Genomic DNA, 72,089 nt, shown 5'->3' on the forward strand with positions numbered 1-72,089 from the left:
CTGACTATGTAATTTGATCCAATTAAATGGGTTTGATGAAGCACTCTCCTCCAACTGTCATTGCCAGCAAGATACAGTATGGGCATGTAAGTCTATTTATTGCTCAGAGGGTGAAGACTTTGAATAAGAATACTGAAGTATAGAGGAGGGACTGGACAGGTTACATTACGTTATATCTGACTCCAAAATATATTTGACAATTAATAATGATTGATAATGATTTGCTCATCCCTGTGTGACAGACACTTGATCATATCGGATTCTAGATTCTATTGAGAAAACTCAAAATGCTACCACCATGCTAGTTAGTGAATTGCAAGGAATCTACTTGGACCAATATGAAGCCAATGACTCGACTCTATGTGTTTTTAACGATGCATGTGAACATTAGACATTAATGGGATAACCTGGTCACGATTATGTCATGCTGTTCTAACAGAACCTTTATCGCACATGACATTAATACACATAGGAAGAATGAGAATAAACTAATGGAAGTTGTGCATCAAGGACAACACAGAAGGCCGGTGCCCATAGGCTACCCTGAAAAACTCAAATATGAAAGGTCTGTATCTTCCTTAAATATCGTCCAAACAATAGATCATAAGTGGGAGAGGCCAGTTGGCCCATACTCTATACATTACAATAGCACAGTTATTGATGACAGTCGAGTACAATATCTTCCAGACGTCCACTAAGCATGCTCATTCAACTGTAAATAGGTGATCTGGCCTGAGACAGGGGGGCATTGATCACCATTCACTATGGAAGATCAGACGATCACTGTCTCAGCCACATTTAAACACGTTTAAATCACATGTGTGGTGCCACCAAAAATTGATATTCTTATGTATGCTGAGTGAATGCAATGTTGGTGTGTTTTTTTGGTGTCTTTAAGTCTTCTACCCATTGCATTTACTTTGTTTTAGAGAAACAAGTGAACATGGATGAACAATCAGTGAATACACACCATGAGCAAACCGCTTCCAGCAGTCCACTTCAGACAAGACCCACAGCACTCATCCTTCCTCTGAGGACGTGACTCCTCCAACAAAGCATGTCTAATTTGAAAAAGGAGTGGGAAAAAAGGTTTAAATGAGCCAGAAAATCTAATGTATCTGCCCTAGCCACTTTGATGGGAGTCCATCAACTTTTATATTAACGTGAGGATTTATGTGGCCATTTATGTATGCTGCTTTTCAGTTGAGAGAGCATGGCCTTGTTCTATTACATGGGTTAACACTCCTGTAGAGATCACCTGAGACCTGGTAGACTTTTTTTCCTCTACATTCTCTCACACGTTGTCACTCCTCAGCTGTGCTGTCTAGTGTCTGTGTAGTGTGTGACAGTAAAATCATATAATACTACAGTAGATCATCCAAGCTTGAAAATGGCTGATATAAGTTATGGCTCGTTATTCAAAACACTTAAGATATCCCTCTCTCTAAGACTATAGAGGTAATAAAGATGAGACTAAAAGTTTGGACTGAATTTGCCTTACCTATTAGATAAAATGTTCTATCTAGGGTTCATCATTTTTCAACATAACATGATAAAGTGACAGATACTCAAAAGTGAGTTCACTGAGTCTAGGGTCAGTAAAACTAGGCAATAACTTGAAGAAATCTTCAGCACAGAACGGTCATAATCAAACCTGCTGTCTTCATTTTCTCTCAGCTTTGTACAAAAACATGTCATGATGGCAACAAAGCACATGCAGGAACAATTCTCCTGAAATCTAGTTGCGATGTTAAAGATTGTTCTATATCAAACACAAAGCACATACAATCAATCACAATAAAACTGTGGAGTGAAATACAATGTAGAGATACTGTCAACTGAAAGATTTCTCAATAAGAGGGGGCTGATGGTCCCCTGGAAGTATTTGAAAGTAAAGATGTCAACATTCAAGCAGGTACAGCAGGGACTGTGCAGAGGTTGGAGCTCCTCGGACAACAGGACTGCAGCCCATTAATGGAGCTGGGGGAAACGGAGGACATCTTGCAGGGGTTATGACTCCAAACACATACAGTCCTGAAAGGCCCAACAGCTCCAGGCTGAGGGAACAGATTGTTCCAATTACAGCAAGCCTCACACTCTAGAGTCTCCCCTGATGCATGCATTGGTGTGCTGGAGTGCGCTTGGGGGAAGCAGCATGTTGCTCTGGAGCACTGGGGGCCAACACATGCCCATACTAATCTGTATTCTGTTTGAACCTCGAGACATCTCCTTTTAGCCCCGCTTTTGTTTCAAATTCTGTCCAGACCGGGTGTCTATAGCCGCCAATTCAGGTGATTGGCACCCACTCTCTGAATTTATAACAAAATCAATTCTCCAACAGCATCCCTGAGCACATCAATCTGAGATAGAGATGCTCTCTCTCCCCACCCTCATTTTCAGCATCACAGGCGCTGCATGGTTTCAGATGAATCCCTTGGCATGCTCTACCCATATCGGCTCTGTGAATAGTGGCTGCCTGCTCCTTTAATTGGCAGCATCAAGTAATGCACAACATGTTAGGAACAAGCAGCATTGGGAATCACTGCGTTAATTGCGGGCCGCAGTTGAGCGATTGACTAATTGATCAAGGCCTTTACAGAGGTAGATAATTCATGGCGGCAATGCCAGGAGGGAGGAGTCTTGTCACTGATGATTCATGCGTCTCTTGGAGGAGAGATGGTCTCAGTGGGCTCTTTTGTTCAGGAGGCCTGGTGTGAAGGGGATTGTATCATCAGCACCTCTGCCCAACCCCTCAGTTCTCCCTCTAAATCTGAATTAAAAAGGTGAGCCCAGTGTTGATAGGTTGCCACAAATGATACAGTGTTGTATGTCTGTATGCTCCCCTGGATAGAGGCTGCTCTCCCTGTGCACCACCAAGATGCAGGGAAGATGTATGGCTGTGCTTTAATGAAGGCATGAAGGGACCCTAAGCCACAGAGGAAATGTCTCTATCACACAGGTAGCACAGTAATCATGCCCTGGTGTACGTGATGGCAAATGAAATGTGTGACAACATTGTGAGGCCCAAGGTTGTGCATGGAGGTGTGAGCTCAGCCCAAAGAGAAAACTCCACTGTGAAGGTTTACATGAAGAACCGCCTGGGCAGGGACATTTGACTTGCAGATATCTCTTCTAAATGTATATTAGAATATGGTCATGACTGTTAATTATGGTCAACACTGTTATGTTGGCTAGATTGTGAAACTAGTTGCTCTGATTTATTAAGTATCAATAAGAGCAGTAGCAGTGACAGTAAGGATAGTGGTAGTTTATGTACTACCAGCAGTCTTAGTGATCATATGATCTTTTATCTCCAAATTTTGTCAGACAAGAATTATTTTTAATTCTACTACTCTCCTGCCTCTTCATTTACATTACCTTTCAAAGGGAGAGAGTTTGCCTTTGATACGATTATTTGACATGTTGGCAGAGACAGAATTGAGTCATGTTTCTTGTTGAGATGTGCTGTCACAGTGGTTTAAAGACAGTGGTCTGTGGCGCATACTGAGATGGGCACTGCAGATTTTTGGGATAAGGAACTGTTCAAGTCATGCACTGTAAATCAAATTCCCCTCTGTTGTCTATGTCTGGAAGAAAAGACAGTGACTGCATCGAAAAAATAGCTTGAGGGGTATGACTTGAATTATTTTCATGATTTCACACAGACTCCTTTCAGCTAGTATATTAGCATTAATGAATCACACTGTGAATCACTTATGTTTTACATAACATTCGCATCCACATCAGAAGACCCTCTCAGGAAAATATTTAGTTTGAGTCAACTCTCTAAGCCCAAATACAAACTCTTGCCAACTTCACATGGAGTAAGTGAACTGCCAAATCTTTATCTCATCCTACGCCCAAAGGATTCATCTGAAAGTTTCTGTGGTGGAGAAGCATTATGGGTTTTGGAAATGCCTTTCATGGCCAGACAGAGGGAGTCACAAGGTCTCCTCACACACATTCTACCTCTTTTGAACGATAATGTCCCCAGAGTACAGCTTAAACCGCAGAACTACAGGTTATCTTTGTTGTACAGCTCATATCATTGTTATCTGTCAATCAATGTTTCAAATTGTATTTGGTCAAATTCAAATGAATATATGTGTATGAAAAAACTAGTAGTGAATGAAATAATACAGTCAAACAGTTCAGTATCATCATTCGCACTGTTTGCATTGGTGCAAACATTATGCTGTCTTCCTTAGTAAACCAGTGATATCACTAAGGTCAAAATACAATCAACTACATTTGTAAATGGCAGCCCTACAGTGTGCCCAAGGCAACTCTCCACTAAAGTAGACAAAAGAAAATAATTACATGGTTGGGCTTTGATTTCAGAGGAAGTGTAAGAAGCTTATGGGTGACTGCAGTCCTTCAGCCAGTTCAATTATGTGTCGCAACCATCATTAAGACTTTCCCTAATTTTCCACAGACTATGGAAACTGCACAATTTGGCATGTACTGTATACATGGGGAGGAAGGACTTTCTTTCATCTGCTCTTCTTCATATAGACTGGTTTCAATGGACTGGCAGAGCATTATGGTCTTGCAGATAGGTCATGGAGGGAGAAGAAAATCTGATCCGTTTTGTCATTTTTGCCCTTGTAAATCTGGCAAGATGCTAGGATGTTTGACAGATGCCTTGTGTCAATTTCAGTTTTTAGTATCAGAAAGTTTTGGACATTCAAATGATCTACAATATAAAGGACACATTCTAAAACAATCTTCACAACACCTCCAGTTTCCAAGGTTACCACAGAGGCAGCTCTATTATTTAGATTTATGTTTTGTACAAGGAAAGATTCACACATACAGTAGGCTGTGGTGAAAAATAATGTTTTCCAGCTACTCATTGGTAATTTACCCTAACCCTAACCTGATCATAACCCAACATCTATTAGTTTCCCACATTGTCTTTATGCCTTTGTGGTTATTTGAGAGTTTGAAAACAGACCATGTGTAGCCTCAAAATGTTTTTTGTTTTTTTAAAGTAATGTCATCCCATGCATCCATAGCTTTGTTATGGTTTTAGGGGCAGTTACCTTTACCCAGCCCCAATACCATATAATGTGGCAGTTGGCTGATTAGGGCTTTGATGTTCAAATCATACTTGGCTTTGTTGTTGCTTCGAGTCATGTAGTTAATGCAAAGATTCAGAACATGAGTGAGCATAAACAGTGAGTGAGCATGGTGAGCATAAACAGGGTGAGGAAACAGAATAATTGGATCTTAAAGGGACATTTCACTGATGATTTTACCTCAAAATCATTGTCCAGATCACCTTACAGTACTAACGTGTGGGCATGTGAAAACAGCTTCCAAATACATTATGTAGATCAAAAGCTACAGAATGTACTTGGAAGCCGTTTTCACATGCCCACACATTTGTACTGTAAGGTGATTGAGGATTTTACCCTGAGTGACTGTAGTATTTATTTGGGGGTAATCACAGTTTTGAAAGCTACAAGGAACATTAGGGAGGAGTGAGTTTAACTGTTGCCAAATTAGCTACTGGCTGGTTTGTTAACATTGATAAGCACCACACTACTGCAAACATCTATCATTTGTATTTACTAATATGCATCTTCGCTTACCTCCCTGGCTGGTTGGGAGCCGCAAAGCACTATGGTCATTGTAGGATTTCATCATTCGGACATATAACTTCCTGGTCTGATAAAAGGCTATTTTCTTGCTTATTTGTGTGATTGTATTTATTTCCTGGATACTTAGACAACAAATACCACTTATAACTTGCTGTTGAGTCGTGACCATGGGTGAAATGTTCCTTGAACATGAACATCTAACTGATAAATCTAACTGAACTGAGATATTGAGGTCAAGAGGTCTCCTCAGATCAGACGTTTAATAGCATGTTCTAGAATCTATGCCTACTAAGTCTCATACAGTATGTGCACACTGCACTGACTGAACAAGGAAATATGGGGAGAGAAAGATGAGAGAAATAAGAAATAAATGACTCCACTGTTTTCTCTGATGTGTTAAAACTTCTCTCTGCCAAAGAAAATAACAAAAGGTACCTTTATGAAAATTGGTGCATTTTGCAGATGTTCAATAATGATCTAGTGGCATGACAGGTGTATGGTAATGATTTATTGTAATGGCAATGAAATGGATGCAAATGATGTCCTTAAAGTCGGGAAGCGTCACTGTCAAATAGTCTTAAGTGAGCAGAGTGGCAATGAGGGGGAGGCTCATTGCTAAGCGAGGATAGAGTAGAAATCATCAAGCCCACACCTTAGATCTCCTAAATCAATAGCAAGTGGTGGCATGCACTTGGCGGGGTTCTGCAAATCTCAGAACAACGGAAATGCACCACACACTGTTTGAGCTAAAATCTAGACTCTTCTGCCATGTCTTTATTCTCCTATTTCCCATTTGATTTGCCTTGGCAGTTGTTGGTGGCAGAAACAGAGGCAGGGTCACAGGTGCCAGAGAAATTATCTATCCCCTGCTCCCACAGAAAACAAGTGCGAACGTTTACCCTCCCACGTGCAGAGAGAGAGAGCAGGGTGCAGAGGCATGCACCCTGTGCATTAGATTTGACTTGTATCAGAGCGAAGAATAGGCTGCTCTTCTCTAGTAGAGTTCACTGCTGACTGAGACTGAGCCTAAGTTCCAAGGTCACACGCCTACACGTCCTAAAGGTTTTGTTTATTGTTCACAAACTGCCAAAAAACATCCTTAGCTCAGGTGTACATATGAAAGTGTGTTTTTATACTCAATAAAGTGTAACATATAGGCTACACACTACTGTGTTTCTGTGGTAGATGGTGGTTTTTGAGTCAAAAGATGCTTGCAGAATTTGAAAAGGAGCTTTGATTGGTGTTATCTTATCACCTTAACATTATCAGTTCAATTCTAGATGCAATGGACCCTGGGACCAGTGGCATCCAGTCCTTGTATTTCATATTGAATAGACCCACTTACTGATGTGTAACCTTCACTTTTTGTTACCATTGAAATAGCTGTTCTCTAAATGCTATGAGTGCTTTAATACATGAAGACGGGTGAAGAGATCATGTGCCTTTGATATCAAATATGGCCTGTTGGGGACATGTAAGATGTGTTGTAAATGTACAGCCCATAGTCTAATGTACACACTATAGTGTGAACACAACAAAAGATAAAGATAATTTTAAAGGCTTACTTTGTTATTTTTCCTACTAATGCCCTTACTGGGATGACTAACAGTTTGCTGCCACACTACTGCCCTCTGCTGGTAAACAAACCTATTACAGAGTGAAATACCAATGGAAAATTGGGGGAAATGACGGAAAGAATAACAATTCATACTGTCTGAATTCTGAGATAAAGGTTTATGAAACATACTGACACAAACATTTCCTATTCATACACAGTGTACCCATGCGTACATGGTCTTATATTCCCCGATCAGCTATTCAAATGCCTAATCATCTCAACACACCAACATGAAGGTAGGAAGGGACGCTTAACCATCATAATCTTCAGACATATAATCCATCATTCTATTCAATTAAGTCTATTACACAGAACCCAGCTATGAAAGACCATGCTTTACTTCTGAAACTGATATTTACAAGGAGCTTGCAGGACCTTTCTCTTCAGAAGCGAGTTAATTTCTATCCCTGGTAGAGTGCACACTCCATAATTTAATCTCATTATTACTTCATTAATTAAGATACAATAAAGAATCTCTCATTGTAACACTACCCAGTTAAACACAGTCCATTATTCTGATAAATGATGAGAGAGAAACCATCAAATCAATGTCATCAACTGTATTCTACATTTTACTGTCTTGGATATACAGTGGGGTCTCGATTTTTGTCAATCGGTTTAGATGTGGGGGTTTTCCAGTCTCTTCCCTGAGAAAAGCTAATGAATGCACTGGTGAAACACTAGGTCTACAAAAGAAGATTCAAATTCAATATGTAGATTCTGCAGTACAGAGTACATTTATTTTTGCACAAAGCTGTCATCTTTGTTTCCTCTTTCTTTAAAAAAAATCAAAGGTAAATCTAGATGCAGCCCATGCTTCATTTATGCTATGCCTATTACATGAGTAACATCAAAGCCACCTTAGACTGTCCCTACCACTCACAGTCCCTTGAGGATATCTCACACTGTTCGAATGAGTAGGTGATATGAGTAGGCGACATAAAACGCAATGTTATTATGTCGCCCCCCCCCCCCTCCCCCCCGCCTAAATCTACTGGTGTTTTTGTACCCCCCCCCCCCCCCCACCATGACCACACACTGTACATACTTGTTGTTTTGTCCCCCTGCCCGAACTACCCATTGTACATATTATATGTCTGTCCCCCTGCCCGAACTACCCACTGTACATACTTTGTGTTTTGTCCCCCGCCCCCACCTGTGGTGTATGTCCCCACCTGTCCTACCCGCTGTACATACCTTATGTTTTGTTGTATTGTTCTTCCCATGTTGGATGTATGTTTATCTTGTAGATAGTACTAGTTATTTGTCTGTATTATCTTGTAGATAGTACTAGTTTTTTGTCTGTCTTACATGTAACGATTAATTGAATATCAAGGACCCCAATTGAAATAAGCCAGTGGCTTTCTTGGGTTTTTATCCTGTTAGTTGACCTTGTATGTAATATGTACTTTCATGTACCTACTTCTGCAAATCTTCTAATAAAGTTTTCAATCAATCAATCAATCAATATCCTGCCACTGCATCTATTTTCCTCCCCTCAGGCCTGTCGAGGCAACAGAGTCCTTGTTGCCAGGAATGCCTTGCCCACCGACATCTCCCCACACATGCAGCTGTCTGAAAACAGGTCTTCATACTCACTCAGATTGACAAACATGAACAACATCAGTGCCGTCTCTTATGTTACTTTTCCTTACTTCGTTAGACACATAAATTAATAAATATATATTTTTAAAAATGGTCTCCTAGTAATGTATTACACAGAATCAGAATCCACCAATAGATATATTATACAATAATACATATTATATAACCCTATTGGTGGATTCTGATTCTGTGTAATACATCACAAGGAGACCAAAAGGAGCACCCTACAGTACGCTCAGTGCTCTGTCTCTGAGTCCCCATTTGGCGTGAGTGTCACCAGCATCAACAGTCACGTGTCGCCCATGGCGGATGTATCATGATTCAAAGCGTTGGTTCAGGTTGGTGAACAACATGGGACAGCCATCCCCTCTGTCTATCCTGAAACAGCTGTTTTAGCTCTAATTAAAGGGAAGTAGCAGGTGTCACCTGAGCCCCAACTGTGGGGGCACACCTGGTTGAATTAATTTGATCCAAAGTGGTTTCGACGGACTGCCTGCACTGTGGCGTCTCGCATTAGGCCATGGGAACTGAGCACCTGCTTGGAGTGAGCAAGCAACAGCACTGCACTGCACTACAGTGTGCAGGCATGCCAAGCTGGTGGTCCTCAATGACCCCAGGGACTGTGCAGTCATCTCTCAGCCTCTGAGTAGCAGCAACATCTGTAAATGAACAAGCTTTCGGATGCGGACCTATGGTCACCTAGAGATAAGAGCTGGGTGTAGGATAATTGACTGTGTTAGGAAACCACCCTGCAGCTGTAATGCCTGCTTGTTTCAGGTTCTCATGATTTCACAGGACATTTAACTTTACACCTCTCATTTGTTACCTCTTCAGGGCATCCAGATGTCCATTAGGAGTATCCCTGGAACTTAGCAACCCTTAACCTAAAGGGTTTTTATGCATGCATAAATTGTCTCTGAAATGCAGTGGTCAGTTAGTTATATTGACACTGCAGCTGAAGAAAGTCTTAGGGGAGTTGCTTAACTAAGCAGATAAAAACAAGTGAAAAAGTCAAGTGAATAAGTAACCATCCCATTGGAGTGCCTCAAGATATATGTATGCCGACCTATGACCCTTCAGCCAAGAACAGATATTGTGTTGTCTCTGACAACCTAATTGGCACAATAAAGTTTGATATTGACATCATCAATGTATGACGCAGCTATGTCAGTTTGACTGGATGCTGCCTGAGGTAAGGCTTTGCTTTCTTAGTACCACAACAATGCATTCATTTCATGAGTCAACAGACTAAGACTGGCAGCTTGTGTAGAGTTAAACAGTGTTTAATTGGATTCTGATCCACGGCAACACCACCACAGGGTTTTTCAGGAGCACCTGGAGCGTAATGGGGGTGATTACATCCCTCCGATGGTGCCTTGGTGGTTCAGTGTTGCAGGCCCCTGGGAATGTCATGTTGACAGTCACGCTCCATGCGGCCCTGATGCCCTGTCTGGGGTCCTGGCATCCCTCATAATGTCACCAGCCCTTATGCTGCTAATTCTGCTGCCGCTACTGCTGCAGAGAAGAGACAAGCCTACTGTATTGTTGCAGGGATTACCCAATGTGATTCCAGCAACCATAATAATTTCCAGCTCTGTGGTATCTTACACACTAAAGGAACTGTTTATTGCAAAGTGAGTGTTTGCCATTATTCATTGACTGTAATCTTGAAGATGATAATGATTGTAACCTATGATGTGATTATGTAAATTTACAGTACAATAAGTGTCTTTAATGTACCTCATATTGTGTTTTTCATAGCTTGGAGACTCAGCTTCTCATCTCTCGATAGAATCCGTGGCGCTGGTAAAATTCATTGGATGGATACCCACTTCCCACAGTTCACCATCAGACTCTCCAGAGGAGAGGGAGAGTCTGACTAAGTGAGACTACTTGGAAACAATTGAGAATATTCTCAATTCACTGTAACAATCCACAGTAGCCAAGAGGGGCCCATACTTTCGAGGTTTTGTGATATACAAGAACAATTTTGCATTATTCAAATAATTAAGTGTTGTTCCACCAATAGGTGCTTACGAAGATTGCCAGAAGAAACACTGTCTAAAAAGATACCATGAGTATGCATTATCACTATCATCACTCTGGTCAGGGTTCAGATCAATATTTAGACTGGAGGTTTATTTACTTATGTTGATTTAGACTAGTGTATGTTGTGAGTGACACCAACTAACGAGTCCCTGGGCATAACAGACATGTAGAGATGTATGAACCAGGGGAAAGGTCACAGACCCCTCCCGAAGAGGACCTGGGAAGATGGCCAGCAGGTGATGTCAGTGTTGACAGCACAGGGAGGAACAGCGTTGCTGGGCCTCTGACCTTCAGTGCACCCCTACACTCCCCACACCCCCACAGAGAGACACATCTGAATAATACATGTGTGTCTCCTGCAGGGACAACCCCCACCTCCACCCGACCCACAGATAAATGAACACGGCATCTACGTCACAGTATGAGCCATGTCTACCACAGGACCACATGCACAAATACACACACTCTGCATGCTCAGCTGACACCAGATCTCTGTACCCTCATGTTCCACTGGCATAGAGACTCACATGCAGAGACTTTGTGCAGGCTTCCATGGGTGCATGCACTGACTGAGCATAAAAAACTATGATTCATGTATTTTCAAATTCTATTCAGTTCTTTTAAAAGGTGGGAAAGGGTTGAACATTTTGTTTAAATACACTTAATGCGTAGTTTATCTGCAAAAGGAAACATTATTATTTGGAATCATATCCCAATAAACCTATGATGAACAGGAATGACCACACAACTCTTAAGAGTAAAGCATGGTGCACTGCAGAAAGCATTGTGGAGCACTAAATTCTTGCTTCCACTCGAGTAGATGAACAATGGAGTGAGCTCCCAGAATTCAGCTGTTTACATAGCAAGAGTGAATAGAAATGCATGAAACATGTTCCATTCCCTTGTGATTCCTAGAAGAGCAAGCAGCCTTGTTTCCATCTGCTTTACATACGGGAACAGCGCCACGGTTTGCACTAAGATTATTGGAATTTCATGGGGTGTTTGACAGTTGACAATAGTGTTGTGTCTATAGATTATGTTTTTGGTCTGTGACAGAAGATTTCCTCTTGTATTTGTTCAGGTATCCCTAAAAACAGGTAAATGGACATAACAAATCTAATAACTCACAACCTAATAAGGAAACAAGCCAATGCTTTATTTATTGTTTTATTATTATTGTGTGGATTATTGTGTTATTATTATTATATGTGTATATGATAAATGAACAAATAAAAAGACCGATAAAATATATATTTTTCTCATCATTTAAAATCATAAAATGTATTATCTCCCGTGAGGAACAATACTAGTGTTGTTCTCCAGTATGAACAATATGAGCACTATGTTTAGAGAGCATTTGTAATAAAAGTGTGCTAGAGGGGGTAAAAAACGAATTGTTCAACGTCTCATGTTACAACTTATTTTTATTAATGTGAAGTATGAAACCCATCACCTGAAGTCTAGTGTTGACAGGATTGACCTGTATGTTCTGTATGTGTACACTATTCATGTGTTCGTCATCAATACTTTAGGACTGTTCAGGACATTGACACATTTAGATAAAGGTCAGCTTAGTAAGTGTGTTGTAGAGATGTAGAGATGGAAGCTACTTAAGCTTTGGAAGCTACTTAATAGCCAACTAGGTTGCAGTCAAAAACTCAAAACCAGGTCTACAAACATCAGCATAAAATCTGGTGATTCTCTCCTTACAGACAAGATGGATGTGGCTAAGTGCTTAAACACTTTCTTTACAACCATAGCCACTAAATTAGTTAACAATCTACCACCCCACTCAGGGCGTTATGGTGTAGAGCACATCCGTGAGTTCTACAATAAACTGGGTGTACGCAATGATGATTTTAAACTCTCCATGGTGTCAAACGATGAGGTGTTTAAAAAGCTAGGCGCTCTACACTCAGAAAAGGCCACGGGCCATGACAATATTCCAGCCAGATTTCTAAAAGACTCAGCTGCCTCCATTACCCCAATCATCACCCACATAATAAACCTCTCCATCAAACAGGGACACGTCCCCCTTGACTTTAAAATAGCAAGGGTAACCCCACTGTATAAAAAAGGAAGCAAATTAGACCCAGGCAACTACCGACCTGTTTCTATTCTTAATTCCATCTCGAAACTTATGGAAAAAATAGTTTATGAACAGGTCGATAGGTACCTTACCGAAAAAAAGCTGATGTATGAATTTCAATCAGGATTCAGAACATCCCATTCCACTGACACATGCCTTCTCTATTTGAACGACCACATCAACCATGAGGTGGACTCGGGCAAGTACTGCGGCATGGTCATGCTGGACCTCCAGAAGGCCTTCGACACAGTAGATCACCACATATTGTTAGATAAACTGAAAGCAATTGGGTTCGATAGAACATCGGTGAGCTGGATGCAATCATACTTAGAGGGGAGGGAACAGGTGGTTAGTGTGAACGGAACACTGTCCCCCCCCCTCCCAGTGACCTGCGGCGTTCCACAAGGAAGCATTTTGGGACCTTTACTGTTCCTAATATATGTGAATGACATGTCATCAGCATGTGATTGCAATTTGTTCCTGTTCGCGGATGACTCGGCTCTGCTGGTCTCTGACAGGGACATATTGCAGGTGGAAAAAGCGCTAAGCACTGAACTGAGTAGAATCTGCATCTGGCTAGCTGACAATAAACTATCAATACACCTAGGTAAAACTGAAACCATCCTATACGGATCCCCATCTAAACTCAGAAAGGCTGAAAATTTTAAAATAAAAGTGGGTAACATTAATATCACAAGAAAAGAGGATATTACATACCTGGGCTCCATCTTAGAGGCAAATCTTTCCGGAGATAAAATGGCAGCAAAAGTAATCAAAAAAGTGAACCATAGAACTAGATTCTTGTACAGGATATCCTCACTTGTCAGTAAAAACACACTGAGGACCCTATCAGGAGCTCTCATTCAATGTCACTTCGACTATGCCGTAACATCATGGTACTATAGAACCACAAAGGCCCATAAAACAAGACTCCAGACAGCCCAAAATAAACTGGTTAGGCTTCTGCTAGGCCTCAACCCTAGGACACATCTAACCGCTGCTCATTTTTTGAGCCTTGATTGGCTACGAGTAGTTGACAGAGTGCAGCAGCTTGCACTGGGCCTGGTCTTCAAGATACGCTACACCACAAAGACACCCAAGTACCTGTCAACATACTTCCAAAAAGTGAACAACGTCCACACATACAACACCAGAGGAAGCTCCACGAACCACGTTCAACCGCGTTGCACCACAAACAAGGGGTTAAACTCGTTTGCAAACTATGCAGTAAAAATGTGGAACGCCCTTCCTATAATCGTAAAGGAGTGCAAAACAATGCCCACCTTCAAAACCACTCTCAAAAAACATTTACAGGAGGCTGCAATCCGTAACTGGACCCTCTAAATCAAAAATCAGATTAAAAGACCCGAACTACCCACTGTACATACTTTGTGTTTTGTCCCCCGCCCCCACCTGTGGTGTATGTCCCCACCTGTCCTACCCGCTGTACATACCTTATGTTTTGTTATATTGTTCTTCCCATGATGGATGTGTGTTTATCTTGTAGATAGTAATAGTTATTTGTCTGTATTATCTTGTAGATAGTACTAGCTTTTTTGTCTGTCTTACATGTAACGATGAATTGAGAATCAAGGACCCCAATTGAAATAAGCCAGTGGCTTTCTTGGGTTTTTATCCTGTTAGTTGACCTTGTATGTAATATGTACTTTCATGTACCTACTTCTGCAAATCTTCTAATAAAGTTTTCAATCAATCAAAATTGTAGTTGACCTGCAGTACATCACTACATTAAAAGACTTCTGTCTACATGTTTTATCAAGGCCTTAAAAGTGACCCTCCTTTTTTTGTGAACGTGAGCTCTCTTTCAGTCGAGAAAGTGTTTGTGGTTGTCTGTGAACTGATGACTATTCAAACAGACATAATTAGAGCTGTCTTGATAGTCATATCTTACATTCAAGACATTACACAATGTCTGTTTCCTTTTGTCGTATTGTGCCTTTTACACCATCATGAACCCTTTCTTAATTTTGACATGTTGATTCAACAGAGCTAATGAAATACCATCTCACACAGTACTTCACAGATCATCTAACTGCAACCACATCTCCTAGTTTAGGCAGCTGGCCCATTCCTATCTATTGTAATAGTCAGACTGCCAAGGGAGGAATTACCACTAAATTAAGGACTAAACAAATGCTCTAATTTATGAAACACCATAAATGGACAAGACAACATTATCCACCGTCCCAATTGTATTTTCAATATTTGTTGAATATTGCACTCTATCTCACTTAAATGGGACTTTATGGACATTGATCAAGGGGTCTGCTGAAATAACATCCAGAGGATGTAGGCTACACTATACCCTGGTGGCCTAGTGCTCATGAATAGGTCTGTTGACTCACTGTTGTTAATTAGAAAACAATAGTAGTGGGACAGAGGGGAATTTATCTAATCTACATCATAATTTTCTAGTGTTGTTTTACCCTATCCTTTTAACATGTTTATTTATTTTGTATCGTTTACGCACATCATTGGGATCAAAACTAAAGTCTGTACTTGTCTGTGATTCAGCTGAATTAACAGTAAGAATGATCAATTCGGCAAATAATTAAGATCACAAATATTGCATTATCCAAAACTTTCATATAAATGTCATTTTCTTTTATTACAAAGTCTAATAACACTGCATAAAGCGTTCTCTGGAATTGATTGGCAGTTCTCCAACTATGGCCCTATCTCTCCCTGTGTATGGTATGGCTCCAACCCTGCTGGCAATACCATAACTGCCTTTTTATTCCCGAAACTAGTCTACCATGCAATGTTGGGCACTTTATTTCTTTAACAATTGGGTACAATGTACAACATTGATCTAACAAAAGTGTTAAACTATTTTCAATTTGTTTCAGTCCACTGAACATACTACAGTTTGTGTGGGCCATCCAGCCAAATCAACCTGGCTGCAACACTACAAATCAAATCGATGCAGACATTGATAGATTGATCTTATGAGGCTAGAACCCTGGGTGGCTGTGAACAGATGTGACTGTGAAAGAGAGCCACGGGTTGGATGGCTTTATGTACAATGTTGGTGAGCTGTGGCAAAATGTCAAAAATGTTTCTTTCAAGGTTCTCTCAGTAAAAAACTTCTGTGCGTTACCACACATTATTGTGCAGTGCAGCAAGACATTGATGCATTAGGAGAATTAATGAACATTACATGAATGTTCCATGGAATTAAATGAGATGTTTGTATGATAACGCAAAACAAATTCTATTTAAAATCACAAATTAGAATAACGGATTCATGGGTGAATAGCCTACATGATCCTCTCATTGATATATAGCAAAAAGTCCAAAGCAAAGTATTCTAAAACTAAAATGAATACAAATAAAATATAACCGCAAGCGGCAATGGGCCGTGTTCCTACAGATATGCCCCCATAACCATAAATGGGATGAGATTGACAGACACGGGGTAGACCTACAGATAGGTTGTAGATTGACAGATAGGGGGTAAACCTACAGACAGGGGGGTAGACCACTCACCTAATATGGGCCAAGTTGAACTCATGATATACTATGGTATGATATTATGAAGTGCCCTAGGACCACGGGCCTGTAAGGTAACAGTCACCTAATTATGGCCTGATATACATAGGCTACTATGCTATGATGATAATATACACTAAGCGTAAATACGAAAATGCATTGTGGATTAACCTTCCCCAGTTAATGACCATGTTGTATAGTTTATTTCAGGGGTGTCAAACTCGGGCCCGAGTGTTAGGAAGACAGTGTAATTATATTTGGCCCATGAGATAATATCAAATTTCTATTTGAGCTGGCCCGCCGGTAACGAATGCACCGCTAATACTACAAATCCCACAATGCTCTGCCTCAAGACCCGCAAGCATCCCCTCCTCTGTTTACATTCATTCGCAACCGCATGCTACCAGTCACTCACACTACCTCGGGCAGGTGTAGGACACCCCTCTCAAGAAATGGCCAAACGGAAGGTGGAAAACAGGAGCTTTCTAGACAGGTGGGAGACAGAATATCGGTTCACGACCGTAAAGGACAGACCTGTTGGTCTTGTGTGCGGAGCCAACGAGGCTGTAACGAAAACATCAGCGTACTCAGCGCAGAGTTTACTTTGAAGCACAGAAATGTAGGTTTGAACTGCTCAGTAGTCCGTTTGCAGTTGACGTAGAAAGCGCACCAACCAACCTCCAAATGGAGCTGATTGAACTCCAGTGGAGTGACACGCTCAAGTCAAAGTATGACGCTGTGGGCGCTGCACAGTTCCCATGTTTCATCCCTGACACAATGCCACACCTCCGCACCGAAGCTGCTCAAATGCTCATATTATGTGAACAACTGTTCTCTTTGATGAAGATGATCAAACAGAGCTTTAATGAATGTTTTCTTTATGCACTTTTCCTTGCTTCTCTAGGACATGGACTTGAATTGTTGGATTTTCATTGAAGGAAATGATCCTCATTATTATTTTTGTTGTCGTTGTTGGCCTGTGAAAAACATATTCCATTGAAAATTAACTGAAAAGGCTACAGATGGAGAAAGAGGCATAATATTATTTTTATTTAAGAAATGAATGCCACTGTTGGTGTCTTTTATTTGAAATTTGATTTCTCAGGTGTTTATATTGTATTAAGCTTTACTTATTCCAGATTCAGTGTTAAAGTAAAAACCCATATGAAAAGGTTCATTATTATATCTAGAAAGAAGGGAAAGCATGCGTTTTAAAGGGACTGTTTTCACCTAAAAAGGGGCGGGAGCATGACGGAAGGGCAACATACCCGGATGCGCTGCTCCTATCCTCGTTTTCCACACGGACTATTATTTATCGGAACACCAGCGTGTTCACATGTGTATTTTCTTTTGTGCAATATTCTAATGATTTGCTCTACTTAGAACATTTAACCAATTGCCTTAACATTACGGATAAAGAGACGGGATAGTTCAAACCCCTGGCCGGTTAGCTAGCTAGCTAATTTATTTTTGATTAACTTGCTAAGCTGCTAAATCAGGCAGGATACGCATATCATCCTCAAATACGAAAAGCGAATGAAATAACGTAGCTGTAGCTTTGTTTGTATGCTATATGGAAGTACAGTAAGTGGATAGGGCAATTAGTAGCAATGCTATTCTATTAACACTTTACATGATGATTCAGCAACGACCTGCATGGCAGGTGATCAGACTATCCTCTGCATTGGCCCTATCCGATCTGCTGCATAGCTATGAAATATAATTGAATCAGAAACGAGTCTATCTTGCCTCGCTAACACTATAAAACAAGCTTGAGCATTTCTTTTCACTCCGTTGCATGGTTCTAGGTTCTCTCTATTCCAGTCTCGTTCCCAAATTTCGTTGTTTGGTACCTGTACTATAGCAATGACAATAAAGACCATTCATTCATTCATTTATGGCAGAACCGTGGTCAACCATCTCTGCTGCTTTGCCTTTGACTGAGGCAGAATTTCCACTTGAGTTCAGTGAGAAGGTGGAGTCCAGCGTGGTGGATGTGCTGAAACGGTCCAGGCACCAGCTGTACAGCTGTAAAACTGGGGTCTCTTCCCTGAGGCAATATGCTCAGATCATCTTGGACATTTCCTGGGAGAAGCTTAACACAGGGACATGGCGTGATGTGGACAAAGAGTGGAGGCGTGTGTATTCATACGGCTGTCTGTTCAAAGTAGCAGCCTTGTGCCACAAGGATTCCTCAACAGCTACTGTACAGGAGGCCATAAGGACTTGTGACATGGGTCTCCTCATGGGTGCAGCAATCATGAACAATATGTTACAAACCCTTGTTAGGATCTTGCAAAATGAAGTCAAGAGGAGCCACTCGAAAGAAGAGGATCTGTGTGAGGGGGTTATTGCCAAGGTGGATTTCATGGGAGCATATCATATTCCTTTTCTTCCATCATGCACTGTGGTTTTTGTTTTCTTGTCTGGAAGTTCTCTTTTATTAATGCTCCCTTCTCTTTGCTTCCCAACAGAAAATAAAGATTGACTGCCTCTCTATGCCTGAGGTAAAACAGGCAGTAGCAGTTCCAAGGACACGTTGTCCATCATTGGAGAGCTTCAAGACAGGTTACCTGGTTCCTCAAAAGCCAGTCATATTAGAAGGTGTTATAGACCACTGGCCTGCCCTCAAAGACCATCTCTGGAGGTAACCTTTTCTTTGTGCATAATGTGTTGTGTATGTGTAAGTGTATGTCTTCCTCTTAGTTCTCATTGCCCATAATTATACACACTTTTGAAAACCTTTTGACCTTATCAAAAACGGTTAACCCATGCCTATTCATACTGCATATTGACCTTTCTTCTGTGAGAAGTGTGTTTTTAAGGAGCCTTATTCATACTACACTTAAAGACATGTTTGATTTCTCCTCTGTGAAGCCTAGATTACCTGCGAACTGTTGCTGGTTGTCGGACTGTACCTGTTGAAGTGGGATCAAGATATACTGATGAGGAATGGTCACAGACTCTCCTTACTGTCAATGAATTTATAGATCGCTATATCCTTGTAAAAGTAAGTGTGCCGTAATCCTGGTCATTGTATCCCCTGTCATTGTTGATGTGAACAAGTACTCTGATGACACTAGGATTCATGCACTCTATGTTTCCCATCCTCTCTTTCTGAATCTGACATAGGATGCAACCGGTTTGGGATATCTTGCCCAGCACCAACTATTTGATCAGGTGGGTCAAATAAAATGTTATTAACATAGCATATTTCGTACAAACAAGCAATACAGTGCACTTTACAATAAAAACAAAGAGAATTTGGCACGATAGTAACTGGAGTTGGTAGTACATCAGTGCTCCAAATTTCATGATTATTATTTGCATTGATAGTCAATAAAAATATATTCTGGAAAATGCAAGGTACCAGAACTGAAAGAAGACATTTGTATCCCTGACTACTGCTGTCTTGGTGAGGGAGATGAAGATGACATCACCATCAATGCTTGGTTTGGTCCAGGAGGTACGGTGTCACCTCTTCATCAAGATCCTCAACAGAACTTCTTGGCCCAGGTGAGTCTTACACATGTCCACAGGGAAGGGAAGGGAAGGAGACTCCTGACAGAAGAGATTTTGTGACTGCATTTTTCCTTTTGTGCAACAGGTGGTTGGGAAAAAGTACATACGTCTGTACTCCCCAGAGGACACTGAGAAACTCTACCCTCACCAATCACAGCTCCTACACAACACCAGTCAGGTAAGAATTAAGTTCCTTTTTTCCATGTCCTTACTCCCTATGTATAAAGGTCTCCAAAGTCTAGGTCTTCAAGTCTAGTTATGCATTCTACCAGTTCTAATCCCTAACATGTTAGCTCTCTGGTACATGTTAGGGATTTGTTCTGAACAGGGAAGAGGCCTGAAATATGTCATTTACAGTATATGCTTTCTTCAATACAGGTGGAGGTAGAGAGTCCAGATGTAGTGCGGTTCCCAGAGTTTGTAAATGCTCCTTACCTAGAATGTGTGCTGTGGCCTGGGGATGTCCTGTTCATCCCAGTGAAGCACTGGCATTATGTGCGTTCTTTGGAGATCAGCTTCTCCGTGAGCTTCTGGTGGTCATGATCCAGAGCAGAACAAAGCTTTTATTTTTAAAAACAAAATGGCATTTGGGTAAAAAATGTGGGTAAAAAAAAACATTGCGATGTTCTTCATGACTATTTTCTGTAGGCTATTTCTGCAGTGGTCTTGCTGATTGTACTATTCTAGTATGTCTCTCTTGTCCAGATGTGGGGAAATTTAATTAAGTAAAAAATAAAAAATATATTGATTATGCCTGTTCTTTAATTGATTCTTTTTCATGCCCTCTGGGGGTGTGTGTGTGTGTGTGTGTGTGTGTGTGTGTGTGTGTGTGTGTGTGTGTGTGTGTGTGTGAGTATGTTTAAAAAAATTGTGAATCCAACCTGAAAAAAACAACATTGAATTAAAGCTGAGTCTTTACTTTGGCCCCATAGTTATTGTTTGATTTCACCTGTTGGGAGTATAGAACTAAACAAAGACAAAATGCTTCCTTTTTCCAATTCTTATGGAGGGCACTGTATATATATAACAGAGACTTGTTTTGACATCTTGAACCCTTTATGGCACGATAGTTCATAGCTCCTACATTCAAGGGTAATTCACATTTAATAATCATGGGAAACCTACTCAACTCAACATAAGAGGAGGAAAATAGCCTCTCTCAATTGCTGTTTTACACAATAAAAATTATCCCATCTGAATACATGAAAAGGGAAGGCCAACAATTGTAAAGCAAGTTCTCAATCTGTCAACACTTGAATGTGAAGGTAAAACCCCCATATTAAGTATAAAGCTACCTGCATGGTTTGTGTTTGCATCCACTCATCAGAAAAAAATAAGTGAATGAGGAGTTAAGTGTATGCTGATTTCCTCCTGCATATAAATGATGGAGAGTTGTTACCCATTTAATTTGATAGGAAGTGCGTTTTCAAATTAGCATATTTAATTATGTGTTCCCAAATTATTCCTGCAGATACTTTCAGAGATGAGGAGTAATTTCCATAATTTATTCAAACAAGGCAAGACTTTTTAAATTTAACAACCTAATGAACCACAGGTACAAATTATGTAAACACAGCTTTCCATTTAAAACGAGCGTTAAATAATGAAGTGGTTTTCACATTTCACAGAATTACACCCCAAGAAACAAATTTAAACTAAAATTAAGATAATCCACTAACAATTACACTTTTTCTCACTGCCAAAGTCAATCTAATTATAACAAGTGGTAACATTTTATTTAAACAATTAAACATCTTAAATCTACCAGATTCAAGCACAGAAACATGCAAGTAGAAACTTTGATAAACAGTTAAAACTAACCCCCTTAATTCATAAACTTTAATACAAATCGTTATAAAATATATTAGCTTCTCCTCAGTTTTCATTTCACCTGACTAACTAGGTTGACATCTGATATCAGCCAGATGGGTTCATGTTGATGATGATGTTGACTGGCTCTGAGGGGCCAGTGATTGAGGCCGATTCACTTCTGAAATGAAGAGAAGCACATTTTTACTTAATAACGTTTAGTGATACCACGTGGCATAAGTAATTCAACTAACAGGGAGACATGATAGAGATTATAGAACGGTTTTACCTGGAATCTCATGTGGCCAAACGTCCTCACAAGCAGGGCATCGTGGATCAGTCCTTCCTTCGAAATGTCTGGCAACACAATAGGTGTGCATTTTGATGCCACATGTAGGGCTCGCACACATTTGGCACTGAGGGGAAAAAGACCAAATCATCACAATGAAGAACGGAGCCAAATTATTTGCCAATCAAGTTAATTCCATTGAACATTATTAAGTTTCACATTTGTATTTGGCTTTGGGGAATTGATGAAGATACATTCTAAAGTGAAAACATGTTGTCAATTAAATACCTGACCTGACCCCTATCTATCTACCCTCCCTCCACCCCCACCCAGAGAGCTTTGGACTGTCTGGATATGAACACTTGATCTCTGCACTTTATATTTATACTAATTATGACTCTTGCACTATGATGTTGGTTTGCACTGTCTTGTCCTGTCTTGCACCTGTCCTGCTGTAAACCGTGCTCCACTGTCCCAAACCAAATTCCTAACATGTTTACATGTCATGGCAATAAAGTCTTCTGATTCAGAAAAAAAAAAAAATATATATTGTGCTCAATTACCAAACACACACACATAGGCCTATATATATAGACTATATATGCCTGTATATCCTCTTTAAAGAGTATCTGGCAGACCTTGGAGATTACAACATACAAATAATAAATGTTATATATATACAGCACTTTACTAGAGAAAACAAAACACACATCATTAGAAGATGGAGGAACAAAGGAACTGGAAGAAAAACATACAGTATGGAGAGCAGAGTGTTAAGTGTGGATAGTAGACATGGTAATCAGCAATGAATCATTGCAATGACACCTTTTTACTTGTGACTTTACCTGCAAGGCAACAGTGTGACAAATATGGCAGACCTTGACCTGGTCCTGGTACATCGATCGAATGTATGGCTCCATCTCCATTATACAGCGAGTGGAGAGGGAGTATTCCCCATGTTTCTGAAGAAAATATAATGTTATAATAGATTTAATAACGAGTCCTACGTAACACAAGAACTCCTCTGAGGACTTCCAGAGTTAAGGGAAAAAATGTGCAGTAGCTCTATAGATACATTTTCAGACAGTACCTCGTTTAGCCATTTATCCTGAACAAGCCTGTTCAATACATGTTCCGCTTCCTTTTTCTTTAGTTTCCTTGTCACAATGCTGTCAGCACAATTCAGAATGTCTATGGACGAGGCGGTTCCACTATCGGACTCGACAATCATGTCCATCTGAAAACATAGTACTACGACATTAAGTATTATTAATTGTAAAGTATTGTCAATGAGGTCCATATGTCATTGAGCAAATATTGGTAGCTATGAATAGATATCCACTAACTGTTTTCCTGAATAATTCCAACTCGTTGTCTGCATAATCTGATGACATTCTTGTCACATCAGTCTCAGCCAAGTTCACCTAGACAGGAGAAGATAATAAAAGTAAGGTTGATGATTCCATGAACTAATGACAATATCAAGACTACTGATCCATGTATAAATCACCTGTTGTTTTTATACTGTCAAATGTTATTGCATCAACCCTCAGATAGTGTCACTTACCAAGGCATAGTACTGAAGACCATCCTCCTCTGACATGCCTTGTCTGATCTTCATGAACATGGGCTGCAGTTGAGCATTGATGGCACCAATGAAGTCATCTAGTTGATCCTGAGCATAGTGCGCTGAATGAACAAAGGGTAAATGTTTGATGTTAGGGACTAGTGTCTCCCACCAAATACTGTTTGATTTGACTTCATTCATTCATTGAGTAGTCATGTTTAGCAAGCTGCAAAGAACTACCGTACAGCACAAGCAAAAATAACCCTCAAAATGTGCTATCCTCCTCACCACTGTGTGTCTCACAACAATGCCGATGGAGAACCATTGCTCGAGAGCCATCAATGATCCCATTGACCATCATGGTTTGCAAGAATCTCCTATGACTGTTGTCATATGTCGGTTGAGCCATAATGGAGTATTGAAGATGGACTCTGAAAGTGAATCGTTGAAACACATATTTGGTTAATATGTATGCTGTTTATTATGGTCATACGATTAGCCACACATTTGACACATCGTGAGTTTAGAATGATAAGGTTCTATCTCCGTTTAGAATGATAAGGTTCTATCTCCGTTTAGAATTATGAATGGTCTTTATTGTCATTGATATAGTACAGGTACCAAACAACGAAATTTGGGAGGGGGGGCTCCCCTGGTGCTAGGAAAGAAAAAAAACAAGAAGGGAAAAGAGCTGGTTTACATAAATAAAGGCTATGTACACTATCCACTATACTATACTATACAAATAAAACACTGTGCTGTACTCTATGCTATAGCTATTCTAACATTTCCTATTCTCTGCAACCTTATGTACCATAAGGTTCTATCTCCGTTTAGGGTAGTTACGAGATATTGAGCGTCAAAGTTTTGACATTCCAGATTATGTTTTGTGAGATGGAACCTTTGTATTTCATTAATTACTAACTCAAAAATGTCAACACTTTAAAAATAACACCACACCGGCATTAATAAACACCTAATGGATCAGATTATGTAAAAAAAAAAAACTCAATTTTGACAAAAATGGAGATAGAACCTTATAATTCTAACGTCACGACATGTTATATCGGGAATTAGCTGAATTTAGCGACGTCGCGACACATGAAATGACACTTGTGAGCCTGATGATCACTTTGCTACGTTAGGTCGTTGAATGTCACTTACAGTACTTGTGTTAACCCCGTTATTGTGCTGACGGATGAACACGATGAAACAAAGCATATTTACTCAATAGTATCATTTGTGGATTGAATGGGGGGTCCTTGAACATGTACAATCACCAAAGAAGATGTACAGACAGGTGATCACAGATTCTTGTGAAATGCATTTTGGTTTCAGCCTCAATTGTCTCAATGTATTTGGTCCAGCTGCCCCAGGGGAAATAGAAGCTATGGACTGACTCGTGAGCTTAGAATTATAAGGTTCCATCTCCGTTCAGAGATATTGAGCGTCAAAGTTGTTTTGTGAGATGGAACCTTTGTATTTTATTCATTACTAACTCAAAAATGTCAACATTTAAAAAATAACACCTCACAGCCATTAATAAACACCTAATGGATCAGATTATGTAAAAAAAAAAAAAAAACTCAATTTTGACAAAAACGGAAACCCTGGTCTGTAGGCTACTGTATTTGTTTATTAAGATTTCATAAATATGATATATTGTCTGAATTTTTTTCTTGTTTTATAAAACGTTAATTATTTTCATTTCTTGTGCTGGTTTATTATGAACAACATGTAAAAGTGCAGGAAACAATTCAAATAATTTGGCGGGAGAGGGGCAGCTGCCGCCAAAACGTTTTATAAGAATTATAAGGTTCCATCTCCGTTCAGAGATATTGAGCGTCAAAGTTTTTACATTCCATTAAGTTTTGTGAGATGGAACCTTTGTATTTTATTCATTACTAACTCAAAAATGTCAACATTTAAAAAATAACACCACACAGCCATTAATAAACACCTAATGGATCAGATTATGTAAAAAAACTCAATTTTGACAAAAATCGGAAACCCTGGGGGGTATTCCATCAACGTCGCTAAAAGATAAAAGAAAATCCAGGTTTAGTCTGACAAAGTCTCGCGAGAGTTCCTAAAAATATACAGGCATATTCCGATAAGTCTCGCGAGAGTTATCAAAAATAAGCCAGGATTTTCCTTTAGCGACGTTGATGGAATACCCCCCAGATAAAAGTGCTGGGGAAATTCAAATAATTGGGCGGGAGGAGCCGCTGCCGCCAAAATGTACACAGTTTTGGGTCGTTCCACCGCCAAAAAAATCTCACTTCAAACTTTTGGTGAAACTTATTATAATCTGTTTTACTGTTATTAACAACTGCTTAGCCTAAATATTGTACGATAGAAATGTCCGAGTAGCTAGGGTATGGCTAATTATGCGATGTACATGTAGCATCTACTGTAATATTCTACTATACTAGGGGAGCCTTCCCTCCTAAATTTCGTTGTTTGGTACCTGTACTGTAACAATGACAAATAAAGTCTATCTATCTATCTATCTACACTACTGTTGATGGAGGATCTACTTAGACAGATGATTACAGATAATGTTTGTGACTTACCTTTTTACCAAACGAAAACGAAAAGTTGTCCGAAGATGTAATGAAAATGTCCGAAGATGGAATGCCTAAGGTCGGTGTTTCTGAAATTGTGACGGGCAGCGGCGAGTCCAGGCCAGTTTTATTCATCAGAGCAATTGCGCGTCATCTCATCTGTCATCTGTCATCTGTCATCAGAATGTCCACGCCCCTTTTTGGGTGATAGAAGTGTAGAAGTTTGACTGGCGGTCAATGGGAATTTCTGGTCTTCGCTACTTTAATCCGATAAAATAAGAAAACCGTAGTGCTTTTTAGATATTAGGAGCCCAAATCCGATGGCCAGTTAGGCAAACTATTATATAGTGTCGTTGCCGATCAATGACGTCGTTATATAGAGAAAATTAATGAAATAGGGGTTGATTCACCAGAGCAGACACTATATAATAGTTTGCCTAACTGGCCATCGGATTTGTGCTCCTAATCAACACCATATCTGAGAAAATTGGAAAAGACATGTCTAACTGTCTACCAGCATGTCATGCACTCAGAATAGGAAAGACAACAGCATTCAACAAACTCAAGACCCATCTCAGCGAGCTCAAAGATCTGGCCCATTTTGGACTCTCTGCCAGCTTGGAAGAGTCTTTGCCAGTCGCAAGATAATTTGCGCTACTCCTATATGGAAAGAAGAAAATGGAAAATGGATTGATGTGCACAAACCTGGATGAACTGAGGTTCATCATTGCATCAACATCAGATACAGCCTCTGCAAATCTGCCACCAACAGAGGATGCATTTCAGCAGCATGTGCAGAGAGCAATGTTCCAGACAGCGGTATGGTGTCACAGCCACATGCCCAAACCCCTGTTATGGAGTCCTATTGGCAAGGGGTGGATTATCAGAGATGGGGCCATTCAACCTGTCCTTTTTACAAACCCCCCAGCACCTACAGAAGTGAGAGACATCACTCACTTATATTGCAAAGATGCAAAGTGTGGAGAGAGTGGAAAGTGCCAGTGCCTCTGTTGGCCTTCCCTGTACAGAGTTCTGCACCTGCTGTGCAGAATGTCAAAACGTGTCCCCTAATGTTTGAGGACTTTATTTAATTGTACTTTGAATTAAGGTTCCAGTTTTAATAAAACCTGTACTATTTACACCTATGTTTTAGAGGCTTGCAATTTAGAACTAATACACTTTATTTTATTGGGTTACTCTTATTCGGACTATTTGGTGATGTAGTTCAGCCACCTGGTATTTCCCTCTCCAAATATGATGACCATCAGAGTGAGCATTCTTAACTTATAGGCTATTATGCCACTTATCCCCCATTCGGAATTTGACTGTATCAGAGAAGAGGTAGGCCTATGTCTAAAGAAATCTCATTTGCAATAGAACTGTATGAGATATTTCCATACAACTACTGGTTAGTGTTCAATAGCACCCTAGACAATTCAGTAATGATATATTTTTCAGGGATTTCAGTTTTTCTGATAAATGAGAGAAAAGTGATGGAGTCCTATGTTCCTGTCACCAAAAAGTACAATTTCCGTCAGTATTTATTTAGGTAAATAGTTGTCTGACTATTTGGTGATGTAGTTGTCTGACTATTTGTAGTCTGACTATTTGTTGTCTATTTGTATTTGTAGACTATTTGTTGTCTGACTATTTGTAATAGTTGTCTGACAATTTGGTGAACCACCTGGTTCATACCTCAGCAAATCTGAAGAGGAAAAGAGTGATCATTCTCAAGTTATGGGCTTTTTTGTCACCTTCCCCATATTCGGCCTGGCTCTTTTTCAGGGATTGGGGTAGCTCTAAAGAACAACCCAAAAAACATATTTTCCCCAAAAATAAAATTTGACAACAATCAATTTCATTAATGGGAGACCCTAAAGATAAGAAAAATCATTGTTGTCATTTGTTCTACCTCGGGTAGGGGTATCTCAAAATCTGAGGGCCCTTCCTGCTAGACTAACTCTGCCTCCGATTGGCTAGAAGTCGTTGGTTGGCTTGAGCAATGTGATACCATTGGTAGGCGGAACTGTCTCTTTGCTGAAGATGACTCTTTAAATTACGATGTAAACAAATAGCTTTTTTTTTTTTTTTTTTAATTGCTCAAAATTCCCCCGTGCCGGAGAACTTTAAGCCCTGTAACTGTCAAGACACACAAATCATTTTATTATAAAAAAAATTCTTTATTTTAATTAACAGTATTACAGTTAAGAGCTTTTTAAAACCATAATTAATTAAACTGTTGCAGTCTTCATATGTTCAACATTTCACTCACATAGTCCTTATTTTCAGAATTTTAAATGCAGCATAGGTAGATTGAGGGAGACATAACTGACACCCCTGAATAACGCAACGTTGACATCACTTTAGTCGTCAAAGCTAGTCATGATTCAAGTACAAAATAAACACACACATATATACACACTTACAGCTCAATGGGGCAATCAACAAGCAGGCTCAACCAGCACAGACCAGCCACGTCCCAAAACGTCTCACAAAACAGCAGTGAACCAAAGGCATCTCAAGAGGCATACAATCAGACACTGACCATGAGACGAAGTGCGTGTGTGGCAACAGCCATATAGCCAATATGCAGTTTATACTGTACTCCATCATGCAATGATGCATCTTTCAGCTTGTGAGTATGTAGTGAATCCAAAATCAGAAATGTGTTTTCTGTGCATCAATTATCAAGACAACACTCATCAAATATAGAAGACAGAGAACCAGCAGGGTATGTGTGGGTCATCACCCACATAGGAGTGGGCATAATGGCCTATATAATTTAAATACTGGCATACAGTATCATCACTGTCTTATAAATCTTCTAACTCTTTTAGAAACTGGTTTAAGCCAGTGTGAGCCACTGATCTTCACTTCTTGTCACTGCAAAACAGACATTTATATAATACCCAGCACACTTGTCATTGTGGTAAGCTGAGACTTAAGACTGAAACTAAACAGGGGGGTGTAACAGTAACCAGAAGACCATAACATTAAAATAACAATGTCACATGACTCTACTATGACCATCCCTACTCATCAAATATTTCCCAAAGAAAAACAACCATGTTTTGGACCAGACACATCATAATACTGGCCAAGTGTCGGAACAGAAAAAAAACACACATGAATGATCTTTTACTGTGGTGGCAGGCTTCCATTATGTTGATGAAATGGGAGTCTGAAAATGACTAGGCCTCTCCCCAAATCGAAGGGTACATTGCATCTACAAGCCTCTTTTCAAGTGTATGTCAGTACAGGAAGGCAACAACGGCTTAGGTCCCTAGGTCTAGCCTCCTGTGGAAGTACCAAAAAATAAAACACTTGTCAGCCACATGTGTTGTGGAGCTGTGAGCGCCTGTGTCTGGACACACGCCATTTTGATCTGAATGAACCACAAACGTTGATCCTTACTTTAGAGGGAATCAATCCAGTGAAACAACTTGACCGTCAAATAACTTTAAAATAACCTTCATAAAAGGAGGAAATCATCAAGTTTGACAAGATTTGCATGGGGGCCCATCATTATGGTACACCATATGCAACAGGGTTTCATAACAGGTCCTTTATTGAGTCATGGGAACACGGCAAAACTGACAGACTGAGAGGGTGACTGACAGACAGAGAAAGTGGTAGAGGATGACAGATAGAGGGAGAGTCCTTTTGACACATTAAAGCACTTAAATAGCCAATAGACCCAATAAGCTCCACAAATCTTTTTTTTGTTGTTGTTGTTGTTTTTTCTTTACGTATACACCACTATTCCCTTCAACCGCCAGTACTGTACACAAACACATATACACACACTTCCAGTAATCCAGGGTAACAAACAAAAAAGGGTGTGTGTGTTTGTATCTCCATAAATGTCCCTGCTGTTCCTCAATGGCCCATAGCCTCCTAGCCTCACTCCTCACTTCTCGATCAAGCCCCCATCTTTGAGCTTGAAGTAGAAGAACTTCTCCAGAGTGTTGGCACACTTGCAGTACACGCTGTCTGGGGGGTTGTATTCACGGCAGTTGGTGATGACACGTTGCAGGTCTGCAATGAAAAGCTTCTTGGTCACATAGTATCTGTTCTTCAGCCTCTCGGTCATGGTCTTGAGGTCTGGGGGTGTGGGAAAGTGGACATGGAGAGGTTTTGATACATGTTAAAGTATATCAAACATAAACGTAACGTGGATTAAGCCAAAGAAGAGCCAGTTCATCACCCACTCACCGATAGGAAAGCGGATTACTTCATAGAAGTCTATTTCAGAGTAGTTCTTCACTGGTTCCATAAAGGGCCAGGCGTCTGGATGAGTCTAGTAAAGAGACAATAGCAGAGCTATTAGTAAATCATCTTTGACCAATCCTGAGGTGAACGGCGTTCTAGTCTGTTTCGGGGTCTCTTACTTTGACCTGGGCCAGGAGGTTCTTCAGCATGTTGTACAACAGGTCAGGATCTTTCAGCTCTTTGCTACAAGACAAGTGCATTCATAAATTCACTCAAACAAATCAAAGTGACAGTAAATGCTTGTCTTTTTCACAGTGAGTAATGTACAATTTCCCCCCAGACAGAACAAACACCAGCTCACCCTTTCTCCTTCACACTGGGTTTCCAGCCTGTCTCTCCTAGAGAGAGAGAGAGAGAGAGAGAGAGAGAGAGAGAGAGAGAGAGAGAGAGAGAGAGAGAGAGAGAGAGAGAGAGAGAGAGAGAGAGAGAGAGAGAGAGAGAGAGAGAGAGAGAGAGAGAGAGAGAGAGAGAGAGAGAGAGAGAGAGAGAGAGAGTGTAGAGGGAGTATTATGGCACATAACAATCTGTGGGGATTTAGTGACACACTCAACACAAACATGCACACACTTACTGATGCCTGGAATGCTTTCCACTGGGATCTGCCGTACCCCCTCCTCGAAGCAGGTGAGTCCTGGGTATACCTTCCTGATCTGGGTCTGCTTCCTCTCAATCAGTTTCTTAATGATCTGAGATTGCATGGAAAGACAAGGAACACATTTACCCAAGAAAAACAACACAAGACAGTAGTCAGTCACCAACTACTGTGAGCCCCTCATATGAGGAGAGTCCCCCCTCACCTCTTTCTGCCTCTTGATGATATGAGAGAGCTCTGTGTAGGGGATTTTGGGGTTGAGTTCACACTCCATGAGTGTTGCCCCCTCGTAGTCCTTGATGTAGCCAAGGTAACGACTCTTCGGCACTTTAATGTCTTTGGAAAAGCCCTGGAGAGGACAGAAAGAGGACAGAGATGTCAGAGAACTGTCATATGATGTAGTGTAGAGGGGTAAGAGGATACAAGTCATTCTATACAGTACCTGCTTCTTGAAGTAGCCAATGGCATACTCATCAGCGTAAGTGAGGAAGTACAGGATATTGTGTTTAATGTGGTACTCCTTCAGATGATTCATCAGGTGAGTTCCATATCCCTGAAATCACAAAGGAATCAGTCAGGTGGAAATGCATGGCTCTTGCTTAGACATGGAGTTTCATTCTCATACTCATCTCATACATGCACATACATACATACAAGCCATTAAAGACATGTTATACTGTGTATTAAGGAGTGTAAATGCACCTTGACTTGTTCATTGGATGTGACATTACAGAAGACGATCTCCGTGAAGCCCTGGGTGGGAAACATCCTGAAACAGATGCCTCCAATGACACGGCCATCTTTGATGAGGGCCAGGGTCTTGTGCTTCCTGGGCAGATAGGAAAGGAGAGGGAGACAAGAAATGACAGCATAAATGTATATTTGATGGAACCTTGGTAGTTGCCATGGAGACATAGTACAGTGTTTCTAAGCAGTACTCACGGGTCAAACACTAGTCGTGTGATGTACTCTTTGGGCATGCGAGGTAATTGGTGGGAGAAGACATTCTGCAGGCCCACCAGCCACATCAGGATCTTCTTGTTGGACTTCTGGGAAAGTGAGTTCCCGATGACATGGAACTCAATGATACCACGCCTCTCCTCCAGCCTGGCAGTCTCGTCTCGAGCAGCGTTTGGAGTCAGTAGGTTTGTCTAGCAGATTACCAGTGTCAATGTTTCCATTCTCAAGACATTCAAAAAAGCTATATTTCAATGTGCATATTTCACCAGTGAACTGAAATTAAATGACATGATGACTGACTAGCACTCACCTCTGGTCCCAACATGGCCGCAGGGTCAGTAATGGTCATCATGACCTCATTTACCAGCTCCATAGGGATGTCACCCATGACCCGGATCCGCTTGGCATCCTCAAGGGTCAGGGCCTCAGGGAGCTTCCTCTTCTCTCCTGAGGGACAGTCAGTGAAAGATATCTCAATAACAGTTCCTTTCTTCCTTTCCTTTGTAGAGGGAGTATTATGGCACATAACAATCTGTGGGGATTTAGTGACACACTCAACACAAACATGCACACACTTACTGATGCCTGGAATGCTTTCCACTGGGATCTGCCGTACCCCCTCCTCGAAGCAGGTGAGTCCTGGGTATACCTTCCTGATCTGGGTCTGCTTCCTCTCAATCAGTTTCTTAATGATCTGAGATTGCATGGAAAGACAAGGAACACATTTACCCAAGAAAAACAACACACACCTTTCCCTTAACACAATAGGTACCAGGATGCACACCAAAACAACAACAGTCACCCTCAAAAGACAGTAGTCAGTCACCAACTACTGTGAGCCCCTCATATGAGGAGAGTCCCCCCTCACCTCTTTCTGCCTCTTGATGATATGAGAGAGCTCTGTGTAGGGGATTTTGGGGTTGAGTTCACACTCCATGAGTGTTGCCCCCTCGTAGTCCTTGATGTAGCCAAGGTAACGACTCTTCGGCACTTTAATGTCTTTGGAAAAGCCCTGGAGAGAACAGAAAGAGGACAGAGATGTCAGAGAACTGTCATATGATGTAGTGTAGAGGGGTAAGAGGATACAAGTCATTCTATACAGTACCTGCTTCTTGAAGTAGCCAATGGCATACTCATCAGCGTAAGTGAGGAAGTACAGGATATTGTGTTTAATGTGGTACTCCTTCAGATGATTCATCAGGTGAGTTCCATATCCCTGAAATCACAAAGGAATCAGTCAGGTGGAAATGCATGGCTCTTGCTTAGACATGGAGTTTCATTCTCATACTCATCTCATACATGCACATACATACATACAAGCCATTAAAGACATGTTATACTGTGTATTAAGGAGTGTAAATGCACCTTGACTTGTTCATTGGATGTGACAGCACAGAAGACGATCTCCGTGAAGCCCTGGGTGGGAAACATCCTGAAACAGATGCCTCCAATGACACGGCCATCTTTGATGAGGGCCAGGGTCTTGTGCTTCCTGGGCAGATAGGAAAGGAGAGGGAGACAAGAAATGACAGCATAAATGTATATTTGATGGAACCTTGGTAGTTGCCATGGAGACATAGTACAGTGTTTCTAAGCAGTACTCACGGGTCAAACACTAGTCGTGTGATGTACTCTTTGGGCATGCGAGGTAATTGGTGGGAGAAGACATTCTGCAGGCCCAACAGCCACATCAGGATCTTCTTGTTGGACTTCTGGGAAAGTGAGTTCCCGATGACATGGAACTCAATGATACCACGCCTCTCCTCCAGCCTGGCAGTCTCGTCTCGAGCAGCGTTTGGAGTCAGTAGGTTTGTCTAGCAGATTACCAGTGTCAATGTTTCCATTCTCAAGACATTCAAAAAAGCTATATTTCAATGTGCATATTTCACCAGTGAACTGAAATTAAATGACATGATGACTGACTAGCACTCACCTCTGGTCCCAACATGGCCGCAGGGTCAGTAATGGTCATCATGACCTCATTTACCAGCTCCATAGGGATGTCACCCATGACCCGGATCCGCTTGGCATCCTCCAGGGTCAGGGCCTCAGGGAGCTTCCTCTTCTCTCCTGAGGGACAGTCAGTGAAAGATATCTCAATAACAGTTCCTTTCCATTCAGAAAAGGACACACTAGAAGTACAGTAAATCACCATGATTCACTGACACCACGATTCACAGGCTAATCATAAATAACCAACCCAGCTTTACCACTTATTTTACACCCACAAGCTAATACAGTTGTTACTGACCTGTTATGGGCTCAGCCACACTTGCGTCCATCCCTATGCTGCCCAGAGAGGAGCCACTGTTCATGCCTTTAGAGAAGGAGGGGGGACCAGACACTGCTGCTGGGCTGATCACTACCATGATGGGACACACAGAACAATGACAGAGACCAGTTAGTACCACAAACGGAGAGTAAAAGCCGTTCTTTGCTGTACGGTACTGTTCAGCTCTCCCTCTAGTTAGCTGAATGGGTAAATCTTCTGCTTACTCCGGCAGTACGGGTGAAATGATGAGACTTGACACAATTCGATTTTGGTTTTCCTTCTTCCTCTATTAAACAGATTGTAAAACTGACAAAACACATTGATCTATTAGTACATGTAAATAATTAACAGTGAACGAACTAACAGAAAAGATTTAACAAACTACACAATCATTCAGAGCTCAACTTACCAACTCCCATCTCTCTGTACAACTGACCTTCCGTTTCCCCTGTCACCCAGATCACACTCATTAAGCCCGCCCCCATTTCTATCTAAGCCAATCACTCTCCTCATGCATACTTTTAACCAATCACAAATCAAACAAATAAAATAACCCCCAAATGAACTACCCTCCCATAGATTAGCCAAACACCTCCCACTTGGTCCATTGGTCCTTTATGCCTAAATGGACCACAACTTTCCCTCTCTTTAATAAAGTTATTTTACTGCTCCTCCACGGGAAGCAGCACGACCACCCGCCTGACGTCTCGGTCGAGCGTTGGGAAGAGATCGCGGCCTTCGCTCCTTCTTCGTCCTGAATCACCCACGCCTTCTTGCGCATCTTCAATAGGGTGCCAGCCAACCCCTCGTGGTTCGCCTTATGGGCCTCCCTTGCCAACAGAGTGCTGATCCATGCAGTGTAGGGGACAAGTGGGATTCCCACCTCCTTCGCCTCCTGGATTCTTCCGGAACACACCAGCAGCCCCGACCCTTCGACCTTCTTACCTACCAGTCTGTCCCAAGTCGTTTTAGGAAATTCTGTTCCATCCTGTGCAGCCAGACACAGGTCGCGGAAAGCTGCGTTTAGCTCCTGGACGCCGAGGCTAACTCCGCTTCTTGTCTCCCTCGGGCGAGTAGCCTCCCACTTTGCGTCTTCTGGAGCCCTCCTGCAAACCAACCACTGCCTAACAGCTCGCCGGACCCACCCAACTACCCGAATGAGCCTGCCTATTTCACTGAAGCGTTCTGGCTCAATCAGGTCCATGAGAACAGCGCCCCAGAGCCTCTCCCTCTCATGCTCGGGGTCCCTGGAACTCCCAACCGGTGTGGATGTCCCCTTTGCGTTTGCTTCCTCCTCAGCTTCCCCCGCCTCGTCCTCTGCGGCCTCTCTGATTGGGTCATCCTCTGAACTGTTGTCTTCACCTTTCTTGCCCTTCTTGGTGGTTGCCTGATCTTCTGCCTCATTCTCATTCTGCTCTCCGTCCTGCTCAGAGCTCCTCTTCCTTTTCTTCTCCTTCCGTGTCTCTGTGCCGGTCTCCTCTTCCTGCTGGTCGTCTGTGCTACCGTTCTGCGGACCTTTCACTTTTTTCCCGCTCTTCATCTGCCTGGCCTCTTTGTGTTCCCGCTTGTTAAGTTTCTTCTTGCCAGGGGCCGGCTCCTCTGAGGCGCCGTTCTGATGTGGCTGTTGGCTCCCGTTAGTCTCGGCCTTGCTGTCAGCTGCTGGCTGCTTGGACTCCTCTGCGCTGCTGGATGCTGCTGAACAGATGTCCCAAACCTCGTCATGCAGATTAGATTGGTGGATTTTCAGGCTGTTCCTCATCCAGTTCTGGAACTTTGCCTTCTTTCGTGGAACATTATCATAGGAACTGACTTGGTTGAGCACATCCTTCAACTTGGCACTGATTCCTGGCTTATTGATGGCGTCTTGAATTTTCTGAATCCACTGTTGCTGTTTGACATCGCCTTTATTTGACTTGGCCTCATATCCTTTGCCCCCGTACTTCTGATCCTCGGTGATGCATTTGACATGTTCCTTATAGTCGTTACCCCAGAAGTCTTTCCCGCAGTCTATACATGAGAGAACTTGACACCCACGGCACATATTCACGTGCTTATCGACTTCCTTTTCCTCTGCGAGAGTCATCTCTTTCCCGCCTGGTTGACAATTTCCGCAGCGATACCCTCCGCATTTTGGCTCGCACGCGGCGCCGATGCTATCCCAGCTCCACCACTCGAGGACCTCTTTGCTGCTTGCAGCTGTTCTCCCGGTCCTTTCATGACCTTGCGGCTTCTGGTCTCCATCCTCTTCTTTGGCGCTGGGCGTCTTGCAGGGGATCTCCTCAAATCTTACTGCCTCCGTTCTCAGAGAACGCGCAAAGTGCGTCTGGGAGTTGTGTGCGGATCTTTCCCAACTTTCAAACAGGTCTGGGTGCGTTCCTCCCACGGTCTTCCCCAGAGGCCCGTCCCACAGCACTAAGTCTCCCGTCCTTCTTATCCACCGTGGAGCGAGTCGTCCCTCTCGGTGGCTGATCAAGAGCTCGATTTTCTCAGGTCGGACCAGCTCTTTCTTCTCGACCACAGGGAAGAACTTACAGAGTCGCTCTGGACTGATGACCTTGTCTGCACGAGCGATTGTGTCGAGCCCGTAGCATACCATCTCGTGGGGACTCCATCTGTTGTTGCTCCACGCCCTGACCTTTAGCAGGTATTTGTTAGTCTTGACCCTGACCTTCATTCCACCGACCCCCTGCACAGTCAGTGTTACTTGCCTCCGCTCCAGTTGGAGCCGATCGGCGGCCCGGTTGGTGATATAATTTGTGTCGGAGGCGAGGTCTATGAGGGTTCCCAGGGCATTTCCTGCTTCTGTTTTGACTATCAATGTCATCATTAGTACTGGATGTTCCTCTGGCCCATTCTCCGCGAAGAGACCCCCGCCTTCTGCGCCCGTGCTTAGCGTCATCGAAGCCTTACTGGTGAATGCGTCCTTCGCCCTCCTTTCCTGTTCAGGGTTGAGTCCCAAAGAGTCCAGGAATTCCCGTTGCTTGTCAGAGAACCCTGGCCCTGTCTTCTTCCCCTCACTCCACTTGGGACACAGAAGGTAGTGATGACTTGCCCCTCCTTCATTCTGCTTGCACATTCTGCACAGGTACCGGTTACTACACTCTCCGTCGGCGCCGTGCATGCCCAAACATTTCTGACAGGCTTTGCTTTGCCTTGCTATGGCTCGTTTCTCTGCCAGACTGACACTCTTGAACTTTTGGCAGAAGAATATTTTGCCACCGTGCTGATCGCTTCCACAGATGTCACACTCTTCTCTTCTTTCCGAGTTCCTGCCCGTGACTCTGGTTTCACCTCGATGTTCCTCCTCTTCTTCATCTACCGGTGAGTCTCTCTCCGTGGCCCTCGTGAACGCCCTCTTCTCCCATCTGACTGGCCTCTCCGGTGTTCCCCCAGAGGTCTCCGTGGAGCCTCGGATTCGCGCCATCCCCTCGAGGATTACTTCCTGCCTTTTCAGAAACAGAAGAAGAGCATCGAACCGCTTGTCTGGGGCGACTTGGTTTTTGGGTTCGGTTACAAAGGTAATCCAGCCTTCCTGCACGCGATCTGGCAGTTTGCTCTCGATGGCCTTAATTACAAGTGGGTTCTTCATAGCGCCCACTTCTCCTAAGTCAGTCAGGTCCATGAGGGCTCTTTCCACTGCCTGAATAAGGTCGATTGCTTTCCTCGGCTGGTTTCCTTTTACCGCTGGCATTCTTTCCAATTCCTCAATAATTTGCAGCGCGATGGTTGCCTTGTCTCCAAACCGATTCTCCAAGGCTTTGAATACGTCTTCCGCTGAGCGGTAGCTCGAGAGTTTGAGCTCCTCGAAAACCCTTCGGTCTATGCTCTCGAGGAGGTGGAGTTTCTTCACCTCTGGTGACCCCGATGGGTCTCCCTGCTGCTGCAGGCTTTCCCAATCTTTCCGCCAGCGATGAAAATCTCTCATACACCCGCTGAACACGGGCAGCCTTGTTGGAGGGAGTTTGATCTTGGAGATGGCTCCAGTGCGGTTGCCTCCATATGTGGCGCTCTCCAGCCCTGCCTCCCGGGCTTGTTCCCATGCTTCCCGCTGAGCCTCCAGTAGTTTGGCGCGCTCTTGAGCGGCTATTTCTGCTGCCTTCAACTCAATCACGACCGCCTTCTGCCTTGCCTCAGCGATCTCTTCTTCGGCCTCCAATTTCACTTTCGCTGTCTTCTTCTCAAACTCGGCCACGCTATCAGCTGACTTCAGTCTTGCCTCAGCGGCTTTCCTTTCCAGCTTGGCAATAGCTTCTTTATTTTCTCTACTTGTCGCTCGATCTTTGGCCTCTTCTTCGGCGAGAACGTCGGCCCTTTTCCTCTCATCTTCGGCGAGAGCGTCGGCCCTTTTCCTCTCATTTTCGGCGAGAGCGTCGGCCCTTTTCCTCTCATCTTCGGCGAGAGCGTCGGCCCTTTTCCTCTCATCTTCGGCGAGAGCGTCTTTATTTTCTCTATTTGTCGCTCGATCTTTGGCCTCTTCTTCGGCGAGAACGTCTGCCCTTTTCCTCTCATCTTCGGCGAGAGCGTCGGCCCTTTTCCTCTTATCTTCGGCGAGAGCGTCGGCCCTTTTCCTCTCATCTTCGGCGAGAGCGTCTGCCCTTTTCCTCTCATCTTCGGCGAGAGCGTCGGTGGCCATTTGCTTTGCTGCGGCGGCCTTGTCGGCCATTTTGTCAGTATTCTCCTTCTCAATTCTTCCAAATTCAGTCACATACTTTTCCCAAAGTTCATCCCTTTTGTCCTCCAGCTCCTCTAGTGACTTTCTCGTGTTGCACGCCTCAACTACAGGGATCCACTCCCCCCAGCTTGATAGCAGACTTCGCGCTTTGATGATGAGGTTCTCTGTGAGTGTGCTTCGTTCTTTACAAACGTCGTGGGTTGCCTCTTCTAGACTGATCCTCTTCGCGCCTTCGTGACTCCGTTCTGCTCGTCTAATTGTTGATGAAAGTTCGATTCCCGCAAACCTTGTCCACATGTTGGCCTTTAAGACGTGACCGACCTGTTCAACCTTCTGAGCTCTCTCCTCAGCGGCATTGGTGATGTCTTGAAGAAGCTGACTGTTACCTGTCTCAGGTTCCTGACTTGCTTTGGCCTGCAAACCTTCCTCATAATTGTCGTCTGCAGAGTTTAGGTCTTTCGCGTTTGACAGGAGCGCTATCCACTCGCGTTTCATGTCATCTTCGCCCATCAATGCCACTGACCTGATGATATGGCGATATCCTCTCTCAAAAGTGACTGCCAACTTTTCCCTTTCGATCTTTAGTGCCTCCATTCTGCCTATGACTCAGAAATAACTTGTGTGTACCTGTTTCGTCTTTCTATCTTATATCTTCAGCCCTCTCTGACTCCCTGAGCTGATTTGCGCTGGTCCCTGCACTTCCTTAACTAGTCTTCTGCAGCGGAACCAGGTTCACCGTGGGGTCATCCCAGGGATACTGCTAAAAATAAAATAATAAAGTGGGAGAGGATTTTCCTCCCCCCGACGACTTAATACCCAGGTACACACAAACCTATTTTAATGCAAACAGTCGATAGAGTCACAGAGAAGAGTGCTGGGTGTGGGTAGCTCTCTGGGTAGCTGCTATTAGCTCGCAATTCCTTTCTTGGTGGGTCTTGTAGGTTAGCCTAGCTGGCTGTGGATTCTTGCAGTTGGGTTAACCAGTTGAAGCTAGCCGTGGATTATTTCACTCCTTGCCTGCCTAGCTAGCTGTAGCTTTGAGTGCTATAAGCTCTACCGCGTGCCTGCTGCGCTATTGCGACAACAGGGCTAACGCTAGCTTAGTTGGCTAATGCTCCGCTAGCTAGCAAGTGGCTAGTTAGCTACAGTCGCGGGCGCCACGGCTCCGTTGCCGGCCGGCGGCTGCGTCAGAGTTTGAGTGCTATAAGCTCTACCGCGTGCCTGTTGCGCTATTGCGACAACAGGGCTAACGCTAGCTTAGTTGGCTAATGCTACGCTAGCTAGCGAGTGGCTAGTTAGCTGTAGCTTTGAGTGCTATAAGCTCTACCGCGTGCCTGCTGCGCTATTGCGACAACAGGGCTAACGCTAGCGTAGTTGGCTAATGCTACGCTAGCTAGCGAGTGGCTAGTTAGCTACAGTTGCGGCCGCCACGGCTCCGTTGCCGGCCTAGTTAGCTGTAGCTTTGAGTGCTATAAGCTCTACCACGTGCCTGCTGCGCTATTGCGACAACAGGGCTAACGCTAGCTTAGTTGGCTAATGCTACGCTAGCTAGCGAGTGGCTAGTTAGCTACAGTTGCGGGCGCCACGGCTCCGTTGCCGGCTGGCGGCTGCGTCACTAACCTGACCAGATTTTAGCTTGCTCTTATCTCCGGTGAATGGATCCTTGTCCTCCCGGCAGGGGAGGCTGGTTCATTAGGGGCAATTGGACAATGCCCCACCAAAGGGAGAAGAGAGAGATTTTTTTTCTATGACTTCTAGACAGTGTTGCTTCTGAATATCATAGTCCAATCAGCTAGTGTTCTGTGGAGTATATCATAGTCCAATCAGCTAGTGTTCTGTGGAGTATGTTCCAATCAGCTTCAAGTCCCGCCCCTTTCAGGGCAACTTTCAATCTACTCGAAATTGCACTAGGCTGTTCTCGTAGACTTGCATGTAAAATCTATTTAGGTAACTTCAGGCCATTCGGTCATTTGTCTATGGGGTTTTGGGACATGCACAAAGAATCGTACGTGCTTACGTCATGTCATACGGCCGGCGTAGCTTTCAGATCACGTTCGTTCACCTGCTTCACCATGGCTATGGCGGCTAGTAATGTTTGCTTCGTGTTTTTATTTGTTTTGTTCGTTTTGTGTTTTGTGTAATATGTCTATTGGCAACATTCTACTGCTGGTCTTAATTATCAGCGACCGTCTCCGCTGCCGTGCGACCAACACGCAGGGGGAATATGGAACTATACAGCAAATCACACAGCAAACCACTACCGGACTTTGTAAACAAATTGAACAAATGGATTAGAAGGAGGCATCTTTTGTTCCCAACTTGATGATATTGCAACTGGACCTATTACCGAAGTCAAACTTGTGTAAGTAAGTGAATCATCTGTCCTTCAGTCATGATAGGAAAACCAAATCGATGCTGGGAGAAGGAATGGCAGACTGTATTCTGATTGTATCTTCTATGCTCTTTGTATGTTTCTATGCTCTTTGTATGTGTCTTGGTGTAGGAGAAACGTAGGACCACGTTGGAAACAAGTGTTTCGGTACACGTTGACATGTAGAAACTGTAGAGAGAAAATTGTAGAAATTGTAGAGAAAACTGGGGGGGTAGAGGTGATGAAGAGGTCTGTACAGGGGGGTAGAGGGGATGAAGAGGTCTGTACAGGGGGGTAGAGGGGATGAAGAGGTCTGTACAGGGGGGGTAGAGGGGATGAAGAGGTCTGTACAGGGGGGTAGAGGGGATGAAGAGGTCTGTACAGGGGATGAAGAGGTCTGTACAGAGCGGTAGAGGGGATGAAGAGGTCTGTACAGAGGGGTAGAGGGGATGAAGAGGTCTGTACAGGGGGGTAGAGGGGATGAAGAGGTCTGTACAGGGGGGTAGAGGGTATGAAGAGGTCTGTACAGGGGGGTAGAGGGGATGAAGAGGTCTGTACAGGGGGGTAGAGGGGATGAAGAGGTCTGTACAGGGGGGTAGAGGGGATGAAGAGGTCTGTACAGGGGATGAAGAGGTCTGTACAGAGGGGTAGAGGGGATGAAGAGGTCTGTACAGAGGGGTAGAAGGGATGAAGAGGTCTGTACAGGGGGGTAGAGGGGATGAAGAGGTCTGTACAGGGGGGTAGAGGGTATGAAGAGGTCTGTACAGGGGGGTAGAGGGTATGAAGAGGTCTGTACAGGGGGGTAGAGGGGATGAAGAGGTCTGTACAGGGGGGTAGAGGGGATGAAGAGGTCTGTAGAGGAGGGTAGAGGGGATGGAGAGGTCTGTAGAGGAGGGTAGATGGGATGGAGAGGTCTGTACAGGGGGGGTAGAGGGGATGAAGAGGTCTGTACAGGGGGGTAGAGGGGATGAAGAGGTCTGTAGAGGAGGGTAGAGGAGATAAAGAGGTCTGTAGAGGAGGGTAGAGGGGATGAAGAGGTCTGTACAGGGGGTAGAGGGGATGGAGAGGTCTGTACAGGGGGTAGAGGGGATGGAGAGGTCTGTACAGGGGGGTAGAGGGGATGGAGAGGTCTGTAGAGGTGGGTAGAGGGGATGGAGAGGTCTGTAGAGGTGGGTAGAGGGGATGAAGAGGTCTGTAGAGGTGGGTAGAGGGGATGAAAAGGTCTGTACAGGGGGGTAGAGGGGATGAAGAGGTCTGTACAGGGGGGTAGAGGGGATGGCGAGGTCTGTACAGGGGGGTAGAGCTATTCTCATGCTAAAATTGACTGTAAATCCAGATTTTAAAGTTGATATTCTTCCCCGTGGAGCATGCCCCCATAACCTGTGCCCCACCCAAACATTTTAGCACCAGCCGCCACTGTTACTCATCCCTTACAGATAAAGATAAATTCATTCACATAGATTGTAGTATTTATAAAGATAAAGATAAAGTGAATTGATCATCGGGGCATTTAAAATAGTTTAAAGACATTCTTTCACAAGCCGAGAAATAGACGCGCGCATGCGCATTACACACACAGGGAAGGGTGTTGGCCCCATTCCAAAATATAGAGCGCAGAGTTCATTCTCCATTTTCAGTTTCTACTCTTTTCCTTTAACCTCTCCCTGCAATAAAGTTGTGGTCGCTGAATCACGGAAGTTGAAGCATTGTGTTTGTTAGGAGTAAAATAATAGATTGTGACTTTAGATCAGAAAGGGCGTTCTTAAGTAATCGATACGTGAGTCAGTTGCTTGGCTCCATCTGCTGGCCGAAGCACGACAAGACATTTTAAAACACTGGTTCTCTGTGGGATCTATCTGAGGTCGATGAAATAGTCCTTTGCATTCATAGATTGATGTTTGTAAATGACTGTTGAATATTACATTACTTTAATTAATTTAATTAATTACTAATTGGTTAAATTAATTATTCAGATCATTCATTATCTGTTTCACAAAACTTTGATCAATTGTTTTGTGACAATCTAATGATAACCATTCCTTTGTTTGATATTTTGATTATAGCTAATTGACTTCACAGGTTTACATCAATGAAGTATATGATTGTACAATGACTGAGTCTAACTAATCATTCATTCCTTTCAAATAAAAGTCGATTTCTTTACAGGTTGTAATTAATATTAATCTTTTATTTCAGTTAGGTCATTTCCACAGCTTTTGATTAAAGAATAGCAGAACAGTTCCTATCTGAGGATTGAGCAGTAAAAGGTTTTTGTAAATCAGTAAATACTTGGAGCGTGACCTGCCTTTGTGATTTGATAATTGTGTTGACCAGCCTTTGTAGTTTAATAATTAAGTTGACCTGAACTATAATTAGTATTGAATGAGCAATTAAGTGACACATATTCATAAACAATAAGGAAAAAAAAAAACATTTAAGTGAAAAAACACACACATAGATTACATTTAGATTAAAACACACACATAGATTACATTTAAGTCAATAATACACAATACCACTGAAACAATCCGTTGTTCTAGGTTGTAGTGATTCTGTGTGGACAGCTAATACAGTTAAAGTTAGACTAGCATCTGTTTAGCAGATAAGGCAAAAGAAGGTGGGTTGTAAGAAAAGTACACCTTATTCGATTTAAAGTATATTTTCAGTTTATAAAGCATTTAGGAACCCATCAGCTCAAGATGGGGACAGATTCAAGTAAAATGTTAAAGGCTGTTAATAAGGACAGTGGAATATTGGTAACTTTATCACCTATGGCTATAGTGGAAAAAATGAATCCTCTTGTTATGGTAATTAGCCAAATGTCAACGAAATGGAATGTTCGTTGGGCAGACATTGAACAACCGTGGCCAAAAGAGGGCACCTTTGACTTACAAGTAATTGCAACATTGGAAGTGCTTATCAATGTGCACAAGGCACATCAGAAAGGAAAATATAGGTCAGAGAAATGCAAGTTAGAATTAGACATCTTAGAACTCTTTAAGGTAGAGGGGCAGAAATTAGCATTGGCTTGGAATGAGAAAACAGCACAGATGGAACCGAAAGAAAAAGATGAGTTGGCCAGAGCACTGGAAGAGAAATTGAACATTCCATTCTCACACATGTCTCCAGTCTCCAGTCCTCCTCCCTATGCCAAGATACTGGAGGACAATTCCCGGCGGATCTACCCTCAGGTCCCCGTCCTAAGTACGACCGGAGACTTCACTATCCAAGATGAGTATGAGAACGTACTAGAGAGGGGAAGAGCGAAAGTGATCGTGGATTTCGAACCAGAGAACAAGGCAGGTGCCAAACCAAAGAAGAGAGGGAAAGAACCAAAGGGCAAAAAGAAGGGCAAAAAGGAAGACCGTGAGGAGGACAAGGAGAGTTGTAAGACAGATGACAGTGAAGGTGGCAGTGGAGGTGACAGCGAAGATTCAAGTGATGACAGCGATGCACAGGGAGGCTACAATGCTCAGGTCAGAAAAATAATAGCCAGGGCCAAAAAGCAGGGTGGGACAAGACACTACAAGAAGGGAAAAGAGGAAAGTAGTTCTGAAGATGAGAAGAAGCCTCTGAAGGTGGAGAAGAAGAAAGAGAAGTTAGACTAGCATCTGTTTAGCAGATAAGGCAAAAGAAGGTGGGTTGTAAGAAAAGTACACCTTATTCGATTTAAAGTATATTTTCAGTTTATAAAGCATTTAGGAACCCATCAGCTCAAGATGGGGACAGATTCAAGTAAAATGTTAAAGGCTGTTAATAAGGACAGTGGAATATTGGCAACTTTATCACCTATGGCTATAGTGGAAAAAATGAATCCTCTTGTTATGGTAATTAGCCAAATGTCAACGAAATGGAATGTTCGTTGGGCAGACATTGAACAACCGTGGCCAAAAGAGGGCACCTTTGACTTACAAGTAATTGCAACATTGGAAGTGCTTATCAATGTGCACAAGGCACATCAGAAAGGAAAATATAGGTCAGAGAAACGCAAGTTAGAATTAGACATCTTAGAACTCTTTAAGGTAGAGGGGCAGAAATTAGCATTGGCTTGGAATGAGAAAACAGCACAGATGGAACCGAAAGAAAAAGATGAGTTGGCCAGAGCACTGGAAGAGAAATTGAACATTCCATTCTCACACATGTCTCCAGTCTCCAGTCCTCCTCCCTATGCCAAGATACTGGAGGACAATTCCCGGCGGATCTACCCTCAGGTCCCCGTCCTAAGTACGACCGGAGACTTCACTATCCAAGATGAGTATGAGAACGTACTAGAGAGGGGAAGAGCGAAAGTGATCGTGGATTTCGAACCAGAGAACAAGGCAGGTGCCAAACCAAAGAAGAGAGGGAAAGAACCAAAGGGCAAAAAGAAGGGCAAAAAGGAAGACCGTGAGGAGGACAAGGAGAGTTGTAAGACAGATGACAGTGAAGGTGGCAGTGGAGGTGACAGCGAAGATTCAAGTGATGATTAACGTGCTGTGAATGAGGTAGTTGTCAGCTATCCAGCTGAAGTTCCTGATCCTCATGTGCTGTTGACTCAGATTCCATCTACAGCCAAAGTGTTTACAGTAATTGATTTATGCGGGGCTTTCTTATCTGTACCTCTTAGTGTAGAAAGTCAAGGGTTATTTGGGTTTACCTACAAAGGTCAGCATTATCAATATACCAGAATGCCGCAGGGGTACAAACACAGTCCTCATGTTTTTAATCAGGTCTTGAAGGAGGACTTTGACGGGTTAGAGCAGACGATAAGTAGTACTGCCATTCAGTACATGGATGACATACTCCTTTGTGCCCCAGATGAAGAAACATGTCACAGGGATTCCGTTAAACTGTTAAAGGTTTTGGCGGAGAAGGGACACAAGGTGTCTAAAAAGAAGCTACAATATTGTCAGGAAAGGGTAGCTTACTTAGGACAATCTATTACACAGGGACATCGCAGTGTCTCTAATGCACATTTGGAAGCTATTCAGAAGGCTCCAAAACCACGAACAGTTAGGGAAATGATGATGTTTTTGGGCATTACTGGGTATAGTTCAGCATGGGTGGAGGATTACACTAGACTGGTCGCTCCATTGAGGGGGATGATTAAGGAAACAGGTAGTGATAACCTCCAATGTTGCATCACTTGGACAAGGGAAGCTGATTTGGCGTTTGAGACAATTAAACACAAATTGCAAGAAGCGCCAGCTTTAGCGCTTCCAGATTATTCTAAAGAATTTGGATTGTATGTTTCTTCTTCAGCCGAAGGGAAGTATGCCTGCGCTGTTCTTACGCAACCAACAGGCATTGGACCTAGTCCACAGCCCATAGCCTATTATTCTGTCGCATATTCAGAGGTAGAAATGGGTTTTGCGCCATGCTACAGAGCAATGGCCGGGGCATATCTTATGTACGAGAAGGCAACAACCTTAACAATGGGGTACCCAATTACCATTCTCTGCCACCACAGTCTAAGAAATCTCTTGAATCAAGGCAAGTACACTTTGACTATGCCTAGGATTAGGGATTATTACAGGATGTTGGAAAGGGAAGATGTAACATTAGCAAGATGTAACACACTTAACCCAGCAGAGACCTTGCCAACCCCAGAAGATGGGGAGCCACACGATTGTGTGAAGGAAGCCATGAGGTACTCTAAGCTTAGAGCAGACCTACTAGCTTTGCCTTTAACCTCTTTATATCCACGGGCCCTCATGGGGATCCGAAGTGATATAAAGAGTTTACCTCGATCAATTCTCTTCATCGATATCACATTTTTTTCACAACTTTGCATGCTATACGATGCCACCATTTTTTTCCAGAGACGGTAAACACGGCCTAAGTCACATCCAGTTTTCTCCAACTGGAGAATGTGTCATGTCCGGTTTCAACGCCAAATTTCCTCTCAACTCAAAAAAATCAAAAAAAAAAAAAAAAAAAAAAAAAGAAATCTGATACATGAGAAAGGTCAAAGGTCAAAGATGGTGCCAACATATCTCCAAATGGCCTAAACATATAGGTGTCCGCCTAAACATACCTGTACTAAAACAGGTACAAAGTTGCATTTGCTCACATTACTAGCATCAACTTTGGCACAAGTACTAATAAGACCCTGGAGTACTGATTCCTAGATGATTTGGGCTTGGTTATCAGGTTTCCAAGGTGATATTCACTGTAAAAGCTGTTTTTTTTTTAGGCGGAGACTGAATTTGAGATGTTTTATAATGTTCTAGCTCTATTTACTCTGACACAGTAACATAGATTTTGATTCTGACACTTCTACAGCCACCCCACAGGTGTTAGCTTTCATTTGATAACAAGATCATTATGAAGGCCCTTGTGATTGTGGAGATATTCTATATTCACTGTGGGCATGTCATTTCGAGCAGAAAACCAGAAAAATGAGGTGGATAAGAAGGGAAGCTGATGTTGAGTATTGGACTGATGGATCTTGTTACCGGGTAGGAGAACATTTATGTGCTGGGTATGCCATAGTCCGATCCCAAAATTCAGAGTTCATTGTGGAACAAGCCGAGGCTGTTCCTCAGCCTTGTTCAGCTCAGTTGGCTGAGTTGATTGCCCTCACAGAGGCATGCAACTTGGGAACCGAACGGAGAGTAACAGTGTACACAGACTCTGCCTACGCCCATAATGTGTGTCACTTACATGGAGCTGTATGGAAGGGACAGGGTTTTAAGAAAACTGATGGTTCGCCTATACAGCACCACGCCCAGATCATGAAGCTGTTACAAGCCATGATGAAACCAAAGGAATTAGCCATAGTGAGGTCTGACTCATCACATGTCACACAAGGTAACAGGGCTGCAGATGATGCAGCCAAAGCCATTACAGGAGCAGACAAAGCAGGTAAAGTTCTTCTGATCACACATGAAGTACAATTACAGGGCATGGTCACGCTTGAGGATTTATTGATGTTACAGAGTGGGGCAACTACGCTAGACAAAAACCTATGGTTAACAAGGGGGCTATGGATTAGCACATGTGGCTAGGGGGGAGGTAAGACGCAAGATCACCAAGGAATATGGTTTTTGGGCTCCATATTTACTGGAACAAATAGACCATATCCTTGGTCAATGTGTGGTCTGTTTGTAAAACAATATCAGACCTGGAATACCAGTGGGAACTGGGCATATCCCTACCCCAAACGGGCCAATGAAACATTTGGTGATTGACTATGTGGACATGATTCGTCCTGTTGCAGGATACAGGTACATGTTAGTTGTAGTGGACAGGTTCAGCAGATGGGTAGAAGCTTGCCCCACTCGAAGAAAGGATGCTCAGTCTGTAGCAAAGTTCCTATGCAGGGAATTCATACCTAGGTTTGGAATTCCAGATAGGATAGCGTCAGACAATGGAAAGGAATTTGTGGATAAGACGGTAAAGCTTATACTACAAAAGTTAAGGATCAAGCAGAAATTTCGGTGTATTTACTCACCTCAAAGCCAGGGGATGGTAGAGAGGATGAACGGGGTCCTTAAGAACCGTCTTTCTAAGGTCTGTCAGCATACAGGTCTTAATTGGGTGGAAGGACTCCCTCTTGCATTGATGGCCTGTCGTTCCAGTGAGATTCGAGGGCTGCACTTGACTCCCCATGAACTGGCTATGGGGAGAGTAATGACAGCTCCCTGTGCACGAACCAGCGGGAAAGGGCCAAGTTTGGCTCTCCTGGAGAGTGACATGAAAGCCTATGTGCAGTATATGACTAACCGGCAAAAAAGTATCTCTTCTTATGTGATCCATAAACAGGAACGTGAAGAGGAGGTGAACGCACAGGAGAAGAAGAACGCGTTGCAACCGGGTGACAAAGTATACGTGAAGGTATACCGACGAAAGTGGCATGATGCTCGACGGGAAGGACCGTACGAGGTCGTTCGTTGCACTGGGAATGCCATTCAAATCAAGGGGTCCCCCACTTGGTATCATGTTCATCACTGCATCAAGGCACCCAATGAGGAAGATGAGGGAGAACCTCAGCAGGATGGTGAGGAAACCCCTGGGGACGAGGATGTCCACAGCTTGGACATCCGGGCTGATGAGGATGTTGGTGAGTATCTGCGCCATGATTCAGATGATGCCGGGGGCCTCGTCCCAGACCCTGTCCAGCCCAGAGGTGAGCGGGCCGATGGAGATCGTGAAGGACCCAGTGACTGCGACACCCCTCTTGGGGATTCTACCAAGCCTGGTGTTGCCCCTGTCTCCCCTTCCGACCCAGACAATGCTCCAGACGGAGATGTCACCAACCCGGGCGGCTGCCCAGACCAAGGTACCATTGAGAGACACAGACCTGTCAGTGATGATGATGATGAATAGTTTAATGACCACACGACCTAGGTCGGTGGAATTTGTTTTCGGTACAGCTCAAAAAGCAGTGTAAAAAAACATACACACATTTCACATGACTATTACATGGACATGAAACACACATAACCACAAGACAAGACAGAACATATTTACAATTTACAATTTATACAGTGCAGTGAGTCAGGTATTGAGAGTCCTTATGGCAGAGGGGAAAAAACTGTTTTTGAACCGGGATGTTTTGGTGGCCAGGGATCGGTAGTGCCGTCCAGAGGGCAACAGTTGGAACAGGTGGTGAGCAGGGTGGGAGGGGTCAGAGATAATTTTATGTGCTCTATTTATGGTGCGTTTGAGATACAGTGATTCAACTGATGGGAGAGGGGTGCCGATGATCTTGGATGATTTCTTTACTATTTGCTGTAGTTTCCTTTTTGATTTACTGTCCGAGCTGCCGTACCAAACTGTGATGGATGAGGTGAGTATGCTCTCAATGATGGCGGTGTAGAACTGAAGGAGGAGTTTTTGTTTTACTTTGAATTTCTTGAGCTGTCTAAGAAAGAATAGTCGTTGGTGGGCTTTTTTGGTGATGAAGTCTGTGTTGGTGTTCCATTTGAGGGAGTTGCTGATGTGAGTGCCAAGGAATTTGAAGGAGTCCGTTATGGTTATGGGTTCTCCAAGGATGTTGATGGTTTTTTTGGGGGGGGGGCTGTGCCTGAAGTCTACGATGATTTCTTGTGTTTTTGATGAGTTGAGCTGGAGGTTGTTGTTGAGGCACCAAGTGACTGCTTGGGCTATCTGCTCGCGGTAATGGTCTTCATTATTATTAGTTATGAGTCCGATTATGGTAGTGTCATCCGCATATTTCGTAAAGGTGACTGAGCTGTGGAGAGATATCAGGTGTTTGGTGTAGAGGGTGTACACCCCAACCAGGCAGACCCCGTGATAGACCAAGGCCAATTAGAAAAAGGCTCAAGCCACGACGTTTCAGAGACTAGTATACCCCGTTGACTTCTTTGGACAATGTTACATTTCACTCACACACTGTTATGCCTGGACGTCAGAGAAGAATGATCTCATTAGGGAGATCTTTTGCTTGCCCACATTCACGTTGTATTGTTGATGATTGTTTGATCTATACCGCCGAAAGGGACGAGTGGTATTTACTGGATGCGAAATATGTTAAAGTTGAGACTCGCGCGACAGAAACTTATGTGACATTAAGTAACCATGACATGAAGTTGAACCCGTATTGGTGTGCTAGACGTAATATCGGTGCTCGGGTGTTTGGGTCCGATGATTTCAAGACCCTAGTTTGTAGGTCCACTCCTGACTTTCCAAAACCATGGAAAGGAGGGATGGACTGTGAGGGATTTGTTATAGAACATGTTAAAGTATATGTTATGTTACCAAAGGTTGTTAAAAGAGTTGTTGTGATTACGCCTGTGATTACGCCTGTGATTATGCCTGTGGTCGCTACTGAAGAAATTTTGTTATTTGATTCCAATCAACTGGGGACACGGTCTCACCCTAATTCTGCCACTAGTATCATGAAGGATTTTGCTTCAAAAATGAATTATTCTGATTGCTGGATTTGTCAACAGGTCCCTGTAAGTACGTCTGCTCCTATGTTTTTCCCCATACCATTAACCAAAGCAGAATGGTTTCATTATAATTGGCAGGGTTTAGCCCATTTTGTTTTACAGGGCAAGGACCAGAGCTCTTCTTGTCAGCCCAGCACGATTTTGGTTCCTTTAAATTCTTCCTATGCAGGTGTCGATGATGGTGTGTTGGAACGTCTGACAGCAGAAGTTAACGAACACCATAGGCCTAGCGGTTTTGGGAGGGTTATTATTGATAGGCTTACACATTTGTCACAACCAACAGGTCCGAAGATGATGTATATTATCCAAGCTATGTTCGTTCAATTGAATGGTACAGCAGTGAGTCCTCATCTGTCATGTTCTGGGATTGTGACTACTACACCGTGGAGAGCTTCAGTTGTTATTTCTGGGTTGAAATGTAAGGTTGTTGATTGTGCTATGGTGCCTCAAATGAAATTACATGATACCAATAATACCAGACGGCAGAAAGGCACCACGCAGCTTAAAGTCATGCCAGTGTTTCCTCTACATGCATTTCATCGTGGCGGACCGCCACGATGGAATTTCCTCCGCCACCATTCAGATTTCTCAACCCAAAAAAAAAAAAAAGATTTAGGCCGCTTTTCAGACCTTCACAGCGCTAGACACACCCACAAGCGCTGAAACTGGACCAGTCCGTGTGTGTCGCGAGTATTGAACTTGAGGCTGCGTTCGTAAATTCGCTCTGAGAGCCCCGGAGCGCACACTGGGTTCAACGTCATAAAGGGACCAAGTCATTTGATTGGACAAGAGGCATTCTGTGAGTGCTGATCAGATTTCCAGAGCGTATTTACGAACGCGCCCTGGCTGTCACCCGAACACCGCGAGCTAGCGTAGTGTAGTGTAGTATAGGATGCGTAGTGTAGTGTAGTGTAGGATGGAGAGAGAGAGGAGAAGCCTCTCTATGTGTTACCTATGTCCAGTGTACTAGAACCACTCTAACAGGAGTGTTTGTCCGTGAATAACACCGGCTATGCCCGGGGTAGAAACACAAGACTATAGCTGGATAAGGTCTACAGGTCTACACGGTCATTTTAAGCCGTCGACCAGCCCTCTACGACCACGGGAAGTCATGTTAAAAGTGAAGATACTTCTGTTAAACTAAGCTAAGCTAAACATCGCTAATCGCTAACTCCCTCCTGGGCTTAAAGTGACAAGTAATAACGTTGTGAAAAAAAACGTCAGATCAGTGTTTTTGTTTTTATTGACAACGGAATTACATGCTGGAAAAACAGACACAGACAATAAGAGACACACGGGAGAAGTACAGGAAAACATTTTATTTTTTTGGGCCATCCTCGAGTTTTGGCTGAAATTACGTCGTTGTTTTGAGCGCGCGTGCGCGTTTCATGCGCGTGCACGCGCGGTCAGCACTACCCGCCACCATTGTAAAAATTCCTGGAGGAAACACTGCATGCCTCTCGTGAATGTTACAACCTGTATTGACATTCAATCTCCGCCCAAAGGCAGCGCGATTCGTCAGCTAGGGGACGCTTCTTGTGTGAGCCCTATTTATGTCTTTTCGAATCCTGGTAAGGAGCTTCAACTCCCGGAGGGTGTGTTTCTTGTGTGTAATAATGATGCATTCTCTAAACGACCTGCTTTGAGTGATGGTATTTGTTATTTGGCTCATCTGATACCTTTGATTAGGAAAGTTACTTGAAAGGAGATGTCTGTGCTTCACAAACAAGCAACCTATCGTAGTCGTAGGGAGTTATCTACAATTTTTTGGCCTAATATTCCCAAGTTATGGTGTCTACAACTCTCAGACTGAATTGAGTGCCCTGTCATCCGTTCTTGAAAAACACATTAATGCTTCGGATACTGTGATATCTGCCCTGGCTACTGAATTGACTGAAACTAAGAATGTTGCTCTCCAAAATAGAATGGCTTTGGACATTATTTTGGCCAGTCAGGGTGGTACTTGTGCATTGATAGGCGGTGAATGCTGCAGTTATATTTCGGATTCCGGTAAAGCTCTGAATCTTTTCATGAATCTAACAAGAAGGGTGTGGAGGATTTGCATAAAGAACACGGTTGGAATGTATTTGATTTCTTTGATTCTGCTTTTTCAGGTGTTGGTAATATGATCAGGTCCCTATTATTTTCGCTATTATTTTTGTTGTCATTATTATCTGTATTATGTTACTTGGTATTTTGATCAAATGTTGTGGAAAGTGTATTTCTGATGTTCCTGTTAATGCTTTGATGTTGACCAACATAGCTGATGAGCAAAGGCTGGATTCTGTCTTGCTTTCTGATTTTGTTTCCTCTTTTGATGATTTGTTTGTTAAGTGATATTTTGTTATTGTTTGCTTCAGTTGCTGTGTGTTTATTTCTATACCGTGTGATTGATGTCGGTTGAGAAGTGATGTGATGGTTACGCAAAGCTAGGAGTGAGGTTCTATTCCTGGCGCAACGAAAATGAAAGCTCCTGACTATGAAAGTGTTATCAATCTGAGACGGCGGTAAAGGCTGTTCTCCAACTGGGATCAAGTGCTAGTAACCTCTGACCCTGAAGATTCAAGAACGAAGAAGACATCGGTCGTTGGACGTTTTGTATTGGTTTATGCATGATGTACTGTGTTTAGATTAATTTTGATTGTTATTTTTAGGATTCTTTTTTATTGTTGATTGTTTTATATTTGGTTTGTATGATGTCTTTGGTCGCTGGTACTGGTGCTGGGTTGGTCTGTGTTATTATGTTTCTTGTGTTGTGTGTTGGTGTAGTTTTTCTGTCTGTTGTTAAAATAAAAATAAAATATTTGGTTTCTTAGTTGCAGTATGTGGGGTTTTGTGTTTTTGTTTTGTTTTATGTGGTCGTTTAGTTTCAATATGTAGTATATTTTACTTGAAACATACATGTAGACATATATGTGCTGTGGTTAGTGGGTACACAGACACACACACACACACACACACACTGACCATCACCAGATGACCAACACAGAAGGGGCCGCAAGGTTCCTTGGGGCGGCTTGGAGACACACACACACACACACACTGACCATCACCAGATGACCAACACAGAAGGGGCCGCAAGGTTCCTTGGGGCGGCTTGGAGACACACACACACACTGACCACTCCATATTGGGGCAGGGGACGGGAGAAAAGGCCATCATTGGCTAAAGAATCTTTGACCATACCTCTGGTTTGGTTGGCTCAGGGGTGAAAGTATTTACATATGAAAAGGGATAAAATCCTTGGGGAAACGACTCTCTGTCTCTTTTCTTCCTGCGACCACCCAGAGATGACCTGCTGCAGACCTTGAGAAGACCATGCTGTGTGAACTGCTTTTTTGAATAAATAGTCTTAAAACTGCTCAAGAACTCTTCCTCATTTTTTAGCAGCAACAGATACCATAATATACAACAGACAATATACTACACAACAAAGGAGAGACAAACAATCACATAAGTGATGGAAATAAGTGTTTTCCAAAACTGTCAAACACACACCTAGTGTAGTCCACTTTGTAGGCAGAACCGTCGTCTTTCTGAGAGCGCTGGCGGAACTGTGTAGGCGTCTCCAGCTTCCAGTAGTTGAGGCACAAGAGGAACATTTTTGAGAGCTCAAACATAGTCTGCCTCTCTTTGGGTGCCAGGTGGCTGAACTTGTACTGAACAAAATTCAATACTCCCTGAGGAACAAAAAATAAAACAAGGAGATGTTTAGTATTGTGGTGTTGTAAGTAGGATATTGGTCCTTTTTGTGTCAAAGACATACCATTAATTTGGGTCCTCTGGTTCCTTTCTATCATGCTTTAGAGATCTACTAATCTGTAGATCTAGAGAACTAAAATCAGTAATAATGCTCCACAAGCAGCTATAAAGTAAGAGCTATGGTGCTGGAAGTAAAAAGTAAAGAACAGATTGATAAACAGATATGAACCCATGGTCACCTGCTCAATGTTGGGTTTCTCAAAGGGGGGGCTCCCCAATGATCCCTCCACTATGGGCTGGCTCATCTGCAAGATGCATTTTCTCAGCAGCTGGAGGAAGAGACACATGTAGAGGGAGGGTCAAGAAGTGCAGTGTCAGCATCACTGATGGAAACCATATGCACTTGTCAGTGAGTGCATGGGTGTGTTTGTGTATTCATATGTTGGTTGGGATGGAAGGAACTGATTGCATACCTTGAAGAGGTAGAAGTAGACCTGCTTGGTGTCTGTGTCCTCCTCCTTGTGCACAGACATGAAGAGGTTCTCCACATCCACCACCATCCCAAGCAGCCTGTTGATCTCCTCCTCTGAGACATTCTCAAGGTGAGAGACATGGTCCGCTACATATGAAGAGGTTAAACAAGAGATCAGCAATTGCTTCACCTCCCTAGGGTTAGACCTAAGTCTCTTTCTACTTTACCTTTAAAACATGTAGCGGTAAAGCGACAAGGATACATTGTGCAATTGTCATGTCACGTCTTGTTTTTTTTTAATGTATTTTTGTTATCAGGATATGGGCTATTGTTTAGCAGGAGTCAGCCACCTGTTTGGTGGTGGCGTTGTGTTGTGTGTAATGAACAAGCTCTAAACGGAGATAGAACCTTATCATTCTAAACGGAGATAGAACCTTATAATTCTAAGCTCACGATACATAGCGACCCAGACGCACGCTGCTTTTTGGCCATGCTTCCAGGCGACTAGCCTACACGTGCTGTCGGAACCAAAAGTGACAAGTGCACTGTAGTGTTCAGGTAGTCAGGTGTTCAGACGCGTCAGATGTGGCCAGGGACACGGCCCAGCTGACCGGGCCAGGAGACACTCACACACTCACACACTTTATAAAACTGACCCAACCTAAAAGGAGTTCGTTTCGTTTGACGGATATTCTGTATGACATTATGGAGATCACATTCACAGCCCGTCGTTTCGCCCCACTGTGGCTCGTCCTGGTGGAGTGTGTTCTCCTGTCGGCTGCGGAGGAAGGTAAGTTCATCTCCCTAGGATCTATTCTAGGCCTCATTAATGAACTAATGTGTCATTAATTAAAGGACCGGTCTGTGTTCTTATTTAGAATATGGGACACATATTGGCTTGAGGCTCTGTTGAACCAAGCATGAAGCATCAAGAGCAAAACAACAACCTGTAGCGAATACCCTGGCAATCTAACAATTATATTAGAGTGTATAATGCATAAACTGGGCATAGTCATGGTCTTTGCTTGGCTGGCTGGCTGCATTAACCTGTTGTTGTTACTTGTATGTTCATTACGTTACTTCAAATGAATGCCCCTAGTCAAATCCATCAACTGAAGATAACTCGTGAGTTTAGAATTATAAGGTTCTATCTCCGTTTAGAATGATAAGGTTCTATCTCCGTTTATAATGATAAGGTTCTATCTCCGTTTAGAATGATAAGGTTCTATCTCCGTTTAGAATGATAAGGTTCTATCTCCGTTTAGAATGATAAGGTTCTATCTCCGTTTAGCATGATAAGGTTCTATCTCCGTTTAGGGTCGTTCAGAGATATTGAGCGTCAAAGTTTTTACATTCCATTATGTTTTGTGAGATGTTTTGTGAGAAACTTATGGAAAAAATAGTTTATGAACAGGTTGATAGGTACCTTACCGAAAAAAATCTGATGTATGAATTTCAATCAGGATTCAGAACATCCCATTCCACTGACACATGCCTTCTCTATTTGAACGACCACATCAACCTTGAGGTGGACTCGGGCAAGTACTGCGGCATGGTCATGCTGGACCTCCAGAAGGCCTTCGACCACATATTGTTAGATAAACTGAAAGCAATTGGGTTCGATAGAACATCGGTGAGCTGGATGCAATCCTACTTAGAGGGGAGGGAACAGGTGGTTAGTGTGAACGGAACACTGTCCCCCCCCCTCCCAGTGACCTGCGGCGTTCCACAAGGAAGCATATTGGGACCTTTACTGTTCCTAATATATGTGAATGACATGTCATCAGCATGTGATTGCAATTTGTTCCTGTTCGCGGATGACTCGGCTCTGCTGGTCTCTGACAGGGACATATTGCAGGTGGAAAAAGCGCTAAGCACTGAACTGAGTAGAATCTGCATCTGGCTAGCTGACAATAAACTATCAATACACCTAGGTAAAACTGAAACCATCCTATACGGATCCCCATCTAAACTCAGAAAGGCTGTAAATTACAATATAAAAGTGGGTAACATTACTATCACAAGAAAAGAGGATATTACATACCTGGGCTCCATCTTAGAGGCAAATCTTTCCGGAGATAAAATGGCAGCAAAAGTAATCAAAAAAGTTAACCATAGAACTAGATTCTTGTACAGGATATCCTCACTTGTCAGTAAAAACACACTGAGGACCCTATCAGGAGCTCTCATTCAATGTCACTTCGACTATGCCGTAACATCATGGTACTATAGAACCACAAAGGCCCTAAAAACAAGACTCCAGACAGCCCAAAATAAACTGGTTAGGCTTCTGCTAGGCCTCAACCCTAGGACACATCTAACCGCTGCTCATTTTTTGAGCCTTGATTGGCTACGAGTAGTTGACAGAGTGCAGCAGCTTGCACTGGGCCTGGTCTTCAAGATACGCTACACCACAAAGACACCCAAGTACCTGTCAACATACTTCCAAAAAGTGAACAACGTCCACACATACAATACCAGAGGAAGCTCCACGAACCACGTTCAACCGCGTTGCACCACAAACAAGGGGTTAAACTCGTTTGCAAACTATGCAGTAAAAATGTGGAACGCCCTTCCTATAATCTTAAAGGAGTGCAAAACACTGCCCACCTTCAAAACCACTCTCAAAAAACATTTACAGGAGGCTGCAATCCGTAACTGGACCCTCTAAATCAAAAATCAAATTAAAAGACTACACCCCCACCTGGACTACCCTCTATATATTCTTGTTGTTTTGTTGTTATGTCTCCCACCCCCCCCCCCCCCCCCCCCCCCCACCTGAAATACCCTCTGCACATACTAGTTGTTTTGTCCCACCCCCCTACCTGGTCTACACTCTGAGCAAATGCAATGTTATTATGTCGCCCCCCCCCCCTCCCCCCCGCCTAAATCTACTGGTGTTTTTGTACCCCCCCCCCCCCCCCCCACCATGACCACACACTGTACATACTTGTTGTTTTGTCCCCCCGCCCGAACTACCCATTGCACATATTATATGTCTGTCCCCCTGCCCGAACTACCCACTGTACATACTTTGTGTTTTGTCCCCCGCCCCCACCTGTGGTGTATGTCCCCACCTGTCCTACCCGCTGTACATACCTTATGTTTTGTTGTATTGTTCTTCCCATGTTGGATGTATGTTTATCTTGTAGATAGTACTAGTTATTTGTCTGTATTATCTTGTAGATAGTACTAGTTTTTTGTCTGTCTTACATGTAACGATGAATTGAGTATCAAGGACCCCAATTGAAATAAGCCAGTGGCTTTCTTGGGTTTTTATCCTGTTAGTTGACCTTGTATGTAATATGTACTTTCATGTACCTACTTCTGCAAATCTTCTAATAAAGTTTTCAATCAATCAATCAATGGAACCTTTGTATTTTATTAACCGTTTGCGTCCACTCGCCATGTTGAGCGATGTTGCTATGATACTTTTTGCCCGTCAGGTTGGTGGTTGCTAGGGAAGAAACCACGTGACTGAAAGCTATGAATACTTACTGTTTGTTTGTTTGTTTGTTTGTTAACCCTTCCCGCCTTTTCCTCTTCTTCTTCTTCCTCTACGTTTTATGACGAGTGCCAGACACATTGGGCAGTCCGATGGCAATAGCGCCCTCCAGTGGAACGAATTGGATGAGCAACTTAGGTCGACCTCCCTAAAAACAAACGTAAAGGTTATTATAAGGTTTATTAGGGTTTGTTTCACCTGTTTTGACTGTACGACAGGTATTGGTGTCAGTATCTGTGGCAGGCCTGGCAGATGACGCTAAAGAAGTAGACGCCAGTCATTGTGAGAGACTGTGTAATAATGTCTGAATCAATTATTCTATTTTAATAAAATGTCATCGCTGAAATATAAATCCACCATATTTAAATATATTATACAAATAAGTAAAACAATTAAACAGGAGAAATGGAATTGAATCTCCACATGTTTTAATTGCTCGAGAGCCATCAATGATCCCATTGCCCATCATGGTTTGCAAGAATCTTCTATGACTGTTGTCATATGTCGGTCGAGCCATAATGGAGTATTGAAGATGGACTGTGAAAGTGAATCGTTGAAACACATATTTGGTTAATATGTATGCTGTTTATTATGGTCATACGATTAACCACACATTTGACACATGTTATATCGGGAATTAGCTGAATTTAGCTACGTCGCGACTCGCGACACATGAAATGATACTACACTACAGTAACAGTAGATGTGCGCCAGTACGTTACAGGGCCTTTGAACAGGTCACACTTGAAAATGAGCCCTTGGGGCTCAATGCGTTTCTTACCTGTATAAATAACGGTTAAATAAAAAATAAAATAAAAAAAGGGCCACTTTGGCATGTCTTGACTTTTGACAAAGCTTGTTAGCTTACGTTAGCTAGTGGCTAAACCACCCCTATTGACTTTGTTTCAGGATCATGGTACACACCATCAGGCAAGCCAGCTAGCTAGTTGTACATCTCTGTGTAGCAAACACCTCGCTTTTCCAATCGGTAGCGCGCTGTATAGGCCTGCCCTCAATGTGATCAATTTACACCCCGTGGTCACACCTAATATGGTCAATAGGAAACGTGCTCAAGGCAATATAAAGAAAACCCAAAATTGAAGACTCTCATTGGATGAAGTTTTTAATCAAGAGTTCCTTTGTGTATCCAGGTGATTGGACTGCTGATAAGATTGTATGTGTCTACTGTATTCTATTTATCAAAAAATCGAAATGAAATTCTTAAATTATCTTAAAACTTAGGCTATAGTCGTTTAAAGTTGAAAGGCAAAATGGTTACCATTCAATTTCCATCATAAAATCACTCTGTATTTAGAAGAATAGATTTACTATTTATTTACAAATACATGTTTCTTCACAATATACACAATTCTTGAGAAAACATATTGAATTACAAAAGGAATATAAGGTGGGTAATCTTTATCAATTTTCTAAACACCTGCAACATCACTATAGTAATTTAGACAGGTAGCAGATATGTCGTCTTTGCTTACAGAATGCATCTTGACATTTATAATAAATACCACAAGTTAAATCTGCATAGGCTTCATGTCAGAGTTCTATAACAAAATATTGTCTCATGTTCACATACAACAGCAATGGCAGTGAGTTTTAAAAATATTATAAAGTTTGAAGAAACCAAGCTTCATGTACTGTAAGGCCATGTCAATAAGTAGACAGACACATCATATTATTCAGGGGTACAAACTTGTCACCTTTTAGCAGTTTTTTTTTACCTCAAAAATAGGTCAACAATTTTCATAAATGTTCTTTGTTTTCAGTCAAAAAACTATTTTGTCACCTTTTTGGGCCATCACCAGTTTGCATCCCTGATTATTTGATCTCATCACAATTAAGTGCTACTAAAAAAGTACACGAAAAACAGCTGTACAGTGAAAAGGAAATACAGTGCTACTGCTTGGTGTTCATCATAGTCTCAGATGACTGCATGTTTCAGGACTGCACACCACAAGGGGGGGGGGGGGAATAGAGGGGGAACAAAACAAAAAAGAATGGGTCACAGAAGTCATTTCATGAGCACTGTGAGAAATATAACACACTTAGATTGTGTAATTTAAGAAAGCAATTTGGCTGTGAGGCCTACTCCTTCATTATGATCGACAGTATAGCAATTGGTAAATTAAGCATATAAATCCAATCAAGGGTAGGCTTATCAGGCACTGCCTGCTAATCACAGATATAACTTTTTCTGCTTTCAATATCCATGAGGTCAAATTAGTCAATGACAGACAAGACACAACAATCCCATCTGTCCGTGCAGCTCGTAACTCTGGGACGTCATCAAGACAACATAGGAAATTAAGGCATACAAAGGATTTTCTTTTTTAATGTAGGTTTGGAGGGTGTACATGATGTGTACAAATGGTGTACAAATGAGAATGGTGTCGGAGCTGCACCTGACACTGTCACTGTCATACAGCATATTATATACATTTTAATGGCCTTAAAAAATCTGCAGGGATTGTGGAGCGATAGTGTTTAAAAGTAATAGCTCCCCAATGGGCTGTGATATTTCCTGGTATGGCCACTCTGTTGTCAAATTGTAGCTTGTTAAAAGTAGGCAAATCCATAGTGTCCCAAACCAATATTTATTACCTGTTATCTTGACATCAGGATCTTATCTCAACAGTCTGGACAGCTGATTTTGTGATGGAAGTGAGGTAGTATCAATGGCTAGCCGCTAGTGGAAACATGCAGCTCATTGTAATTGCAATTTCAACTTGTGGCCACAGGGGGAGCTAGATTTCATGTGTAGCTCCTTTAATCAAGAAGACACACACTGACGGAATGAGTCCTTTGTTTCCCATATTTACTAGACTAGCTAATATCATTGGAATTCAATTATCACGTGGTAAACTATGTATGTGCCTATGGTCAATAATTCAAACTGAAATAAAATAAAATGTTTCTAGGTCAGTTATGACATCATCAGAATCATAGACGTCATTATCTGCATCTGTTCAACCAAAACAATTATCTGTATTCGAAGACCGGAAGTGGGCGTGGTTTGTTGTAGTCTCTAACCAAATATTTTCTTTTTGTGCCTTTAAAGCATCAAATAGATTTAATATTAGCATATAATTATGAAATATATTTAAAGTTTCTCATACTGCACGTTTCATCTCTTTCTCTTTTTTTTTTTATAAACTTAACTAACTTTTATGAACTGTCTGAACCCCATCACCACCCCTTTAACTGGGGGACATTGAACAATCAGAAACCCCCAAAAAGTTTTATAAATCGAAAGATTCTGTTTTGCATTGGAAATAGAAACTATGTACAGTAGAGATATACAGAAAAAATCATTCAGTTGAAGGGAATAATCCAAAGAAGCTGCATTTCTTGTTTCTTGGTGTGTTAACGTTACTGTAGTTCACTTGGGTAATATGAATTACTACTTGCGATGCGAGTTTCACATCGAGGCAGCTTTAAGCCTGCTGCCTGCTTTGCGCTGTCTCGCTAGGGGCGACTAGAGAAGTGATCACTTTTTAATAATGTGTAGTAAATGAAACGACTACTTAATGATATCAAAGTCCTATGTTGCAAACAGAACGGGCATTTTTTATCTTGTGGCCATCCACAATGATATGAATTGATTTGAAGAAACATAATGGCTGACACACAGACATGTCAATCATGGCTTTTTTCGAATAATAACGAGCAACATCGGGTAGAATCTGTATCTGTTTCCATCGCATAATTTGTGCTTTCCCAAATAACGTATCCGGGTACACCCCTACAGAATCAGTAGCTTATCTACAAGAGAAACGTTTGAGCCACTGTGACCCTGCACATGAGAGAGTATTACACATTAGAACCCCTAGGAGGACATTGAAGCAGCTCAGGTATTTGGTGTCAGTGAATAACTGAATTATATGTGACAGCAGCTGGTGAATCCGGGAACAAGTCGGCCGATCAAATGTTCTGACTGTTATTCAGAAAAATGTAAATACATTTTAACATTGTTGAAAATCAATGACACAATCGCTAGTCAAGCCAAATTATTGCAATGCAATAGATTTGGTGACTAATCCCGGTTTCACCAACTGCAGTCACATGTTCTAGCTGTACTAAAGTCAAGCTGAAAAGTGAAAAGTCTATTGCAAAAAAAGCAGGCTTTAAACTGTCTGAATTTCCACATTTATTTTCAAGAGACTTAGGAAATGGTCCTGGGGCCACCCGAGGATGCTGGGAGTTGGAGTTCTGCTTCGCCTCCTCCTTTCAAGATGTGCTCCTCGTAGGGGAGCATCAGTCTAAGACACACACACACACACACACACACACACACACACACACACACACAGAGAGAGAGAGAGGGAGAGGGAGAGAGAGAGAGAGAGAATATCGAGAGAGTGAGTGAGTGAGTGAGTGAGCATTGTGATGCAAAGTAAGTCTCTGAATAGACAATATTGTAATCTTATCATCTATAAAAAATGTATACATTCTTAAATTTAATTATAGAAAATATTTATTCTCTTAAATATATTTTCTTAAAAGGATAGAACTTTATCTGTAGCTTCAGAGCTATCTGTAGCAACAGTCTGTCTGTCATCTAATATGGATGAAATGGGAGAATATTTGTACAGCATTTGTTTTCATTTAGGGTTTCTTAGTAAAAGAGAAAATCTGCCTGCATGGCGCTAATATTAGCATACAAACGTGGGTTTGTATGGTGGGAATTTGGCAGGGGGGCCCTTTCAAAGCTGAGTCACAGTTGTGACGTATGGCGGCTTTCACGCGTGATTTATGTGCTGTTTTGACTGTTAAGAAGCTAGTTGTGCAAGAAGGGATTAAAACTCTGACACTCTGTTTTCACTGCAACCAAAGTCTCCGATTCCTTTGTTCCCTTCAACACACCTACAGTGGTGACCCTGACTCGCTTTGGGACGATTTCCATTAATTTCGATTGTTCATTAATTTTTTTCCAGCATTTTTGTTTTTTTTATCATCTCACCTCTCGTAGTGCCGTCTGGTGCAGGTGGCAGCGCTCGTACTGCCCAGACATTCCCCCAGCTCATTATACACAATCTTCCATAGGCGCTGAGACGTCACCTAACACACACACACACACACACACACACACACACACACACGGTTACATTGCATGTCCCATGCGACACACACCCACACATGAGAGAGATGGCCTTCCACCAGATACTAGAGTATCCATTGTACCTGTTGTCTATGAATGCAAAGTCAGCAGATAGTATAAATAAAGTATAAATAAAGTATAACCTTGATAGTATAAAGGTGTGTATGTAACCGAAGGCCTTGTCTACTCACCCTCTCATAGCCTCCCAGCCGTTTGACCACAGAATACATAAGGAACAGGTTGACTGAGGACACACAAACCACAAGTACATTACTCCACTGGACCATTTAGGGACAACATAAAAAACTAAATGGCCGAGCAAGTCTTTGCACTTGTTACAGCACTCTACCTGTTTCTGTACCAGGAAGTCACAGGTGGACGCCCTCTCACAGATTACTGGAGCCTGGATGAGTGGTGGTGACTCCTCGATGGGGACCCCCTGGCATACCCTGTACCTCTCCAGATCCAGGAGTAGGGTCACCACGTGGGTCACACAGTTCAGTCGGGGTGGGTGGAGTTCATATAGCGGGTGAGTGAGGAGCAGAGGCTGTCCCTGCACAGTGACCTGATAGTAAAAGCCCGGGTCGATGTGCAGGATCGTGTCCGTCATGGCAGACAGCTTGGAGCACTGGCGCAGCTGTAGCCGCGGGCCCTCCACCATGATGGCGAACCAGAGGATGGGGAGAGCTGACGTCCTCAGGTTCTCTAACAGCTGCAGCAGCCCTTGGTCCTGGTCCGTCCTGGTGGTGCTCGCCGTGCTGTCGGCCAGACTGAAGATCTGAGTGATCTAAATAGAATCGCATCAAGGTAAAAAAAAATGTTGTTTGGTCTCAAATCCATTTGAACTACGGTCGTGTGATTCGAGGAGAGCCCATTCCTTATCGTTTCACACAAGTGTGAACTTTCAATACCCATTGTATTTGCTTCTACTACACGACAGCAGCAGAGCTCTTCAATAAGCGCAAGAAGAAGTGTTATAAAAACACACCCTACAGATTACAGCATATACAGGGATTTTCATTGAGACAGGAGTCAGGATTTTACATCATAGCAAGACTGAGGACTGGATAGGAAAATAGGCTACTATCAAGGACAGGAGAGGATATAATTTCCCCACCCAAGCCGTCCTCTCTGGATGGCTGCATGGCTATGGCGTGACTGAGACATGTAGGCCTATGCTGTGCATTGTGCAAAAGGTCCATCAAATGTGATTGTCTGAAGAATGACAGCTTAAAAAGGCACAAATTATCTTATATCTAGACTTATATCTGGATATGTATTGAAGTGAGCTATGCATTTCAGAGTGAAATAATGTGCAGTATTGTTTTCCAATACAGTGCACTCCATAAGTATTGGAAAGAGGAAGCATTTGGGTTTTCTTTTAGCTCAATACGGATTTGAAACTATTAACAATTAATATGGGGTTTATGTAGAGATTGTCAACTTTAATTTAATGGGGGGGGGGGGGTGTTCAGATTGGGTCCACAATTTAGAAAGTATAGTTGTTCTTTTAAAAATAAAAAAAACATACTCCCCATATTTCAGGGCTCCAAAAGTATTGGAAAATTGAACACTGGTTTTAGGCAATTTTAGGCAATTAATCTTATGAACAATAATGGTTCAAAGGCCCAGCTATGCAACAGGGTATGAGCTACTCATTTACCATAGGTGTGCCCTCATCCTCCACGTCCGGCTTTCTAGAGTGCGTGTCTACTTCCTGGTCCACGACTAGTCTCCCTCCGTCCCCTCCATTCAGTCTGCCCTGGGCATCAGCCTTTCTAAACACAGTGTCTGTCTGTTGAGCAAAGAGAAAGGAAAATACACCATTACTCCAAACGTTAAAAAGGTAAACACAGCAGAGGAGTACACACAGGCAACATGTCAAACGATTGTCAATGAGAAGGCTGTTCATGTAATTATTACACATGTTGGGCATTTCATGAATTCAAAGATACCATGGACATATCAATATGAATGCATGCAATGCAAGGAAATTCTAAAATGATTACAAAAATCATACCAAATACTTCTACTACAATCATTTCAACAACGGTGCTTTCTCAACCCTCACCATGGCTTGTCTCCGACACTGACGTAGACGACACTTCTGTCTCTTCTTATTGCTGCCTCCACACTTGGGCTTGTCTATGCAGAAATCACAAGTGCCACAGTCCTTCCTACAGAGACAAGCATCACACTTCCCACAGGAACGCCGTTTACGTTTTTTAGCCCAGGCCTGAAAGACACAATGAACAATGAGGAAGGAGGAAAAGAATACAATCTTTATCAGAAAACGATGTATCCACTCACTGCAAAGTAAGTGGCTTTGGATAAAAGTGTGAACTAAATGGCATATACAGTCATGTGAAAAAAAAATAGGACATCCCATGAAATATTTAGTTATTTTTTAAAGAAATAAGGACATATCAATATTTGGTGTTCTTTCAAGCAACGTCTAGAGATAAAGGTGATGTAATTGAACCAAGAACAATGACAATTTTATTGTTACTGTTATCATTTATTTAACAACATATGAACAAAGCTGCCAATTCCTACTGAGGAAAAAGTCACGGCCCCAATAGCCTTTGGCTGAAGTAACATAAAAAATCACATCTTTTGGCCAACCAGTGCAGCGGCAATGCGCTCAAATGCACCGACGGCCTGGACTATGGATATTTTTTTAAGCTGATATTTTCGTCCTCATTTTAAAAAAAATAAACTACTTTGTCCACACCACAAAAATATCTCTGCCCATACTAATACGAATACGACTGTCCGAGCTCGGCCAAAGAAACGAGTGATGCCCTGGACATGCGGAAGTTTAACTTCCACTCCTCATCAACCACACCCCCTGCCACGAAATTGTCCCACCATTTGCTGGTCCATTTGCTGACCCAAAACCGGCGTTTCTGGCTCTTATATTTTAGAAGTTGCATAATGATTGAAGAACAACTCCATCTATCAGTAGAGATAGATACCATAATAACTTTTTAATTTGACAAAAAACTATGTTTCAAGCTCCTAATGGTAATTAAAGATTGGAGCAAGTTTGATGGTTGGGTAATATTACCTGTGATTCCACACGTTCATTCTGTAACAAAATAAGAAAGTGATTGGCAATGTTGGGAATGTTCGTGGACTTAGTCTACAGTTTACATAGGCTGAAGTCTCTATAGAATATGCTGAAATATTCATCAGGGAGAAAAGCTTTTTTTTCATTAAAAAGCTTTTTCATTACCTTCCTTCTCTTACGCATGGGTTTCTGTTGGCCATCTACGAACAGCCCTGTTTTGTACTCGAACATTAACATGTCAAGAGTTCCTCCCAGGTTTTTGGAAAGTTCAACTCGACTTCTCACACGCTCCCCCAACGGACTGCGAACGACAAAAGTTTGTAGGAAAACCTTTGGTATCCATTTGTGCTATTCAGATTGAGATTATGATCATCATATCAGTTGTCAAAAAATCTGCACTAACCATTGGTCTAAAAATACAAATACTGCCAGGTAGTTTTTACCTCATGTAATAAACATCTTTCTGGCCGACACTGGAACCTGAGCGACGAACGACCGCTTTGCGCATCCACCCGTCTCCAAGTACTGGCCATTCCTCCCATCCCTCTTCAGGTTTCGTTCTTTTCCTACGTGACAAACTAAAAATTGACATGAGATGAATACTGAATCATTAGGAAAAGCATAGTGGAATAACAGAAATACAGATACAGATATGACAAGACATCAAAAGGCTATCTACAAAGAGGATTATAGGGAAATATATCCAGTAACCATTTGCTAGAGAATGACCAGTATACACACTATGGCTTAGAAGTCACATAATTGATATTTGGTACTATGAACACGGCCAACAATAAACAATACCAACATACTGGTTATTGGCCCTCTTCTTGAAGTTCTTCTCACTGCCCGCCACGCTCCCGCTCCGTTCACTCTCCCCGGCAAGACTCTCCTCTTCCGCCTCCCTTCGGACAAAAATGCGTCTTTCCCCAACAGAGTAGTCCAAGCTCTGTGCGTCATTTTCTTCATCATCATCATCATCATCGCCATCATCATCATCATCTTCTACAGGTTCAAACCAGTCCACAGGAGGCTCCTCGGTAGCCCCTCCCACCTCCATCTTGGTGTCCCCATGACGATGTTTCACAGGAGTGGCTTCATCCCAAGTGTTTACAGGGCTGTCTGAGGGAGCCAGGGCGTCCGGTGGAGGTACCACCTCAGAGATTACTTGAGTCATGACTAACAGCCTTGGATAGTAGTGCCAGATAGCAGCATCCCCATCTATACAAGTCCTATGGACAGCAAGAAAAGTCAGAGTTTAATATCAAGACTCTGCCCTTACTTTTTCTGTTATTTTTCAAGGGGAAATAACAGAAAGGCAAGAACAAGGTTTTAATATGAAGTTTAAAATACAGATTGTCAGCTTTTATTGGAGGACATTTGTATTGTTTAAACCATTTATAAACAAGAACACTCTCATGCATGATAGTCCCCCTATTTCATGTTGAGTATTTGGTTGCATATACTTTGCATGAGATAACTACCTGGGGATCTGCGATACATTAAGCATTATACATTTGGATTTTTTTTATTTAGCGTGTTTTACTTTTCAAATAGTAGAATCATTGTAGCTGAAAGAAACGGCGGGAGCTCCAAACACAATAAGCAGATAAGCCTCTGTCATCCGCAATGTGCGCCAATCAAGCAGACTTAAGTAATAAATGAAACGAACGCACTATTCAAGTAACTTGAAACTGATTGTAATTGTGCCAGCTACTCTGTAAGTACAGAACTGGATCACTAACACGTGTCTACAGCTAGCTAACAAGCTACACGAGAGGTATATGTACATGTTAACACCTGTCATCTAACGGCTACACTACAGTAACAGTAGATGTGCACCAGTACGTTACAGGGCCTTTGAACAGGTCACACTTGAAAATGAGCCCTTGGGGCTCAATGTGTTTCTTACCTGTATAAACAGGTTAGCTTACGTTAGCTAGTGGCTAAGCCACCCTGTGAGCCTGATCACTTTGCTACGTTAGGTCGTTTAATGTAACTTACAGTACTTGTGTCCCCGTTATTGTGCTGACGGATGAAAACGATTAAACAAAGCATATATACTGTATATCAGTGGAGGCTCCTCCATAGAGGTGGAGGAGGCCTGGCCTCCCCAATAATTTGAGAGAAGAGAGAGAGATTTAAAAAAGCAATAATTATATTTTTTATCAGACACACAACATACAATTCAGAACAATACTTCATCCATTTCTAATATTTATCCTGCAGAACAGCACTCATACATGCGTGTGGCGGAAAAAGGTACTACACGGAGGCCAGGCCTCCTGTCGGAAAGTGGTTTCTCATAGAAGTCAATGTAATGCAATTTTTTTCATGGCAATATGTGATTGGTCAAATCACTGAAAATGGGTGGGCACAGGAGGCCTGGCCTCCGTGTAGTACCTTTTTCCGCCACACGCGTATGAGTGCTGTTCTGCAGGATAAATATTAGAAATGGATGAAGTATTGTTCTGAATTGTATGTTGTGTGTCTGATTGACATAGTGTTTGAGTGCTTTTGACATGTCATTGATTGTATGTAGTATGTTGTGGTGAATGTTGTGAGCCTGAGCAGAAGGGACAATAGCTGCTGCAGGCGGACCAGAGATTCATGCCAATTGTTTTGTTTATTTGATGACCCATTGTGCAGGCAATAAAAAGACAGATAAGAAGAACAGGGAACATTCCATCGCGAGTGAAGCGAGCAAGCGGGAAAAAATTTGGCCTCCTCAATTCTGGAAGTCACCAGCCTCCACTGATATATATATACTCAATACAATAGTATGATAAGTTCAATACTTCAATTTGTTTGTTTGTTAACCCTTCCCGCCTTCCTCTTCTTCTTCCTCTACGTTTTATTACGAGTGCTAGACACATTGGGCAGTCCAATGGCAATACCGCCCTCAAGTGGAACGAATTGGATTAGCAACTTAGGTCGACCTCCCTAAAAACAAACGTAAAGGTTATTATAAGGTTTATTAGGGTTTGTTTCACCTTTTTTGACTGTACGACAGGTATTGGTGTCAGTATCTGTGGCAGGCCTGGCAGATGACGCTAAAGTAGACGCCAGTAACTGTGAGAGACTGTGTAATAATGTCTGAATCATCATCATCATCATTCTATTTTAAGAAAATGTCATCGCTGAAATATAAATCCACCATATTTAAATATATGTCTTATCATAAACGTGCAATTATATATAATGAATAAAAGAACCGCCCTTAATTCGGTGATATCATCATAAGGAAAGGGGATGAACTTCCCATGAAAGGTGTGCCCTAATCTAGTGGAACAATTTCCAGTAAGCAGCGTTGCGTCGTCGCCTCTAGTAAACTTTTCTTTCAGTGTTTTATTCCTACATGATATGAAACCGTTTGATCAGGATTAAATGGACTATACGCGGTTTAAGGAATATGTTTCTTTTGTTTGTTTCAATGGTTTGTCTTTGATATAAAAACCGTCAACTTCCTCAAAATATTTTGGCTACGATTTGAGAAAGGAAAAAAAGAAAAGTTAAAGAATAATTGAAACAATGACAGAAAACATTCTCCGAATAATTTCAGATTGAACAGTGTGGCCTCGTAAAAGCTATGGCAGTAATGTCTTTTCTGTTGCTCCTCATTTTCAACAATCTCGCACCTGTGCTGGGTGGTAAGTGTTTTATACAAATAAACGACTGTTGTTGTTGCTGTTGTTGTTGTTGTTGTTGTTGTTGTTGTTGTTGTATGATTACAGTAGGCTATAGGCCGAGGCCTATTCTCCCAGATAATGAATAATAGTTTTCTTATTGATTACTTCTTTTTGTAGCAATGAGTGAGATGAATCTTCACTGCTTCAATGACTATGAAGATTTTATGGTTTGTCATTTTACATCTGACAAGTCTAATTGTTCTGGATACAACATGGATATGGATCTTTTGGACAGTTCTACACCTCGGTAAGTATCAGTGTTGTTTCATGCTGCATGATTATGTTAATCGCGTTAGGAAGACGTATTTCTAATGTCTACCTGTATTTCCCAGAATGGCTCATTGCACATTCGAGGAAAAAGAGAGGTCCAAAGATATTTCCAAATGTGGATGCTCTATTGAAATGGCACTAATCTGCGGGGAGCGGTATAATGCAACACTTTGGAATTCTGGGAAACCTCAATATGTTAAAGTCATCGACATCACGGAAAGCAGTGAGTTTCTTCTTGCAGATTTCTATTTTTCATTTAATTACACTAGAGACTGACTAACAACCTACAAATAAAACGTATGTAAAATTAACCTTATTGTTTGTCCTCTTCAGTAAAGCCTAGAGTTCCCACAATCCTAAATGTGACACAAACAGTGAATGGCAATTTCCTGGTCACATGTCAGACAAACTACAAGTTGAATGGCTGGATGTCTAGAAATCTAATTTGTCAACTAAACTACAGAAAAAAAGGAGAAACAAAGGAAGTAAGGGTGATGTAATATTACACCATTTCCTCTCATTGTCTTATGGAGTCAGTCCACCAAAACGAAACTACATTGACCCCCTTCATTTTTCCTATAGGAAATCCCATCAACATACGAGATACTTGGCAAAGACTTGGAGCCAAATAAAAAATATGTGCTTAGGGTCAGAACATTAATAAACTCATCTGGCTTAAACAGTCATATCAGTGACTGGAGTGAAGAATGGGAATTTATTAAGCGTAAGTTATAAAACAAAGATGTTAGCAGGTTCTCAAACCTTGACTGGTGATACCTAACTTATTCTCCATCCATCTCTTATTCACAGCTGCATCCATCTCTTATTCACAGCTGCATCTGCATCTCTTATTCACAGCTGTCCTCTCCATTGCTGTTGTAATCATTACAATTGCTCTGTATTGGTGCTGTGTTAGGTATGTACTCCTGAAATTGTTATCATGTTTTTCAAGTTTTTTTCTAATCAGAGGATGTATGTGTATTTATCAGCCTA

At 42.4% G+C, this 72,089-nt stretch overlaps 4 protein-coding genes and 1 long non-coding RNA gene across 5 annotated transcripts in view; 2 read left to right on the plus strand and 3 right to left on the minus strand.

Moving 5' to 3' along the window:
* Positions 1-18,377: 18,377 nt before the first annotated feature.
* kdm8 (lysine (K)-specific demethylase 8) lies at positions 18,378-20,597 on the plus strand (the record flags this gene model as incomplete). The annotated part of the gene is made up of 7 exons (XM_080522362.1): positions 18,378-18,839; positions 18,955-19,127; positions 19,358-19,490; positions 19,613-19,660; positions 19,847-19,996; positions 20,088-20,180; positions 20,381-20,597. The coding sequence occupies 7 exons, from the start codon at positions 18,378-18,380 to the stop codon at positions 20,543-20,545; spliced, it is 1,224 nt and encodes a 407-aa protein (XP_080378488.1). The 3' UTR covers positions 20,546-20,597.
* Positions 20,598-21,933: 1,336 nt separating this feature from the next.
* nsmce1 (NSE1 homolog, SMC5-SMC6 complex component) lies at positions 21,934-24,076 on the minus strand (the record flags this gene model as incomplete). Its single annotated transcript, XM_080523329.1, has 7 exons — positions 21,934-21,992; positions 22,101-22,227; positions 22,946-23,062; positions 23,191-23,337; positions 23,447-23,524; positions 23,668-23,789; positions 23,956-24,076. 7 exons carry the CDS (start codon positions 24,074-24,076, stop codon positions 21,934-21,936), a joined length of 771 nt encoding a protein of 256 aa, XP_080379455.1.
* Positions 24,077-30,144: 6,068 nt separating this feature from the next.
* On the minus strand, positions 30,145-34,427 carry LOC308150508 (histone acetyltransferase KAT2A-like; the record flags this gene model as incomplete). Its single annotated transcript, XM_080523330.1, has 11 exons — positions 30,145-30,338; positions 30,450-30,534; positions 30,626-30,689; positions 30,808-30,844; positions 32,638-32,752; positions 32,927-33,070; positions 33,164-33,274; positions 33,424-33,550; positions 33,664-33,872; positions 33,992-34,128; positions 34,310-34,427. The coding sequence occupies 11 exons, from the start codon at positions 34,425-34,427 to the stop codon at positions 30,145-30,147; spliced, it is 1,341 nt and encodes a 446-aa protein (XP_080379456.1).
* A 123-nt stretch (positions 34,428-34,550) lies between these two features.
* On the minus strand, positions 34,551-36,413 carry LOC308150509 (uncharacterized protein; the record flags this gene model as incomplete). Its single annotated transcript, XM_080523331.1, has 3 exons — positions 34,551-34,616; positions 35,094-35,318; positions 35,592-36,413. 3 exons carry the CDS (start codon positions 36,411-36,413, stop codon positions 34,551-34,553), a joined length of 1,113 nt encoding a protein of 370 aa, XP_080379457.1.
* A 35,493-nt stretch (positions 36,414-71,906) lies between these two features.
* The window catches only part of LOC308151994, a 953-nt gene continuing 770 nt past the window's right edge, over positions 71,907-72,089 (plus strand). The window contains exon 1 of the long non-coding RNA XR_013937321.1: positions 71,907-72,012. This is a non-coding gene — a long non-coding RNA (uncharacterized lncRNA). The remainder of the gene's footprint in view (positions 72,013-72,089) is intronic.

The sequence above is a fragment of the Nansenia antarctica genome (genome assembly GCF_963989245.1).
Source record: "Nansenia antarctica genome assembly, chromosome: 2".
NCBI classification, from domain to species: domain Eukaryota; kingdom Metazoa; phylum Chordata; class Actinopteri; order Argentiniformes; family Microstomatidae; genus Nansenia; species Nansenia antarctica.